Genomic DNA, 61,203 nt, shown 5'->3' with positions numbered 1-61,203 from the left:
TGTATCAAAAATATGAAAAAACCCTCTCTTAAATTATAAATTTACAAACACTGCTATGGCCTTGCCCGTCTGCTCTCGAGGATGTAGCGTGCGGACGATGAGGCGATGGCAACGGGACAAAGGCAGCAGCATCGACGATTGCATTGGTAATCATGAGAATGGGAGAGAGCAGGCGGGTAAGGCAATAGTAAGGGTTTATAAATTTACAATTTGGACAAGATATTTCTATTTTTTTGACGTCTTCGGTATTCCCCTCGACAATATTTGTCGGGCACTATAAAAGAGCTCTTGTGAAAATTGAGGTCCTATTTTATTAAAAGAAGTAACATTTAATATTAGGATAAAGATTAACCTTATTTAAGATGTACGAAAATATTTTGTAGACATCGTTTTGTTATTTTTGAAAAAAATTATTTTTTATATGTCAAAACATATTTTTAAACTATTTTTATAAGTTTAAAATATTTTAAAATAATTTTATAATATTAAAAATATATTTTCAATTTAAAAACACATTTCTACAAAGGAGTTAGAGACCAAAAAAATGTTATAGATGACATTTTTTTGTCTCTAACTCAAAAATTTTAATTTATTTTCAAAATTTTGTTTGAATGTATTATGAAATTTATATTTATTTTTAGATTGAATAATTATTTTTATATTAAAAATTATATTTACAAAAATATCTCTATTTTTTTTATTTATGTGTTTTCTCTTTATTTCTTTTTTCTATTTTTTTTTATTCATCTGAGGTGTTCAAGGTTCGTTCGACTAATCCTCAGGAGTGGGTGACCTTCCCCTTGATACACCCCTCAAGTAAATCCGAATATGGACACTGTGACGCCCCAACCCCATTACCGGGTACCACCGTAACCTATGGTTACAATCCCGGCCTATCTCGAATGACGGTTATGTCCTATCATCTTAAAGTATTAAAATAATAACGGCTCCCTAGGTGAGGTCCAAACTTTGCCGCCTTCGACTGTCGAGTAGTCGGGTTTAAAATACATAGGCAACGAAAATTTACCCAACTCTCATATTTAACTAGGCCCTTAAAATACCAATCAAAAGAACAAATCAAATTGAGTATCAGCATGCTCAATAAAGTACTTTAACAGTTAAGCATATCACATACTATAAATTACCCATAGCGAAAACATTTACTAGATCCAAAGCAAATTTTATTTAAATCATAATCGTATTCCATAGTCAAGTACAGAGCATATATAATTTACATAAACGACATGTACATAATCTACATTCTCATTGCCTGCAATCACTGTTAACCAACGACTCTTCCACCACTACCGCTTTCCATTTCTTAGACCCCAAGTCATCTATTGGGTTAGTAGGAGTAAAGGGGGTGAGTCCGAAAACTCAGTAAAGGCAATATGCAATGTAGTAAATTAATAAGCATGGCATCATAGACAAAAATGAAGTGCAACGTCCATGCAAGCCCGTCCATTGCACATATCTCAAGTTTTAGGTGGCCCTTAGTGGTATCTTCTATGACCCCGTCCTAGAACCTTCACGGTCAACAATCCACTGCCTCATGCCTAGACACTTTCTCGACATCTTATACAAGTTATGATAAAAGTAATTTACAAGCAAAACATATTAAACCTTTACCTTAATTTATTTGACACTTGGTGGCTAACTCTGTTTTATTGTAAACACCAGCAACGTCCCCGCAATAACCTTATCACGGTTATAAAGCTAAGTAATTAATTAAATAGTCACAATCTAAATTTACTAATTAATTTAGCTAACTAATTAAAATAAACTAATTAATCTAAATAAATCAAAACTCCCTAACATTCTTACCTCACTGTTGGGTCTCCTTTTCTGCTTTTCCTTTACGATTTCACTGCCGAGTCACAGCTCCATTGCTTTCTTATTTATAGCCTCAATTGCCTTGGCCGCCACTCTATCATATATATATATATATATATTATATTTAGAGTAATTCTCGGCCATGAAGCTTCTCATAAGCTTGGCCAACACGCACAAAATTATATATGTATATATATATGTGTGCATTATATAGTATATTATGTAATACTCATCACCCACTGATTTCACCCACAAACTTGGTCGTAAGTATATACGCATGCTATAAACCTTATCTACACACGTGCACACATATATGTATAACTTATTTAATTTATTATATAATAAAAATTTATATAAGTCCATTATATTCATACTCTCGCTTTAATCTTTGCATATTACAATTACATCCTCAAATATCAATTTTATTTAGATTAAAATATCAAAATTCTAAGATTAATAATTCGAGATTTACTCGATAAAGGCTGATTTCGTCCCTGCACTTGTACAGGATCTTTATTTCACTCGAAAATGCTTCAGGGTTGTCTCACTGTCAAAATCGAACCACCCCTAGAGTCCCCTCAACTTCCTAGAGGTCCCCTACGACCATTCGGTATCGACATCCATTCCGGCTTATACACAAATTATTCTAAAATTTATTTTCGGTCGGATTGCTTTTAGCATCATTAGCCTTACATTGAGACACTCACCAATCTCATGCCCTCTTCCCTGGACATCCAAGTCCCAAAGCATTTCTTGCCGTCGATTCAATAATTTATCAATTTCCTCAAAATTGCACATAACTCAATAAATCATCTTAAAATCCATAAATTAATTATTTTCAAAATCATGGATGTTATAGTCTCCCCTCCTTATAAAATTTCATCCTCGAAATTTTTGAGTAATCTTCTCTATCACATATACATTCCCAGAATCAGCATGTCCCTTGGACAAATGTCATACATAAACTTCTAACGATCATTTATATAAACTCTCAAAATCCCACACACATGCCCTAGGTATGTCCTCCAGAATTAACTATAATCCTCGAATAAATAAAAAAGTTCCTCTCGCATAGTCTTCCAAAGGATGGACACAAATCAATTTCCTTTATAAAACACAACATTCATCGGAATCTCACATAATCATTTAATCTTTCGAATATAAAATAGAGTAAATTGTTCAGCATTTATGGCTCTTCTAGAAGATAAGATATGTGCTGATGTCATAAGTCAATCCACAATTGCCCAAATAATATCAATTTTCTTTGAAGTTCAGGGTAAACCCACGATAAAATCTATCACCACATGTACTTATTCCCATTCAGGAATCTTTAACAGTCATAATATTCTTAATGATTATCATATTTTCTCACAAATTCAACTTTACTTTTCCATTAATAAATCATAAATAAATGAACACCAATACACAGCTCCTCGATACCCATATTTTCTTTCATTCCCAATCACTAATATAGGGTTCCAAGGTGTACCACACACGGGCTCCGATGCACTTTACTTAGAATTTCCTGGTGTAGCTCATCATAAGCACATACATCCTCCCGTAACGCACTCGGATAGTCTGTGTGCCTTCACGATGTTTAAATTCTAGTCGTTTCCATTGTCCATTCTTCTCCACCCATTGCCTTTGACTACCCTCTTGAGCCATACCTCGTTTAATCTCTTCCCACAAGTCATCTTGTAAGTGCATCAGTACCATAGTTGTAGTGTCATTGCATGGCTCTACCTTAAGAGCTAACTTTTGAAAATTTTCCAATTAAGGTCTACAAATGAGTGATCAAATGAACTCCCAGGTGCACTATATATTAAGTCATGTGAGCCTCATTAAGAATCATTTGTCTCAATTCTCAAAGCTTAGGCACGTGTATTCTATCTCGAAACTTGAGAATGTCATCTTGCATCTCAAAAATTAGAATCATTGGGCTGGCCACGTTCATCTATTTGTAGATGTATAAACTTTCCCACCACATATTCCTCTCATTCACCAGATCCAGCTAAACCGCCAGGCTAGCGATAAAATAGACGATCCCCTTGGCACTACACTCACCGTCAATAGGCTAAAAGCCTCCAATAGCTGCCGCTCAAATGACTATCCACCCAGTTACAATAGGCACACTCCTACTCAAAGCGTCATGCACCTCATTGCCACGTCCCAGGTGATACAAGACAGTGTAGTTGTAGTCTTCAAGGAACTCTATCCACCGTCATTACCTCATGTTCAGCTCTTTCTCCGAGAACACATACCTCTGGCTTCTTGCGGTTCGTGGGCATATCACATGTCTCATCGCATTGGTAGTGCTTCCATAACCTCAATAGCACATACCTCAGCTGTCAGCTCCAAGTCTACATTGGGTAGTTCACTCTATGCCTTGGCGTGATCCATACATAACCACCCATTCACATTGCATTAACACCCAACCAAATTCTTTGAGCTCTCAAAAGCTCTTCCTGCCTCTGGTAGGCCGTTCTCACCTGACTCTTCTTCATGAGTTCTATCATGGATACAACTATTCCAGAAAGTATTTTCACAAATTTCCAACATTAGTCTGCCAATCTCAAAAACTTTCAACCATTTCATAGACAGTTAAGAGATCCTATCACATTGCTCCGGTCCCTTGGGACTTGGATTCTAATCCAAACATAACAACCACGGTGCTGCCCAAATTTTGGCATTTGACAGTCTCCGCAGTTTACTGTGTAGCTCAGACTCATGGGTCTCACACCCCTACCGCGAGCTAGCTTACAAGCTATTTCGGTCATTAGTCACGAGCCTATCACTAGTCCTCTGTCTTGGTCCCTAGGCTCAAATCTGCTGTTACAAGCCAATACCCATGGTGCTACTGTTATGCTAGAGTCTCTTGTCCCGCCTCCGAGAGTTGTAGTTGTCCCAACTCTTGTTACTTATGATACTTCTCTTAGTACTAGCTTAAATCTCCAAATCTCACGGATCCTCGATTCTTTTCGAAGTTACATTTACTCATGTTACTAATCTTCGCTTGGATCAACCTTTTTTTCCTAAAACTTTTGATTCGTTTCTCGAAACCTATCAAAACATCCGACTTTTCAGAACTTCCTAAGCTTACGGTGCTTATGACGACCAACTTTGACCTCATGTTCACTGACATGGAGTCTCATGCTCTCATCATTTCTTTCACGATTTGCCTACGATCTAACAAGGCAATCTTGGTCACAACATCCATCGTGATGTTCCCTAAGAGATCCTAACATTATCCTCAATGTTCCTCATGTGTCTCCCTATCCGAGGGGTATACCAGTATATCATTGATAAACACAATCACCAATGCGACTTTTGATGCAACTAGTTAATAATCAATTCGAAGTAAAAGATACTAATTCTTAATTATCATTTTATTCACAACCTGATAATTCATACCCTTAGTCAAGCCACACATAGCTAAGCATCTAATAATCCCAAGCTATCAATGACACACTCAGACTCATCATTAAGAAACAATCCTAATAAATTTTTTTAGAATACATTCTGGTATTTTTCTCACTACCTTAACTTTCTCACGACTTTTTATTGACTGCATGTGCCTGCACCATATATCCATAGGCTCCTTATATTCACAACTTGGTGTCACGATCTCTAACGATTTCCTTATCTGTGCACCATTAAATTCCACAAATTGCACACCAATGACAGTTAGACTAATTGTTTTTTTTTTTTCCAAAGGACAATAAATCCCTGTCCGAAAATTTACATCAAATTCTTGATCTCCAATGGATTTGGGTTTATCGATAATTCTCTTGCTAGGACTTGGCATCCTAGGACATTACTTATTTCTCTTCCTAGTGAATATAACAAGTTCCCGTTACAAATATCCCTTAAACATGATCGAGTTGTTTCAACACAAAACTCTCGTTTCATTCCAATTTATCATGCATGCCACACTACTGGTTAAAACAGGTAAGTATATATGTCACTCATGGTACCCTAACCCAGTACCATCTAATCCTTCTTAGTCTCGCACAAACGGCTTCTTTATTAAGCAATGCTTTTCACATCCCCCATATACCCCTTTCATTATTGATCTTGTGGCCGGTAATTCAATACGTGCTTAACCACAACATTCAAACAAACTCCATTAAGCTTAGCAACGTAGGACCGATCGACAGACGTGCCTCAACAATTGACAGTCAGGGCCTAAAGCTTAAAGACGGTTAACAACCTTGTCACACCGGTCGACAGCTAGTGCCCACACATCCAGCGGTCGACAGACATGGCATAGACAGTCGACAGCTCAAGCTAAATTCCTTAAAATGATCGTCGATTTTGTACGTCAGGTGACCGATAGAACGTTTCCAAATTTTCACATAATAACTATCCACCGATCATGCTCAAATTGTTTCACACAAATTCTCATTTCTTTTCAATTCCTTATTCACATGACCGAAAAGACAACAATCCATAACCACACCACCAGGTAGTGCATGTAGGTCCTTACATCAACCATGGTACCCCAATCTGGTATCACTTTAACCTTACAAATGATGCTATTCACTTTCCCCTTTATCTGGGAAATGATCTCATCATTACAACAAATAAAGTCTCCGTTATTTCTCAACACTGGAAACAGATCTAGCTCATTTCCCATTCTCATGTTGCCTTCTTTCCATTTTAGAGGCCAACACTCATGTTTCCAAATGTACCAGGGTGTGCCTATTACTGCACCAATATCAATATCAACAAAGGCAAGATTCGGGACAATCAGAGCCAACTGCTCACAATCACTAGGGTGTATAATAATTTGCATACTAAATTGAAGGTCAAGTCAGTAACCAGAATCATTTCCCCCTCCAAGGCCAAATCTGGGAAACACATATCCCACTGCTTGCTATCTTGGGAAACACATTTCCTAAGCAAGCCCATATCACAACACATACCTATATTGGGGACCATTCCACTCATGGTTACGACCTACCCCAACCCATGTATGCAACCATAATTTCATCACCCCAAAAAATTTCTCGACCTCCCGAATTCTCAGGCCCGCTTAGCACCCTGTGTAGTAGTCAAAACCCCTAGCACCCAGGTCTCCCTTGTGACCTCATTCTCAACCAAACTATGGTATCCTCATCCCGGCTCAATGAAACGACCGAGATTTCCCACAAATTCATAAATTTTAATATCCTCAATCAAATTCCTTAAAACCCATAATTACCCACAAATTACTAATTATTATGCCACATCATCAATTTTCAATAAAATTCTCTAGCTCTAAAAATTGTCTTGCCAAATTATTATGACATTTCCCTCATTCGCAATCATAATTTAATTTTCATTTAATTTTCTCGAACAAATCATGTTAAAGACATAAATCGATCACCATATCATTTTCCAAATGATCATTACCCAGAATCCTCAAGATTCCAATTTTATCAAATGAAAGTATCTCCAAAACTCCAATTAGTCTCCCAAGATTCGAAATTTATCATTTGATACCACCAAGCTCTGATAATTATCAAGCTCTAATATTTACCAAGCTCTGACAATAACCAAGCTCTGATACCACCTTGTCATGCCCCGGCCCCACTACCGAGTACCACATTAACTCGTGATTACAACCCCGACCTATCTCGAAGGACGGCTATACCCTGTCATCATAAAGTATTAAAATAATATTGGTGCCCTGGGTAAGGTCCAGGCTTCGCCACTTTCGACTGTCAAGTAGTCGGGTCTAAAATACAGAGACAACGAAAATTTACTCGACTCTTATACCCGATTAGGCCCTTAAAATATCAATCAAATGAACAAATCAAATTGAGTATCAGCATGCTCAATAAAGTACTTTAACAGTTAAGCATATCACATACGCTAAATTACCCATAGCAGAAACCTTTACTTGATCCAAAGCAAATTTTATTTAAATCATAGTCGTCTTCCATAATCAAGTATAGAGCATATATAATTTACATAAACGACATGTACATGACCTACATTCTCATTGCCCGCAATCACTCTTAACCAACAACTCTTCCACCACTACCGCTTTCCATTTCTTAGACCCCGAGCCATCTGTTGGGTTAGTGGGAGTGAAGTTGGTGAGTCTGGGGAGTCAGTAAAAGCAATATGCAATGTAATAAATTAATAAGCATGACATTATAGACAAACATGAAGTACAGCGTCCATGCAAGCCCGTCTACCGCACCTATCTCAGGCTCTAGGTGGCCTCTAGTAGTATCCTCTATGACCCCGTCCTAGGACCTTCACGGTCAACAATCCACTGCCCCATGCCTAGGCACTCCCTCAACATTTTATGCAAGCCTTGACAAAAGTAATTTACAAGTAAAACATATTAAACCCTTACCTTAATCTATTTGACACTTAGTGACTAACTCTGTTTTGTTGTAAACACCAGAAACGTCCTCGCAATAACCTTATCACAGTTATAAAGCTAAGTAATTAATTAAATAGTCACGATCTAAATTTATTAATTAATTTAGTTAACTAATTAAAATAAACTAATTAATCTAAATAAATCAAAACTCCCTAACATTCTTACCTCACTGTTGGGTCTCCTTTTTTGCTTTTCCTTCGCGATTTCATTGCCGAGTCACAGCTCCATTGCTTTCTTATTTATAGCCTCAATTGCCTTGGCTGCCACTCTATCATATACATATTATATTTGGAGTAATTCTCGGCCATGAAGCTTCTCATAAGCTTGGCCAACACGCACAAAATTATATATGTATATATCTATGCATTATATAGTATATTATGTAATACTTCTCACCCACTAATTTCACCCATAGACTTGGCCATGAGTATATACGCATGCTATAAACCTTATCTGCACACGTGCACAAACATATATATATATATAATTTATTTAATTTATTATATAATAAAAATTCATATAAATCCATTATATTCATACTCTCGCTTTAACCTTTGCACATTACAATTACATCCTCAAATATTAATTTTATTTAGATTAAAATATCAAAATTCTAAGATTAATAATTCGAGATTTACTCGATAAAGGCTAATTTCGTCCCTGCACCTATACGAGATCTTTATTTCACCCGAAAATGCTTTAGGGTTGTCTCACTGACAAAATTGAACCACCCATAGGGTCTCCTCAACTTCCTAGAGGTCCCCTACGACCATTCGGTATCGACATCCATTCCAGCTTATACACAAATTATTCTGAAATTTATTTCTGGTCTGACTACTTCCAGCATCATTAGCCTTATCTTGAGATGCTCACCAATCTCATGCCATATTCCCTGGACATCCAAGTCCTGAGGCATTTCCTACCGTCGATTCAACAATTTATCAATTTCCTCAAAATTGCACATAACTTAATAAATTACCTTAAAATCCATAAATTAATTATTTTCAAAATCAGGGATGTTACAGACACAGTCTATACACACCCAAAATCAATGGCAGAACCGGGATTTACTGTCATTGAGGGAAAAAAAGAAGATGAAGAAGGAGGAAGCTGGGAGTGGAAGGCCTAATGGGGTGGGGCAATGGGCTTGGCTCCCCTTGGGTTGGGCCTTTCTAAGAATGAGGCTTAAAAGTTAGACTTACAACTTTTTCTTTTTTTTCTGACCTAGTGAAAGTCAAGATTAATTTTTTTAACAATATAAAATTTATAAAATATTCCCCCATGTGGCTCCGTCCCTGCCTAGAATTAAACATTCAATGCAGTCCATACATGACTTAAACTTTTCAATAAGTCTCCGTATTGATTTGAACCTTGATACTTCACATGAAACTCTAGGTGCTTTACCACTACACCATGCTCGTGGGGTATATTTTTCTACTTTTTTTTTAAATATCGTATCTCTCATTTCTATTTCATCTAGTTTTTGTTTTCATACAATATAGGTGTTATGTGTATTTTTCGCACCGTTTCTTATGGGCCGGCCCAAACGCCTAAAAGCCCAGGAGATCTAAGCGAACTCATCAAAGCAAGCTCGTACGCCACCAAAATCCAAAGCTCATAAAGCGAGCTCTTTGCTAGCTTCCAACAAAGCTCCTAACGAACTCTCAGCAATTGACCTAACGAGCTCTCAATAAAATCCCTAGTTCGCTAGAGCGATCAGCCCACTAGCCTAAAAACAACCAGTTCGCATAGATGACAAAACTGCTGAATAGCTAAAGGCAGGGCCTACTTACTTTACCCGAAACAGACCATACTCCTCGAAATGAGGATCCCACTCCCGATTTTATGCAGATGATAAGGACTGTTTATCCCCCATTATATGGTCTTTATGTTTCTATATTTTATCCAAATTGTAAAGGCCCTCATTATAAATAGGGGTCAGAGACATCAAAAGGGAATGGGGGAATAATCAGATACTGTCATTCTAAAAGAATAATTAGAGTGCGGCCGTGGAATAGGTATCATTTTAGCCAAATCACGTGAAAATTGCTTGTGTTCACTTACATCTGGGATATTTGTTTCATTCTTCTTGGCATTTTCGGATTCACTCACCATGCCCCAAAATGAATCATGGTTGGCTGAAATTGAACGTCAACATTTTGGCACTAGAGGAAGCGGCCGCTTTGATTGATAGTCATGGTAAGAGGAAGGAATACTCGAAATTCCAAGGCAGCGGTCGACCCACCAGAAAATCACCGCGATCTACAGCGAGATTGTCCACCAAATGAAGGGCCCATTGCTTCGACAGAGGATATCCCTTTACCACCAACTGGAGATGCCACCGGCATACCACCGCGGTTTCCTATCCAACACACCGCCCAAACTGCCGGGATAGGGGCAAACCGGGACTGGCAGCAACGCCAGAAGGCGTTAGAGAATACAGTGATGCAGCTCGCTAACTCGGTCAGAATTCTGGCCCAAACTCAAGTGCGGGCTGCCCACGATCCACTGGCTTCGCCTCGAAGGATCTGCCAACCACGAGAAGAGAGACCTCCGCCTGCAGAAGAGGATATCGGAGATAACTGTCCATTCCCAAATCACCATTCTCCGGATCGAGAAAGAAGTAGGTGATCGCAGGCCTAGCAATCAGCAGGCTCAGACTCAACTGTGGAGGAATTATATCAAAGAGTTCGGTAGTTGGAAGCACGACAAAGAGTCCGCAGTCAGAATAATGGTCGTGGGGACAGGACGCCGTTCACCAGAGAGGTTGAACTCGAACCCCTCCCCCGGAGATTTAAAGTGCCGAGCATGCCACAATACAATAGGGACAGTGACCCCTACATTACCTGGATGCGTACAATATACAAATGGATTTGCAGACAATCAATATAGGTTTAATTTAATAAATTATATTTAATTTAACATCAACCTACATAAAGTTTATATTATGTTTTTAGGACCCAAATTATTTATATATGTTAACATTATTATAAATATATAATTTTAATAAAATTTAAATAAATTATTCTAAGGAAAAAGAATTTATCTCTAACTTAAACAAAAATATTTTCTCAATATTACGAAATGACTCTAAAACGTTTTTAAAATTTTAAAAATAGATTGAAAATATTTTTTTAGTGTTTAAAAAATAAAAATATTTTGAAAACATCAAAATGACACCTCTAAAAGTGTTTTTGTACATCATAGATGATCAAATAAATCTAAATTATAAATTTTAAGAGTAAGTACACTTCAAAATATTAACACAACCTCTTAACGATATATGATTTTCTTATGTAGAACATTTAAAATTTATAAAAATTATAAAAAACCATGATGGGCTGATAAAAATACTATAAGTAGAGATGTAAACAAGTCCCGATTAACCCCATTTATGTACATTATTTTTGTGAAGAGATCAAATAAAAATTAGACATGATTGATAAATATAATGTTTGCAATTTTAAATATTGATCAGTGGTCATTTTAACTAAATATTTTATTTTATGTTTCCACTTTTGTTTCATAGCAAAAACTCGAAATAATTATAGATTTATAATCAATCTATTTTTACATGAAAACATGTAGAAGTTCATCATCTCTCTACACTAAATTCCATGGAAACAAAAATAAGAAACATATATGATATAAAACGAAAGTAAATAAATGACATTTTAAAAAAAAAATAAGAAAACCAAAAAAGTATGTAAATAAAAAAGTATAGAAAACTTTTTATAAATATAAAATTTAATATAAAAAATAATTATTCAATCTAAAAATAAACATAAATTTTATAATACATTCAAACAAATATAAATATAAATCCTATAACCATGCCTTACTAATTAAAAACATACAATAAATTAAAAAAAAATTATCTCTAACCTTTTAGTGTACAGAAATGCGTTTCTTAATCATTTTTAATACTTTCTTAGTATTAAGATACAATCTCAAAACATTTCTAAAATTGCAAAAAAGCAACCCAAAACCCTTTCTTTTTTGTATATATTTCTCTACGTGTCTATACAAGAAATGTTTTAAAAACGCCAAAACAACACCCCAAGGCATTTTCGTACATCATAGGCTCTACAGGCCTTGACATTTAGATAAGATTGCCCTTGGTAATTCAATAGTTAAAATTGCAACCCATAATTAAAGTCACTTCCTTCCTGGCACTGCAGATCCTAAACAGAATTTGATCTACAGCTTTGCATTTTGGTTGGTCTGTTGACAATACCAACCTTTGAATTAGAGGACACCCGTTGGAAGTTCTTCGAGGTTTGGTGTCGCAGCTGCTCCTATTAAGAGGGCACGATCGGGTTATCTTGTTAAGAGGTGACAGAACTGATCCTAGAAAGTTCAAATCCAGGACTTCCAAGCCTTCCTCATCTTACTTGCAAGATATCTAGCTCCATGAACAACACCAACCGTCAGCAGACCGGATACAGCTTGCCTGGCACTCGAAAACATAACATGTCGCCTCACTATCTTCCTCATGCATTTCACAACTTCCTTTCTTGATCCAATCGCAACTTTGCGAATAACTTTACCTGAAACGCAACAAAAAAAAAAAAAAAAATGTATGCACGACCATCTTTTTATGTGTTTCCCTGCCACCCCCCACCGCGTCAAATTAGATGATGAATCATCACAAGGCTTGAACTAGAGACAAACTCATTGCATCAAATTCCTTCTCCAACTTCTAAACAATGCTTGTGATGGTACTTAATTTCATGTATTAACTCACTTCTTATTAGTTAGAGGCAATTATGTGTAATATATATTTGTTGGATCAATCTATAGGGGCCAGACATCATACCTGACTCGCTTACTTTAAACTTTTCTCCTAACCTAAACCCCAGCTCACTTCTGACAGTCGGAGGGAGAAAAGAAACGAGGGAGGAAGCTGCAGATAAACCACAATCCTGGTGTTGAGAAGCCCACCAGATAGTTTAAAACCAAGCTTGATATTGAACATGACATAACAGATGCCATCTGAATTCTACAAGTACTTTCATTCGAGGGTTGGTTATGCTAGGAATTTGTTTTTAAAAAATATATATTATCAAAAATCGTCCAAAACATGAAAAGAACAAAACGATGAGACCATGTAGACATAGGACCTGATAACAGAAAAACCCTGTGAGATTCAGGAAAAGTTGTTCGCCAATATAATCCATTCCATACAGACATGTCAAAAGAAAAAAGCAAAAGACTTGAGAGGAGTTAAAGACCATGCCTTGGAACAAAACATTCTAAAAGAGCGAAGAACCAACATCGAATGCATACTTAAACAGCATGCAATGAACATGTTGCATGGGACATAAAAGTCCCCATCTAAGAAGTGTTAAGGTTTCATAAGCAAGATGAAAGATGCGAAGAAGGTTAGATATGTTGAATAGCAAACATCCATCCAACACAACCTCCTGCTAATGATTGAGATAATAATAGCTTCATAAACTAATTGTTAGCTAAATAGATCTAGATCTTCCACATAAATCATATACTACTAATGCTCATGTCAACATTACTTCATCAAATTATACATATAGAATTAACAGTTCATTTTCCTACAATTGCATTATAATTCATGCCCAAGCTATTAGATCAATTAATGAGCATATGAGAATAGCAGCCATGATTAGAGAAGTTAAGCATCCAAACTAACTTGAGAAAATTTTGCTTTTTTACCAGCTAATGAAGAGAATCTCAGCAAATTCTTGGTTGCATATTCTTCTAGAAATGGCTTATACATTGTCTGGAATAATTCAAATTACCCTTCTACAATCTTCTTAACCTGCAGAATGTAGAAAACCAAAAGAAAAAAAAATGAGGATGGTAGAAGAAACTATGGCCATAGGTTTTCCTAAAGAGAGGTGATCTCATATCAGAGGCTACATACAAATGCCATCCATGAAACAAGGGTATGAATGTAGAGACAACGAACAGATGTGAAAGCTTGACCCTTAAATTAATTCTTAAATTTATCCAAGTGAACATTCTTTTTTTTAAAGGGCGTCCCCAATGACACAAGTCATATTTGTATGCAGCCTTCCCCTTGCTTTTCAGAAAGAGGCTATTTCCACAACACAGATCCATGACCTTTCGATCATAAAGGAGCACCCTTAAAATGCTACCAAGGCTAAAAAATTGATATCTTTTTTATGGTTGACAACTTATTTAGTCCACTAATTTCTTTAATTCATTACATGTTTGTAGTTATTGGTGGAACAATACATTAACAACAACATTACAAGCAGTCCAAAAATGAATCTATGTATCCAGAAGCAAGAAACTAGACTACGTAAAGAAACAATTTATTTGAATCTATGTAAGGCTTGATAAAGGTATAAATGATTCCTCCTTTGAATATCACAAAAAAGCAACAACCTGACCTTATTTTTGTCCTCTGCAAAAAGCATACGCAAGTCCCCTGTGTATGAGAGACCACAAATCTTAACATACAAATCTTCTTGCATAAAATAATAAACTTCATCCAAAAAGTACAAAAGGAAGACTGTGCAGCTCTAATATATTTGAGGTCTAAAAAACCAAAAAAAGAGAGAGAGAGAGAGAGAGAGAGAGAGAGAGAGAGAGAGAAAGCAAGCCTCATAAAATTCAGATGGAGAAAGCAACAAAGCAGCAGAGGTAGCTGCCCTCAAATTGACACTGTTCACATTTTCAATATCTAAGTTATCAACAAATACTTGAACCTAGACAAAGTGGAGGAAGAAGAAGAAAATACATTTGAGATGGACTGTTGAAACCAACGAATGCAGCTATTATGACATTTCTAGATGCATGGCACAACTAACAACAGAATAGGATAGTAGAAATATGAATATTAATAACATGATTAAGCGAACATTTGGGGAGTGAGGGCATGAAAATTAAATTATAAGCAGACAACAATATAGCAAGCTTCTGTTGCATGAATTCAACCTCCAATTCTATCTATGGCCTTATCTTTTGTAAAGCCCTTAGAACTCATATCACGCCTATCCCTCTAAATTTTTATTGATCTTTCTTTGCCACTTTTGATAAAAACTGATTCTAATCCATCCCCACTATCCACACAGGAGCCTCTATTAGTCTTCTTCACACATGAACAAATAATCTTTATCTTTCTCATGCATCTAATGTTTAATAAGAGCCACTCCGACCATACAAATAACCTCATTTCTAATTTTAACTTTTAATGTATGGCCACACATCTTTCTTAATATCCTTATCTTCGTTACCCTAATATTTTGCACGCAGGAGTGCAAACAAGGTCCTTAAATGGTCCTGGAACTAAGTATATCAACAATGCTACCCACATCTTGGTAATCATTTGAACTCAAGGACATTTGACTTAAATTCGGTAACAATCAAGTGACTACCTCTTATAGTAAGTGGCAAGACACTTTCTTTAAATTTTTGTTTCATTAGAGCCCACAAAATAATGGATTCCTCCCTTATACGTTTTGGTTTAGTTGGACTCTTCCCCAATACTATTTTCAAATAACCAATGAGTATATTTTGGCAAAGATAAGTTGTTCAAGGTGCATGGCGTCTGCTAGTCAAATCAGTCTCCAATTAAATAAGATCCCTAAATGCATATCCAGGCCACACTAATTTAGATCTCTCTCTCCCTCTCCCTCTCCCTCTCACAAATGGGATAACAAGAGGTGCCCTATAAGTAAATGTTGAAAAATCCTTGCAATAATCTCCTTGACAATAAGGGTAGCACACAAAATATATCAAGTAATTGCCATCCCTGTCCAACATTGTTTGCTTAATTGGGCTAGGAAAGTGGGCACTTAACATTTAAAACTCCAACCTGGATCACACAACCCTACTTTACATAACCAAACACCAAATAAACTCCAACCTGGATAACACAGCCCTACTTTAGATAACCAAACACCAAATAAACTTCAACTCTCTTCTAGGACATTGAATATAAAAAGTTTTTAGTTTTTCATATAAGTATATCCCTAGAATAGAGTGTAAATAACTTGTTATTGTTTTCTTACATAAGAAATTATGATGAGAGTAGGTCATGGTCCTTGACGGATCATAAGGTTGCCAAGGTGGACCCCACTCATTGGGGAAGTGGGATCCAACATGTTGATGGAATCCTGTGATTGGATATGAGAGACTGTCAAATTCCACATCACTTGAAGCTTGAGAAAAATATGAGCATATAACATCTTGGGTGAGCCACACCTAGCAACAGTTGCTTTGAGGATGTGGGCCCAGGACATTAGGAAGCAACTTGTTTACTTACCGCATGATACTCAATCAGCTTAAGTGTGAGTTGTTGTCTTTAAACTGGAATTGTGATGACATTTTGTTTATTACATTGTCCATGATCCTTACGTCCATGAATTGCTCTGTATTTTTAAGCAAATAATAGCATGCAGTTACTTTATTCGTTTTACCATGCGTAACAGAATTTTGAATGCCAATGGGCACAATAAAGATGGCAATTGTACAAGGTAATTTAAAGACATCTCCAAGATGCTATACATGTTTCAAATGTACTCCAAACCAAGAATACATTTAGCTGGATCTGTACTATCCTCTGATTTATGTTGTATATCTAGATTCAAAGGTCTTGGGAATCGACTTAGAAATATTTGACTTCATTGTTTCCATAGAGAGAAACAGTGGCAGACAAGACATATCCAAACTATAAAAATGGTAAGAAATGTAAAGATGAGAAAAGGCAATTCAGGAGGAAGATTTACAGGCTTCTACAAACGGCCACTCAAATAGAATCTCTCCCAATTTAGTATGTCCCGAACCAAGTCATCTATTCGAAAAACTCCATACTTGAACACCTGCGAATAATAAATCCTTAAAGCAAACTACATCACAGAGAGGTTGAAAAAATTGTAAATATGTATAAATAATTATGCTCAATACCTTGTCCTTCCAAGAAACAAATGGGTTGAAGTGCACTCCAACACCAATTTCTTTTGTAATTTGAACGATCTAACATAACCACCAAATAAGCAACATGAACGCCAACTAATTTGAACACCTGTCGTATCTTTTACTAGAAAAGAGAGAAAGTGAAATATTAGAAGGAGAAAGAGGGAAGAGGAAGAGAAAGAATTCACCAGTTTTGGCCCACCAAGTTGCACCATCCATGAGGCATAGTGATCCTGGTTCATTTTCAGATTCTTGGGTGCAAACAAACAAAATTAGAACAATGGGAAGAAAGAAAAAGGGCAACAAAATATGGAAAGGTCTGCAATTCAATACTTGCCTTTGTATGCCACTTCAAGGGATCTACTACACCAAGAATGTAATCTACCATAGATGACTATACAAAAATAAAAGAAAATACCACGGGAGAAATTTGCAATTGGTTGAATAATAGAAATAAGCAAATCAATTTAGCCCCCCCCCCCCCAAGAAAAAAAAAAGAAAAAAAATTCCAACACATAACTTTATTAAGAAAAAGGAAAAGCAAAAAAGAGAAAATATCTGGTCAACTTTGCTTGTATTATTAGGATGGAAAGCTGAACCATAAACACAACAAAACTCTACAGGGGGAAAGACTTTAAGCAGACTTGCAAGCTCAGCTTTCTTCTCATCTTCCATTGCTACAGATATCCAAACAAGTTACATGACACTAAGCAAAATTATCTGGTGCAGGTGTTATGCCACCCCAATAAATCTGTGAAAATTAATATTAGGCACATATCTGGACAAAACACTACATACATGAGCAACTTTGGAACTTTAGTAGCATCTTACGAGTCATAAAGTAATAGCACCAATTTCATTAAGATAGATACCCAATTAATTCAAAACTGAAGATAGCAATGATGCGACACCTAAACATGTTTTCACACCAAACTAAGGCTATCAACTGAAATGCAGTTAAACAGACTCAAGAAAGCAATTTAATCAGAAGGTTCATGTGATTGGAACTTGTCAATGCTCTAATCCAAGTGGCCTTATTCTATAAGCTAAAAATTCTATAATTTCATCTTTATTAGGTACATATGCATGGACGAAAACAATATACAGATATACGAATAGTGAAAATATGAAGCAAGGATTTAGAATAATATAGAAACAATATACAGATATACCATTTTGTTGTGGTGTGCAGGGACAAGAACTTTGATGCAAAATACCATGCTCAATTAAGTAGTTGGTCAAGTCATGAGAAAAATATTCTCGACCATTGTCAGTTTGAAAGATACAAATAGAGGTTTGAAACATATTCAAAATAAACTTGTGAAATCTTTTGAATATGCTACTTGCTTCTGATTTGTCTTTCATAAGATACACCCAACATGCCCTAAAATGGTCATAAATAAAGGTTATAAACCATCTTGAATCGAAAAGATTAGGATGTTTAGAAGGGCCCCAAATGTCACTATGGATTAAATGAAATGGTTTAGAAGGTTTATAAGATCAAATGGGATGATGTGCTCTTAATTGTTTTGCAAGAATACATTGTTCACAAGAAAGAATATGGCCTTTATTGATAAAAAAATTGAGGATACAAGAATCTAAAATAGGGAAAGCTAGGGTGTCCTAACCGTTTAAGTCATAACATAATTTTGGCATTGGAGGTAATAGTTAGGACTGTTTTATTCAAATGAGATGAGGCTGAAATATTCTTCGTCAACCAATAAAGTCCATCTTTTGCTTCAGCACTGCCAATCATCATCCTCGATGCTTGGTCTTGAAACACACATGAGGGAAGAAATATCACTTTACAATTCATATCTTTGGTAATCCTACTCATTGATAAGAGATTATAACTTAACCCAAGCACATATAAAACTGATTCTAACTTTAAATTTGAAAGACAAACAGTCCCATGACCCACTACAGGATATATAGTACCATCAACCATTGAAATATCAATTGAATCTTTACAGGGAGTATATTCGGTCATATGCTTAGTAGAACTAGACATATGGTCGGATGCCCTTATGTCTATTATCCAAGCATCCTTAGGCAGTTTGTGTGTTGTTAAGGAGAGATAAGGATTACCTTGCAGAGCCATGGATGCAGTAGGCTGATGTGTAGAGAGGTTGGTAGGGCTAATACCTTGATTTAGCAATCGATAGAAGGCCTGAATTTGTTCTTCTAATAGATTTAAATCTGTCCTCCTTCTATCCACACTGGATGCCTCCATAACATAGGTTGATTGGGTATTGTCTCTCTTGTTTTTAGGCTTCCAGTTTGCAAGCTTACCATGGATCTTCCAACATGTATCCTTAGTATGATATGGCCTTTTACAGTTGTCACATCACTATTTTTCCCTTCCTTCTCCTCTCAAAAATTTTTCCTTTGGTTTAACAATTGCGAGAGCATAATTTTGTTGGTTTTATACTTAAATCGCTGAGTTGATGAAGCATTACCTTTCATCGACTTTCTTCTCTTCTCACCTCGACAAAAACTTCACTGAGAGATGGCAGGGTTTTGTTCCTAAAATCCCACCTCTTACTTCATCTAAATTAGTATTAAGTCCATAAAGGAAATCAAATATCCTATCTTTTTCAATCATATTGTAATTCCTCTTGCTGTCAACAGTACACTCTCAATTTATGGTATGAAATAAATTAATTTCATGCCATAACTCAACCAATATATTAAAGTAATCTGTAACACTCATGTTATCTTGTCTCGTTGTCCTAATGGATGACCTTATTTCAAAGTTTTGAGAGGAGTTCTTCTCCAGGTCGGAATACATCTCCTGGACCGAATCCCAAATCTCCTTAGTGATTTTGTGAAATGGGTAAGTCTTCCCTAGTTTTGGCTCCATCGAGTTGATCAACCATGCAATTATGGTTGAATTTTCTGCTTCCCAAGTGCCATAGGTGGCAGAATCGGTAGGAGGAGCAGGAATATCCCCCGTGAGTAGGGGTGTGTATTCGGTTATAACCGAATTGACCAAAAATGAGTTCCAAATATGATGGGGGATTAACCCAACATAAACCCCACCAATTAAACACTTCACACTATAAGCTCCAACTTATCTCATGAAAAGGGCAAAACAATATTATATAAATATCCACATCAAGAATACCCTTTCGAGCCAAATTTTCCTTAGTGTTTAATCCCTATTGAGTAATGCCAATCGCATAAAAATCTCCACTTTATATACATGGTGTTGTTGCAGCCCTGAAATAGCTACATTCTGAGAATCAATTTATATATATATATAAACTCAATCCTCAGGTTGCAATCCCCCCCCCCCCCCCAAGATCTTATTTTATGAAGCCTTTGGGCTAGGTTGTGATTTCCTTAGGATTTAATGTTTATTTAGGAAAAAAAAAAACACAATCTCAATTATGCTCAAGAGAAGCTAGCATCTGATGGAGGGGCACAAAGTATTTTTGTTACCTCAACATGCGAACTCGGTCTCCATTTTCATAATTCGTGTTAGTCTAACTTAATCATATTATTAAGAGGGAGTTGTCTTATAGATTGCACGAAAATGGAAATGAAAAATGAATACGACAAGAAATAGAAATGGGGAATGCCATTTTTCAAAAAAAATAAGAAACAAAAACACGGGGAAACACATAAATAACAAAATATGTATATAAGAGTTTTTTTTGTAATTATAATTTTTAATATAAAAATAATTATTCAATCAAGATTCAAATATAAACATAAATTTCATCACTCATTTAACCAAACATAAACACAAGTTTTTGTCCCTAACGTGGTTGCTAAAACATCAGAGAGGGAATTGCTTTCATCTCTAACGTGATTATGGAACAAAAACGTATTTTTAATATTGTAAAATGACTCCTAAAATATTTCTAAAATTACATAAACGGTGTGAAAATGTATTTTTAGTGTTTCAAGATAGAAATTTTTTTGAAAATGACTCCTTCAATGTTTTCGTGTATCAGAAGTTGTCATGGACTTTACTAATACTAAGATTTCAATGCTCAAGTGAATTAATTATTGACAAAATTATAGAGATGCGTGAACCATCCTCCTTTAATTTTCTACTAATGCTTGTTTTTATTATATTTGTAACTTTTATTTTGTATCTTTAAACCATGATTCATTCTTTTTTTTCTCAAGTTCATATCTTAAAAGAAAAATATAAAAGTTTTATTTATTTTTCAGTTAATAGGACGATTTGCTAATTTTTAATTTTGTATCTTTGGATCATAATTAAATTTATACCCTAATTTCTTTAATAAATAAAAACACGTATCAATTTAACTCTCGATCCAACCATTGACCCTTTACCCCCTTTCCTTTTGGTTTGAGGCTAGATTCGATTTTCTAAATATTAACTTATATATAACATTCTTATCACTTTTGCTTTCTTTTTCAAATCTTATTGACACTTTGGATTAATTTCTACCCCATTTGGAAACCTAACTTCATGCAAAACAAAGAAGCCATAAACAAATAACTGAATTTGCTTCTTCTTCTTCTCTAACATAAAGCTTTCATGGCTTCCTATAAGAACCCACCCTCCATCACCATTTTTCTTCAGGCCTGCATCAACAGAACTGCATCTTTCTTTGTCTCTAAAGCGGGTTTTATATATATATATATATATATATTCTCGGTTTCTCCCGCGATTACTTTGATCATCATGGAAATGAAGAAGATTGCCTACGACGTCCTTGTCTTTGCGGCCTCCATGAGCGCCGCCTTTGCCAAGGTTGCAACCCCTGCACTAGCGCCGACAGCCACCAGCGACGCCACCTCGACTTTGCCCATTGTTGGCTCTCTAATCGGAGCCTCACTCTTGTCATCTGCTGCCATGTGTTTCAAGTGAACGACCCAATTAATTAATGGAAGCAGAAAAGAAGGAAGATGGCAGAGTTGTGGAGTGTTTGTGAATCTGTGATGTTCAATCACAGATTCACAATAACAAATTCCAGGCTTCCAGGCACGCCAATTCCTAAGTTCCTAACTAAATGCAGTAGTCAAATAATCAAGTAGACATAAGGTTAGCAGAAAATCACTCACTTAAAACTTGCTGAAAAAAGGCAACGACTTCAACAACAAATCAAGCATAAACAAGTAAAAAAAAATATAACCGAAAAATAGAAAAACTATCTAGATTTAGCTGTCAATCGAGAGAATCAAAGAGCTAAAAGAACTAGAAGAGAAAATATACTAGTTATACGGATCCGAGCTCGAATGAAGCAGATCTCGAAGTTTGAGGGGTAAGACGAAAACCTGAATCAGAGGCTGCGAGTGAGAGGGTGAGTGAGAGCGAGGGCAAGGCCGACTGGCCAAGCGAGCGTGGGGGCGAGGGTGAGCGAGAGCGAGAGCAAGAGAGAGGCAGTCAGGCAAAGAGCGAGGGCAAGAGTAAGAGAAAGGCAGCGAGGGCCGGAGGGTGAGCGAGAGCAAGAGGGGCCGAGCCCGAGCGAGAGCAAGAGAGAGCCAGCGAGTGTGAGCGCGAGCGCGAGCAGACGAGCAAGGGAGATGAGGCAGAGAGCGAGAGGCAGCGAGGGTGAGCTGAGAGAGGAAGGAGAAGAGACTGGGCTGGGCTAGGATAAAAAATTATGGTGGGCTAGACTATTAATAAATAATCAAAAAATTAACCTTACAAATTTAATTTTTGTTGTGGGCGCTCAGGGCACAGAAATTCACTCGTTCCATTGGTGAAGGCATTCCAATAAAAGCAGCACACTTCTGTGCTCTCGCTCTCGCTCTCTCTCATGGGCCCGATTAACATTCATAGATGTCAAGGAAAATAAGCAAAATATATATTTTAATCGTAATAATGGTACGTTTTTTCTATTTAAACAGTTAAATTTTTTATTATTTCAAAAATACTTATAAAGTTATAATTTTGAATTAATTGTACTTTTAAATTTTGTTATTCTTTTAATTACACTCTTAAACTATGAAATTTTTAAGTCAATTGCACACATGGATAAATTTGTTGAGCACAATGAATTCAATAGTGTAATTAAAATAGCAAAATGTTCAGGAGTGTAATTGACTCAAAATAAAATAGTTCAAGGTGTATTTGAAATAACAAAAAGTTCGAGTATCTAAATAAAAAAATATACAAGTATAGGGTTAAAATATGTATTTAGCCAAAGAAAATACCCATAAAATTGATGGTCAAATCCATATTTTTGTTTCTCTATTTGCACGTTTTTTCATGTGATCACTTTAATTTTTTGTAGTTTCAATTATACTGTTGAACTTGTATTTTTGAGTTAATTTAACATTTATACTTTGATATTTTTTTCGTGTAGCAACTCGTACTTTTTATTGTTTCGATTACACCACTGAACTTGTATTTTCGATTCAATTTAATTCATATACTTTTATGTGTAAAAAAAAAAAATAAAGTGAGATGAAAAAGTACACGTCACACATCACACTCTGTTCATGTCAAAGTATAAGAGTTAAATTGACTAAAAAATACAGATTTAAGAGTGTATTCGAAACAATGAAAAATTTGGGTTGCAATATGGAAAAAAAAGTGTCAAAGTATAGAAGTTAAATTGATTTGAAAATACAATTTCATAAGTGTAATTGAAACAACAAAAAATTTAAATAATCATATAAAAAAAGAAACTTTAAAGTACAAGGAAAAAAATATAAGTTTGGCCTAAAATTGATCTATAACTAAATTAGTTTTGCTTGCATGTTAATGGGAAATATTTTAGCTATAGAAAAATTACAAAAATATATATTTTTTTCAAGTTATTTAAAGGCAATATATGTCTCCATATATTTAGATCCGAGTATTTTTAGATCCAGGTATGAGTATAGGTCTAATCCAAATCAAATAAAAGATTCGACTCATTTAATTGGATCTATCTCAATTCAAAACCAAATCTTTACTCATTCCGACTAACTTATTAGTTTTGTGTAATGATTTGATAGACATGAAGTTTAACATCTACTAATTAGTTATCATCAATTGCAATATATATAATTATTTTTTTTTATCACGTATATGTGTGTAAATACTTCTAACATTTTAAAGTTTTATGATTAAATATTAATTTTAGTTATAAAAATCTAGAGATTTTTTTTGTAAACATAATTTTTAATATAAAAAATTATTAAAAAATAATTATTCAATTTAAAAATAAATATAAATTTCATAATGTGTTTAAACAAATTGTTTTTAAAAAAAATTATTTTTTTTTAGATAAATGATACTACATCTTGGAAATTCCTATAATTTCCCCTATTTTAATTAAGTGGATGGTAAATTAAGTATTTTGCTTTTTTTTAAAAAAAAATTAAAATATGTCAACAAGACTATACATTTTATATTAATGTCGAGCGATGAGAATATCTTTTATTAATTTAAGAGGTGATATTGCCGTACGATTTCACATTTAATTAACGTATAAAAAGGTGATTTGGATCGAGACAACGGGCTCAAAATGTTAAAGATGCCAGTTGGGGCCTCCACAGGCCCAAGGAGTTTTAAAGGTACATGTTGGGCCTATATATTGGGCCTAAAGTATTTAAAGGATGTAATGGACCTAAGTGAGCCCAAAGAGTGAATATTGAGCCTTACTCGGGCCTGTACAAAAGCATCAAAGCACTATAGCTAATTTCGTATTCAAGAAAATGTAAAAGAATAAATATCTTCATAATAAATTAATTATTATGCACAAAAATTATTATTGTTTTTTTATTTTTAATATAAAATTATATTCCTTTATTTATTTAATTAATTATTTTGAAACTAATAATCCAACAATTAATCCTTAGAGTGTGTTTGGTACTATTTAGAAAATTTTTCCATTTGGTACATTTTATCTAAATGTATAATTAATTTTAAAAACAAAATGACGACTAATGAACAAAGAAGGACAAGATTGCTCTGAAACCCTAAATCGTCAAGAAACCCATGGCTAGGGTTGAAACTCCTAGTAAGTCATGAGGGTCTTCGCTCAGCTATGATGACGATGGTTTAAAATATATATTTAATATATTAAAAAAAATTAATAGTCATAAATTTAAATATTTATTGAGGTTAATATTGACTATTCATAATTTAAAAAATCATTTTTTTTTCTTCACCACGACGTGACCAAATAGGCTATTACTTCTCTTACTCTTTTTTCTCATATTTGGCCCTAAATTTCAAAATATTATTTGTTTAGTAATAGAAAACATTGATACCAATTGTTGACTAAATATAGCAAGCATAGAACCACACTGGGCTACTTTCACAAAAGGTAGGACCCACCCCCAATTAGAGAACCAAAAAGTAGGTTTAGTTCTTTTTCTTTTTTTCTTTTTTTTTTTATGATATGTTTTACCTAAGATATCACTTGTTAGATGGTAATAAAGTTCGCTTAAGTAGTATTTGCTAATTAAGATATGGATCGAAAAAAGTAAAATATAAAAAATATTATAGATAAAAGTAATTTTTATTATTTTTATTAAATTTATTTGATGATCATTATAAAAAAAAGTGATGTAACTTTTTATATGAGTTTTTTTAGACAAATTTATCTATTATATCCTTTAGATAAATTTATATTGGTCCTTACAGATAAGAAAAAATAACATATGCATCCTTTAGTGCATTTTAAAAAATTTAATAAATAATTTAATAAAAATTTTAAAATATTTTTTTCACTCTTATCTTAATAATTTCATATCTTGATTCATAAAATATTCTAATCTTATTTTGATATAATTTTATCTGACTCATTTTAATAGACACTACTATGATTAATGGTTGTTGAAATTAGTTAACATTAAAAGTAAGTGTTAGATATTAAGATTTACTAAAACTCAATTAAAATTTATTAAACTCTAATTGAATTTAGATTTTAGAGTTTAGGTTGTCCAACCTTCCAATCTAGCTATAATAGAGATAGAATTTCCATTTCCAATTCAAAACTAAAAGCGCTTAGGATTTTTGACTTTTCATTTATTTATGGGTAAATTTACATAGTACCTTGAGATTTGGTTAAAATACATCAACCATCCATGTGTTTTGGAAAATAACATGCGCCCCACATATTATATCAAAAAACCATTTTTTTCTATAAATAAAAAATGCATTAAATGATGACCGCAAACTTCTACAAATTATCGGGGCATACCCTTAGTCTCACAAAAAAAAGCAAAGAAGTAGACTAGCAAACAACGGAAGTAAAATTAAACATTGGAGAAAGACAAAAAACTATTTTACCTTTATATTTAAGAAATTTTTCATATTTCTCTCTCTTTCCGTGCCTTATTTTTTCTCTTCATTTTATCGCATTGTTGAAAACTAGCAAATGATTACCCATTGTCAATTGTCGATGATGGAAATAAATCCCATATATAATTGTGCTCTACTATTGATAGGTGAAAAATGCGGACGAAACCCTATTACTTTGCAGTAGGGATGGGGTTTATTCTTTTTCACTGGCCAATGAGTTGAAAAATGAAGAAGAAACCCCATCGCTCATCTATTTCTCTTTTTTTATCTTTACACACACATAGACATAGATAGGTTTTCTTTATTAGTAACCGTCTTTCTCTTTTCTTCTTAACTTGTCTCTTACTATATATCATTTGAACTCAAATGCGTTTCGAGTTTGTTAGAACCCTAAATCTAAATCTTGTTTGGATTTTATTATGGAACCCAAATGTTGTGTCTTTTAATTACAAATGGTATATGTTATGGGGTAATTAAGTTAAAATAATATTATAATGAAAATATAAAATACTATTCGATAATAATTTTAATCTTAATCTATTCTATTATACAAGTAAATATACAATTTTTAATTTTACCAACTAGTGAACTTCTCTCAAGATTTTATTTTCTAAAATGCCATTCAAATTATTAATTAATCAACCTACCACTTCCTTCTTTGCCCACAAAATTTCTTACAATCAACATATGCAATAAGTATATTTTTCTTTCTGATAAAATACATTTATTACATCTAATTCTTAACTACAAAGCAATTCTATTAGTTAATTATAAATGTATCGTGATTTGTAATAATTTATTAATGGCTAAATTTATATTTTTACTCCTATAAATTTACTTTTTTTTTATGTGATTACTCAAACATTTCGTTATTTTGATTACACATATAAATCTGTATTTTTTAGTCAATCTAACTTTGTATTTTGATTTTTTTTTTCATTAACAACCTGAATATTTTATTGTTTTGATTATACTGTTGAATTTGTATTTTTGAGTCTAGTTAACCTTTGTATTTTAACAAAAATAGAGTCTGATATGTATTTCGTAATCTCATTTTATATTTTTTTATACATGAAAGCACATAAGTTAATTTGACTCTAAAAAATAGGTTTACGAATGTAAACAAAATAACAAAAAATTTAAATTATCATAAAAAAAATTAAAATACATGAATTAAATTAATTCAAAAATCAAATCAGGAGTGTAATTGGATATAACGAAAATTTCGAATGGCCGAATAAAAATAACGTAAAATTATAAGAGCAAAAATATTAATTTGATGAGAGTATTTTGTAATTAAAAATAACATATAATAATTATAATTTTTTAATAACAAAGTATATTTATTACATATTAACCATTACTCTTAAAAACAATCACTATCGTTATTTTTTTTTGTATAATTTAAAATACGATATATTTATAATTAACTAATAAAGTTATTTAAATATTAAACATAAAAATATAATAAATATAAAATAAAATATATTAAATTTTGTTCAACCATGTATTTATTACACGGGGCATGGTGGGCCCCACTTGCTGGAGGGATATTCATCCGCGGCCCCGAGAGAAACTCGCAGCCGTCTGGTCCACTTTGATTTGCTTGGCAGTGGGGCCCACCAGCTAAGAAGGTGCACGCAGCGGCCTGACGAAACGGTACTTTGGCACGTGCTGTCAGGTTGACGGAAACATGTCTGACTTTCTGACGGCTGCCGTGGATATTATATTAGCCCAGACAAACCTTACCCTCAACCTCAAGGCCAGACCTTAATCTCATCCCCCGTTGAGTCTTGACGGACTCCAGACGTCTCTTAATTAACTTTAATATATATATATATATATATATTATTTCAAAAATTAATGCATGACTTCTTATATTTTAATTTGATTAATAATAATCTTAATTTGATAATCTTAAATTGATGACTGTATATATACATATATTACTTCATATATAAATATATAGTTATGTTTATGAAAATTTTGAAGTAATGGGGATTTTGAGTAAAATACTTTTATTTATTTTTATATAAAATATTTTATACTTGTTAAATTCTTATCAAAATATTAGAAATGTTAAACGGCCAACTTGACAATAGTGACTTGGGTTTACCTCGCTTCATTATTTTTATGGGGTTAGCTTGAGCCCAATATTTTTGGGCTTGTGACCTCGCTGACTTGACTTGTACGAATATTCAATTCGATTTGGGCTTAGTATCTCATAAGATGACATGCCAACAATAAGTTTTTGTTCATTGTGTGCATCAAGAGCTATGAATCCTTCTACCCGAAAGTTCCATCAATGGCAATGATTCCCCATGCAAGGGCTACACTTATAACAATTGCTTCTATATCTGCTTATTCTGTAATAGTTCTATTTTAGTATTTGACTACAATAAAAAATGGCTTAATTTGAGGGTTCTTATAAAGACTCTACCACACAAAATAACCTCAAATACTATCCAGATAATAACCCAAAACATGATTGGTACAATTTTACAAGTTTTTGCAAGACAATTTATATCTCGTACTCTAAAAATCATAATCACTTTAAAATATTATAAATATATAAATAAATATGTATCTCATATATAATTATTGGAGTTTGAATACAAAATATTAAGTAATTTTTATAATTTTAAATATTTATAAAATTTAATACTACTTTGAAAAGTGAAATAGAAAACTATTGAAAGTTTTAATTTTCAAAATTTCAACTTTTACATTTTTAATTCTTTTTACATCTTAAATATTAATTAAATAAACATATTTTTTAAATTATTTTCAAATTGTTTTAAAAATACATTTGCTTGGTAGACTTTTGCTGAGGCTCGACTCGTTAAGGTTTGCAATCTTGACCCCATCTTAGTTTGGGAGCCCGACAAGTCGACCTAGCTCAACCCACTCAAGGTGAGTTGAGGTGGGTCTTATTTTTCATAAAAAATGAACCAAACCCAACTTAACTCATCTCTTTTAAGGTTGATGGGAAGCTCGACCCATTTAAAATTCCTATAAAATGGTAAAGGATTAATTTTAGTTTGACGGCCAAAAATGACTTGTCAAAATTTGTTATCAAAGTTATTTTTTATATTAAAAATAATTCCCCCACATTTTGCCATCCAAACATTGAAAAAATGGTATAAAATATTGATAAGTTTAAAATACATAGAGATCAAAGTCAATATAGTAGGTTGGGTTAGGAGGGTTATGAAAAAATATAAATTATTTTTTAAAAGTCAATAAGAAACTATGAAACTGATTCAGACTATTATGTATAGTGTCCCTCAAAATTGATTTTATCCATTTTAGTTAAAAGATCACTAAAAGTTATAGATGCTATTTACTATCATTAATATTTCATAAAAAGCAAAACATTACTGGTTTGAACCTTTTCATTATATTATAATGTAATTATTTTTGCTTATTTAAATAATAATTAATTAATCTCCACTTATAGTGAATACTTTGTCATCAGTATCAGTAGTCAATCAAAACCACACGAAGAAGAAGCCTCTTGACTTTTCATAGTGAATACTTTTCATTATATTATATTTTGTTTTTTGAGTTCAAATTATTATGCTTAAGAATGTGGGGCCAATCTCAAAATAGGTCAAGAAAAAAGAAGCTTAAAAAGTGAGGCCCTAGAGACCTTCTTGACATATTTGTCCGTGACAGACCATCTTGGAGGTGTCTCCTCAACTCCCATAAATATAGCATTTGGGGGACACTCTAGATTATATTCCATAAAAAATGTATTAACTCACATTTGAGATATCTGTCAAAACATTAGGAATAAATAACTTTGAAAGACGCGAATGCACATGCGCCTATTAATCTTATCTTTTATAGGTAGGGAATCATCATTCTAATTGAGGTATGTATGTAAAAACTCTTACTTAAACTATCTAAATACTTCTCTCTTTTTGGGTTAAGAATAACTTAAGAACAAGAGGATCTCCATTAATTGGAGAGACCCTGTGTCCCTAATTTTCTTTCATTTTATTGATCTCCTTAATATTAAAAACTCAAGAAACTCTCAAACATCTATAAATCTATTATTATATTTTGACAACAATACAAAAAATTAAAGTTAATTAAGCTTCACTAAATACTACGTACATTAATGCAACATAATTAAAGGCTCAAGATTATTAAGTGCCATTTTGTTTTTATTTATAAAATTTTAAAAACAAAAACAAAATTATAGTCAAATGAACTCTAAAAAAGTTTTTTTTTTTTTTTTTTTACCTTTTTAATGATGCTACCATTTGTAATGTTAGAAAGTTTACCTCACTTTTGACACCAACTTCTTAGTTTTTTACTTTGTTGTTTATGAAAATGAAAACATTCTTTGATCCAAAAAGAATGGAATTGATTGACAAAATCAACAAGTTTTGGATTTTTTAGTCAATTTTAAAAAATCAAAAGTAGTTGGGTTTTTGAAAGCGATGGAGAACCAATGATTTTTGGATTCCAAAATTGATTGAAGAACCCGATTTTTAGGTTCTTTGATCAATTATGAAGAACCTAGATTTAAGAGATAGAAAGAAGTAGGGAGAAGACATCGGTGCCACAACCATTACCATCGTTGAAGAAGGTTTAATTGCCATTATTTAACGAAAGGTCATTATTCTTAAACTAGAAGGTGGTCCTTATAATAATGCCAAAGATCATGGCTAGTTGGTGTTTATTTACTCACAATCAAGTAAAATGCTTGAAAAATAAAAATAAAAAAACAATTTTTTGCCTTTCTTTTAAGTATAGTGAATGAGATACAACATAAATTTTATATGAATACATATATATATAACACAACGAATATTCGATCAGAAGAAAGAATAAAATTAATGATGAGATTATTTGAAATAACATCATAATAACTTATATTAATGACAAGATACGTGAAATATGATTAACATGAATTGATTATCTAATAATAAGAGATCTTTTATGAGAAGACTAAATAAAATGGAGAAACCTTTAACACAATAGATACAAGAAGATCAATTAAATAACCAACTTAATAAAAAAAAACTTAACATATTTGATCAAAAACTTTTATACACGATATGAGTTACAAAGAAAAATTTTACAAAAAATATGAATATAAATAAAAATAATTAACTTATTATAATTGACATAATCAATCTTATTTAAAGAGATTAAAATTTAATATATTATTCCAATTAACATTAAAGTTTATTGCTTTGGTCAAGAAACCCCTTCTGGTCGATAGAATGAAAAGTCATAAATGAAAGATCCCCCTTTGAATGTAGGTAATATAATTAATAGGTTTAGGAAAAAAATGTTTGAAAGTGAAGTTTTGTATCATAAGTAGCATTTGTTAAAATGAGCAAGATAAGAGAGTATCAAGATAAGTCTGAAATGGTTTTCGGACCAAGATATGGAATGATCAAGATAAAGTTAGGAAATATTATTTCAAGATTTTTATTAAGTTGTTTGTTAAAATTTTTAAAATGCACTAGAGGACACAAATATAATTTTTTTCTTATCTATAAAAATCAAGATATACTTATCTTGAGGGGAGGAGAGATAAGCGTATATTAAAAGATTAAAATAAGAGGTCATTAATGATTTTTCTAAGAATAGTTAAATAAACTTAACAAACATGTTAGAAAGGATAAAAGTCCAGGTTGCATTCCATATCTTGACTTTTCTAACTCTTTTCTTGATTAACAAACGCCTCCTAAATGGATTAGAAAAGTTGGTTCCTCAAACTCGGATAAGATTTAGTAAATTTTATTTAGTAGTTAATTTTTAATATTTCTTATTTACTAGACTAACTAAAAGTGATGGGTAACGTCGACTTCGTTAAATTTAAAATTATTGAATTATAATAGATTCACGTATATTGACATTTTTGTTTTGATGGAGTCAATGCAATATAAATCTGCAGTTATAGTTTTAAGTCTGAGTCACTTTCTAGAAGTTAAGTTATGATATAATCAATCACAACTTCCAAATCAGCCTTTAACAAACCTCAATATGATTAGACTTTTGGGTTGAGGTTTTCAAATAATTAATTAAAAAATCTCTTATCTTGTGGCCTTTTCTAACCTGATTGTGAAGTTTTAACACATGGAAACATTGCTATTTTTATTTTACAAGGTTAGAACAAGATTAAAGAATTATCAAGCAAAGAGAACAAATCGAGAGAGTTAAAAATTGACTAATTAGGATCACTTTGTCACAAAATTATGTGAAATGGAGAGATCATGGTAGTTTGTATCAATCCATCTATTGGGCTTTATACATCCTAGAAATGTCATAATTTATATCATTGGACTAGGGATGACAATTCATAGAGATTGGATGAATTGAGTGTTTGTTTTCATGTACCTATACTTGTATTCTTTTTTTAGTTTCGTTTCTATAATATCAGATACAGAATTTTATAGATTTAGAGACAATATTTGAGTGTGTCTAAATATTTATATTCATAATTGTATGATAACGATAGGGCAATTGATCTGTTATCAACTTATATTAAAAAATTTATTAATTTATTTCTTATATCAAAGTCTTAATTGAATGCATGTGTGGTTATTTTGATTTTAGGGTTCTAATTAATTGTTGTTGAATATTGATTTTTTATTTGATCAAATTAGATTTATTGTGGACCATTATCTAGATCTATATTATTATAAGTAATTAAAGAGGACATGTGAATTATCAAGATACCTTTCATATTATTTGTTTAAAGAAAAAATTAAACATGATCATCAAAATTTGATCTCATGATGACATTATAGTATAAAATATTTAATTTTACCACTTTACTAACTTTAACATTTATCTAAATTTTACTTAAAAAAAATATAAAAACTAGATCACAACCATCAATTGTCATCCAATAAATCTTTATTTAAAATATTTTATTTTTTTACTTGCATATGCATAGCACATGTTGCTAAATACCATGCCTTAGTGTTAATTATATACCCTTTATAAAACTCGGTTAAAAAAATTAACTATGTTAATAAAATTTAAATTTATGATATTTAAATAATAATTAATTTTATAAATTAATAATTTTATTATTATATCAAGATTCATTTATTTAAAATAAATTAAAAAGTAAATTGTAACTGTCATCAAGTGTCATCCAATGAACTTTATTAATTAATTTTTTTACACGTATATTGCACAAACAATTCCTCTAATATATGCTGATTAAAACATGTTAGGTAGGGAATTATGTGGGCATTTTTTTAGTCTACAATAAAAATTTGAATTTATATCCCTTTAGATGAATGAATTTATAATAGCTACTTATTGAATTGAGTAATGTCATCCTTACTCAATTGAATTTTTTTTGTAAGGTTTATAGCCATAAAGTGACCTACAAGTCTCACCGTAAGTTTAGAATTTCTTAAATCATAATGCGTTCTCTTTTAATTAAACTTTCATAAATATATAGGGAGTTATTAAACGGGAATATATTCATTATAACTTAAATATAGGATAACAAATGCAATAGAAAGTTTCGTTGTGGCGCCACACTCAATTCACCAATTCATTCACATAAAATTCATAATTTACATTACATAGCTAGATTCATACATATATCTTAGTTATCAAAATTCATTGAGTTCTCTCTTGTTTGAGTTGTCATTTGAATCAATTTTATTTTATTATTTTAATTAATTAGTTTAATCAAATTCCCAATATTTAATAGGTTTAACTTAAGATAAGTGATTCTATAATTTTAATAGTTAAATAGGTTAATTCATGAGAAATTGATACTTAGATTCTTGACCAACTAGTATACTTGTTAGATTTTGAATGATCAAGTTTTTACACCGTTATCGGGATAAATTTTTTTAAAACAATGTTATTATTATATATTAAGACTAATCTTTCCTACCTCTCATCCTTTTCGTCGACAAACTAAGATGTTATTTTTTATTACTTAATTACTTAATGCATAGAAATAATTTAAAATATTGCAGTTGTTATTTTTAGTTTTTTTGGCTTTTTGCTTATACTAATGCTAGATTTATTTGTTATCAAGTTTTTTTTTTTTTAAATAAGAGAGACATGTATAAATAGAAATAAAATGTCTATATAGAACACAAACTAGGACATACCTTAGTGTACAAGATCACATAAGTGAAGCACACATTCAAGATTCACATAAGACTGGATTTAAAAACATAGCATAAACAACACCGGAGCCACATAAAATGGAAAGAAAAAACCAGCTCATGATGAAATCATCTCCAGGGCCAAAGGCGCTCGAATGCACGTCTTCCAGATGAACGTGAAGACCAGGAAAAAGCGACGAAACTGAAGGCAGGTGTGGAAGAGCCACCCAACTGGCAATGTGAACAGAGTGACATACTAGGACTGGAGGGATGAATAAGTGTCACCAAGTGACCCCAGGAAACATACTGGAACAAGCACTTAGGGCCCCAACCATCAAATCATAGCCCAACTCAGGAGTTACCGTTTTACTATAGAGAGACACAGGGGTTCTGTTCGCTCCAAGTTACTAAGTATGTCGTCATACTATTTGACTATGGAGGCACACAGGGGGTCTGCTGGCTCCAAGTTATCAAGTAGATGACCACTTGAGCAGGCAAAAAAAATGGCCGCAAAGCCACTCTATATGATATCATGTACAAAGTAAAATCTATAGGATTGGAGGAAACACCATGATTTTTTTTTCCTTGTAAATAAGCACAAAACACATGATATATACCAACAATTAAAATGAAAGGAGACAATCCTCACAGCATATATACAAAAAGAGAATTTGCGAGAGGAAGCGGCCAAGAGCCGTAATGCAAATAAAAGGCCACCACTTTTGTATTTTTAGACTTTTGACACGAATACTAATATTTTACTATGAAAATACCTAATTATTCTTCTAAAAAATATAAAGAGCACAAAGATCACACATATAACACCTCCTTAGACATTAAGAATGACCAAGTTTGCCACATTGCATTTCTAGACTTAACAAGACCCATTTAAGTTTAAAAAATGTTAAATAAGTTATTTTACTTTAGACTCAAAGCCCCTTATAACATTATCAAATACCATTTAAATTAATGATGTCAACTCTATTTTCAATCAAAATAAATCTCACTTAGTCTTAAAAGGCTCAACCAAACCCTAATTTGAAGAATCACACATTTGTGTATGGTTTATATCTTCGAAAAAGATAATAAATTATTTAGTTCATTTTAAAATATAACGAGTAATTTGATTGTAAAATTAAAATACAATAACTTATTTTTTAACGCTACTTTGTAAGTATCAAATGAGAATTTCATCTCGTTCGACTCAAGATATTTGTATTTATATAAAAAAGAAAAAGAAAATACATGATAACGTACGCCGTTTGAGGGAAGAAGAACGTGAAAATTCAATTTTGAATTTCCCTAAAAGCTTCCTTTTTCTTCTTCTTTTTGTCCTCTTGCGAAACAGAAAGGCACTTTGGGGGGTGCACGTGTGAGTGCGAAGTTCGATGCGTGGAGTTGTCGATGGTAATATCGCCGAACGGCCAAGGGTTTTTTCGCCATTTCGCGCACAAAAGAAAGAATAAGCCTTGTCGGCCGTAGGTTGTTTTCCTCCCGTTCCAAGCCACAGCCTCTCTCCATTTCTGGTTTCACCGAGAGATAGAGAGGAGGGGAGAGAGATAAAGGGAGGGAACTGGAAGTCTGAAACCACTTTCTCTGAAGATTTAGCAGAGATCAGAAAGAGAAAGATGGAAGATTGAGAGACGTATATAGATATATTTATATATGTGAATGTATAGACGGTGAAGAAGAAGATGGAGGAGACGGCAGCTGTTTCAGTACCGGTTATGGGTTCTGTAAGGCAAGTTGTTAATGTTGAAGCGGTGGAAGAAGAAAGGAAGCCTCTTCTTGGGTTCCTGGCTTCCAGCAAAGGAGATGATCCGCTGCAGCAATATCACCATCAACATCAACACCAACTACTGCTGCAACAACATATGCAGCAAAGCCAGCTTGGACTGGTTCAAAATCACGGTGTTTCTTCATCTTCATCATCCGCCATTGCGGCTGCCAACTTCATGTAATGATTTGCGCTCGTGAGTTGATTAATCAATTACACCTAAATTTTAGGTACTTTTGGTGCGGTTTTAATTTGCTTTTTGTGGGTCTGAACAGGAGCAAAGATACCGCAGCCTATGATTTGAGTGACTTGGATCAAGCCCTCTTTCTTTATTTCAGCGGACAGGACGTCTCGTCTGTGCAAGACCAAAAGCGTAATTCTCTCTCTCTCTCTCTCTCTCTCTCTCCCTGTATCTATCTATCCATGATCCATCTATATGTGTGTGTGTTCAAGTTATAATTCACTTTGATGAACAGGTATTTTCAACAGATTATATCTGCAAGGTAACTTATTTGACCAATTCCCTTGCAGAAGGAAGACTTCAAAGTTTCCAAATTTCCCCCTTCCTTCGACTGTTTAATGTTAAAATTTGTTTTGGAGTTTATCCACAAACTCCTGATCATGAATTTCTGACTCTGAAAAGGGTGCGAACTGGGGGATTCGTTTTCTCAGCTTTTTCGATGTTGGGATTCTCTCTCTCTCTCTCTCTCTCTCTCTTAATGCTTTGTGAGAATTCATTCATTTTTTCAGCGAGTTATGCGATGAGCCCTCCAACTTTGAACATTTTCCCTTCTCAGCCGATGCACACTGAGCCATCGCCAACCAAGGTACACACACACACATATCATATCTAGCTAGCTAGCCAACAGTTTCTTCTTCCTCTCTGGCTTGAAAATTAGTGTGTTATTACGACATAATTTCACAAGTAATTTGTTTCTTGTTCTTTACAGGCAACTGTTGGATTAGTTTCCCCATCAACCAACACTGGTTCAAAGAGGTGTTCTGATCAGCCGCCGGCCGACCTTTCCGATCCCAAAAATAACGTCGCCCCGTCGCCTGATCCACCAGCTAAAACTATGAAGGTTGCAATTTTATACACATGCACACATACACACACACACACACAGTATGCATAAGAAGAGGGATTAATTAATTTCTGTGCCTTACCATTATAAATGTTTGGTTGGATTCTTGTTGCTTCCATTGTTTGTGGCAGCCTGAAGGTACCCCCAAAGGCCCAACATCAAGCTCAGAGCAGGAAAGACCCAAAACACCAGATCCCAAGGTACCTAAATAGCTCGAACTGCGCACAATCACACACAGAAATCAAGAGAAATAAGAGATATCGGATAGATGTGCTTACGTCCACAATCCTACAGCAGTGGACAATTATACGTTTTTCTTGATTGCTCCGTGCCATTATACGCTATCGATTCTAAAAACAGCCATAGAGTTGATCTTCTAACATCTGTTCGACGTGATTATTTTTGAGCAGACATTGAGGAGGCTTGCTCAGAATAGAGAGGCGGCTAGGAAAAGCAGGCTCAGGAAGAAGGCAAGTTCATCCATAGGGAACAAATTAACAAGAGTGAAGGATTAGTCTATCCATTAATTGTTGATCATCTTGTAATTAATTAATTAATTTCTTAATTATCTCCATTAAATGCTGCAGGCTTATGTTCAGCAACTGGAGTCAAGTAGGCTCAAGCTCGCTCAACTTGAACAAGAACTGCAAAGGGCCAGATCACTTCACGTATACATATATATATATATATATACACGTCATATATATAAATACATAGTCATGGAAATACTGATCTCTAATATTAAGATTTGGGTTTTGCTTTAGGGGTGCTATGTTGGTGTTGGTGACCATGGCATACCCCTCGTTAATAATATATCCCCAGGTACTAATGTATACAATATTATCCGGGCTCTCGGATGGTCATGATGAAATAATCGTCTTGTACATTGTCTTACGCTTGCTTTGCAATGTGTTAAAACATGTAGTTGCTGGAGTTTTCGACATGGAGTACGGGAAGTGGATGGAGCAGCACCACAGGCTGATGTGGGAGCTGCGGGCGGCCATGGAAGAGCAGATACCGGAGAATGAGCTTCGGGTTCTAGTGGACAACTGCTTGGCACACTTCGATGAGATGATGAACCTGAAGAGCTTGCTGGCCAAGGCCGACGTCTTCCACCTCGTCTCCGGCAGCTGGAAGTCTCCCGCCGAGCGCTGCTTCATGTGGCTCGGCGGCTTCCGCCCCTCCAACCTCCTCAAGGTACCCACCAAAACCCTAGCTTTGCTCCACATTTATACTATTTATGTGTAAAAACTTGGGTAGGCACATGGGTTTCATTTATCTTGTAAGTGCTAGATAATTTGGATATCACTTGTTAAAATTGAATCTCGCTTATTATGCCTTAGTAATACGAGAGATTATGTAATTAATTAAGTCATAGTGTCCCTTTGAGTACGTGTACTTTGTTATCCCAATTCAAATTAAGATAAATATATAATTAATTTTTATACTTAATTCAAAACCGAGTAAGATTATCTATCCAAGAGGTGCCATTGTGAGTTTAGGTGTATTGAGATTTCAGAGTTGATAATTCATGCATTGTATCAAGTTAAGCAACTTTTAACATGAAGAATAATAATGGTGTTGGTGGGGTGTTGTTAATTAGATTGTTGTGAACCAAATGGGGGAGTTGACGCAGCAACAGCTGCTTGGAGTGTATGGCCTGCAACAGTCAGCACAAGAGGGAGAAGAAGCACTGTCTCAAGGCATGGAAGCTCTGTATCAAGCTCTCTCAGACACCATCTCTTCTGATGCACTCAACAACCCTACCAACGTGGCTGACTACATGAACCAGATGGCCCTGGCCATTGACAAGCTCTCCACCATTGAAGCTTTCGTCCAACAGGTACATACACTAATTGATCTCTCTGTTCGATTATCGTTCCTTTTGGTGTGGTTTTGGTCGAAAGCTTTTGAAAACTTTACAAAACTATTCTTATTCTTGTAAATATAACGGGAGATAGATGACTAGAGAGTTAAAATTCATATACATAATTAACTTCAAACAGACATTAAACGAGGCTAAAGTTCGTTCAGAGACAAATGCATGGAGACCTAATTCAAACTTTATGTTGTTTTAGTCGAAAACATACGTGTATAAGAACATCCATCCCTCTAGAATGTTGCTTATCATATGGCTAAATTTATTTATCTTTAATTTCACAAAATCTTCACTCATAATATGATATAATTAAAACATATTTAAATGTCTTGGTGACCCAAATATTTGTTTTAGTTAAGTTATTTGGTGACCAAAATTGTTAATGGCTTTCAATCACTTTCCATGACATATATATGTGCATATATTACATAATCTGGTTTGCTTATTGGTAACACTTTAATAAAGAGCCAGGAAAACAATGTTCATATAATTTAATTTAATTGGATTTTTTGAAATGAATTTTGAAATTTCACTCTTATAGTACATTTAATTTAATGCTTCATTTCATAACCTAAAGCCAAAAAAAAACCCCTAGGTTTATACATACATATATATGTGTATAAATGTATGGATATGGTTTAATTAATTATAAGGTATATAACAGCATGGCTGGGTACGTACTTGCAGGCTGATAATCTGAGGCAACAAATAGTTCATCGGCTGCACCAAATCCTGACGACCCGACAAGCGGCGATATGTCTTCTGGCAATGGCCGAGTACTTCCATCGCCTCCGAGCTCTCAGCTCACTCTGGTTGGCTCGCCCGCGACAACCTTAATTTCATCATATCATATCATATATAGACTCTCTCTCTCTCTCTCTCTCTCTCTCTCTCTCTCTCTCTCTCTCTCTCTCTCTCTCTCTCGTACTTCTTCTTCCTTATGGCTCGTTTGATTTTGCGCATATATATACATATATGGATTGTGCATAGGGATAGACTAGACGAAAGTAAATGATGATTGAAGTTTCTCTCTCTCTCTCTCTCTCTCTCTCTCTCTTTCGTAGTTGAATTAAGAATTTAGTCAGTAATATGATAACTTAGAGTGATAACGTAGTTGAAGGGAAGGTCTCTGTGCGAGTTTTATAACCCTCAATGTTATCTTTTGGTAGAACCCGACATGATCTCTTGTCGTTATTTATTGAATTTAAGTGGTGAAAGGGTGAATGGTGTCGTCGTCGATCGATGGCCAACGAGAGTATGACTCGATTTCTCAAACGTATCACGATTGTGTGTCATGTGAATTCTAAAAACGATTGCCAGTCGTAATGTTTAACCTAAAGAGATGCATGGTGCGAGAGCTAGAACAGAATATCATACTCAAACGAGAATCTTTTAATCTCGTATTGTACGTGTTGCACCTTTTTATGCATAGTCTAGCAAAAATGGAAGAAACACTCTTATATGAACTGCTCTAAAAGAAAAAAAATAATTAAATGTTTTATTAATTAGATCATTTGAGAAACACTTTTAAGTATTGTTATATATATATATATGTTTGTTTGGTTAATAATTATAAAGTAATTTACCGTAGATTAGTATGTATTGAATTCACCGTAGCTTGCAGAGTATATATATTAGAATGAATAAATATTCACGATAATATTATTATACCTAAATGATATTAAGTTTTCCCATGCTCTATAAGCCCACAATTCTATTAGAGATAGTGTTCATCGTGACTTAAATTGTGGCAATTACCGATAGGGGAAAGTAGAAATTCAGTTTAATCGAATTTACTGAACTGGATCAACTAAACTTATTAGTTCAGTTCATTTATTTTTTTACAATGGTTCAGTTCAATTATAGTTTTTAGAAAGTTTGGTTTTTAATTTTTAATTAGATTTTTTTGTTGAAATAATTGAACTAACCGAACCAACCGAAATATAAAATGACGTTTTTTTAAATCTTTTCTTGAGTTGGTGCTTGAAATTGATAATTAGTTTTCAAATTTTTTTTTTGTCAATATGTTAGTTCGGTTTCTTCGGTCTATTGATTTTTTTTGGATTTTCTATGTTAGTTCGATTAGTTCAGTTAGCAGTTCGTTTGATTATTTGGTTCAATTAATCGATTTGGTTCGATTGTATTTCCCAATTTTGTTAATTTGGTTAGTTGGTTTTAATCGATCCGGTAACTTAACTGACGATTTAAACACCCCTAATTAATTAATGACATTCAATCATGAATATTATTTCTTGCAGTTGATAATATTTCAACTCAAAGTAATCGCTAGAAAAGCCCTATCTTACTTTCAATTGTAATCTACCAATCAAACAAATTGTCAAACAAATCCTATAAACTACATATCTCTAGACATCCAAATGTAATATTTTTGATAATAATATAAATGTACAATATATTAATGCATGAATATTGACGTTCTCATGAATATAATTTTTATTACTAAAAAAGCACTAAACTAATCCAAAAGAATGAAAAAATGAATAAAACAAATCACTTACATCACAAGTGAATTTATTCATTAATTACATATTCGAATGACAGTTGCTATATATATATATATAATATTAGAGGAATTGATAGTTCACTGGGTATCATTATATCTTATCAGGTAGCTAGCAATTGATCTTTCCCAAGATGATTAAAAAGCCATGTTGACAAACTCAACTATATATTAATTAATTAATTAAACTAAGAGTTTTATTAAGTCTGCCCATGCATGTATCTAGCTAGCCAGGCTCCTATCATTCTAGAAATAGCAGCTGAATGTTTGAATAGGAAAATGGTTAGGTAAACACTTTTACTTAGAATAGGCTGAGTCGTTGGCCCCAGTGCATGTATCTAATTAGGACAGTTCAAACTTAATCATCATCAACTCATATATATATATATATATATATATAGTTCTTAATTAATCAATCTTCTAATTAATTTGTAGTGGCTGCTAATCGGCTAATCCTCACAAGTGTTTTATAGGATGGCTTATGAAATTTCTCCTTCAAAATACATATTTTAATTTTTGTACTTATATATATTTTTTTATTTAAAAACTCGAAGTATTTGTTATTTCAATTATACTATTAAATTATGTTTATTATACTATTAAGCATAATTTAGGAATATAATTAAAATAACAAAAAAAATTAAGAATGTAATTGACTCAAAATTATATAGTTTATGAACATAATTAAAATAATAAAAAAATTAAATATTTAACTAAAAAAATATACAAATACAGTGACTAAAACATGTATTTTGTCATTTCTTTTTTCTCTTGTCTTTTAACTCTTTTACAAGATAAATAATGGATATATATATATATATATCCATTATTTCTAATGTTGGTCATGGGATAGAAATGTATTTCTAAATCGAAAATTCGTTTTTAATATTATAAATTAGACTGAAAATGTCTCTAAAATTATAAAAACAGTCTAAAAATATTTTTCTTTTGTGTTTCTTGACATTTCAAAATAGGAAACGTCTCAAAATTACCAAAGTAACACCGTTTTGGTGTTTCATGCCTCAGGCTAGAATTAAAAGTGACATTAATGATAGTCAAACACACTTTTAATTTGTTTTTATTTTTCTTTTTTCTTTTTGGGCCAGAAACTTAGTTTGATTGATTTTATTGTGGCTTTTAGTTATGAAACACATTTATATTTAAAAATAAATCAATAATATTTCAACCATTTTTTGTTTTTTAAAATATAAATACAGTTTTAAGTTTAGGTTGTACATAAATAAAAACAAGAAATGGATACGAGACGAAATTGAAATAAAAAAAATGTTATTTTTTAATTATGTAAGAAATGAAAATGAGAGAAAATATGTAAATTAAAAAAATATGAATTTTTTTATAAATATAATTTTTAATATAAAAAAATATAAAAAATAATTATTCAATTTAAAAATAAACATAAATTCTATAATATATTTAAACACATTCTGGAAACAAATTCCTAAAAAAAATTAAAAATTTTATGTTAGAGACAAAAAAAATTTCATCTCTATTTGTAAATCGATATTTTTCTAATATTATGAAACAATCACAAAATATTTATGAAATTGTAAAAATAGTCTAAAAATAATTTTTAATATTTCAAAAATAGAAACGTTTTGGAACACTGAAATGACACTCCCGAAAAGTTTTCGTGTATCATAGTATATATATGTGTATATATATATATTTAATTTTTATATTTATTTATGTATTTAATTTAATTTCATACACACTTATTCAAATCATTCATATAATTCTAAATTTTTTCAAATTAAATTTAAATTTATTTTTTTAACTTTTAAATATTTTAAAAATATTTGAGGTGTTAGATAAGGCTGATTCCTCGTAAAAAAATGTCAGTTTAACCCCTTATTGTAAAGAGTCAATTTTTGGAATTAATTATTAAATTGACTATTTATTTATTATTTATAATTGTTTCCAAGATTTAATTCTCCAATGCTATGTCTTATTTGATTTTGTTGTCAATTTTCAGTGTTTATTTTTATTTAACTTAAAATAATTTTTATTTTAAACATAAAAAATAAATGCTGCATTTAACAGAATTTTAAAAATAAAAATTAAAAATGATGTTTCTTATAAAAAAAAATAATACTTCAGTCAATAGAATCAATCATAAAAAAATAGATCATGAGTTTTATTACATAATTAAAAATATGAAAAAAAAACTTTATTATTTTACAAAAATATTAGTCTCTTAAAAATATTATGATTCGTCACTAAAAGTTTTTTTTTTTTAAGAGATTACTGGCTAAAAGTTGAGTTGACGAAGTTGACATGTTTGATTAATGGTAGATTAAAATAGTGAGAGATTAAATTTTTTTATCAAATTAAAAATGAGACTTTTGAATAAATTTAAAATCTTATCCTAATAGGTGAAGTGATTTTCACATTTGATACCGAGATTAACTTGATCGTTGGATAATATGTAAAGAGATCGAGTCTTGTTCTTATAGGTCAAGCAAGTTTTAAATAAATTTAAAAATAATTATTAAATATGATTAGTTTTAGACAAATTTATTGATGTTTGACTCTGACTATTATTATGTTATAAACTTATAAATAATTGTACATTCAATTCAATAAAATATATAATGGGCCATTTTGTTGCAATTTAAAAGCTGCAATTTTTAACTTTTAATTTTAAAAAAATGGGTATGTAGTGCTTGTTTTAATTTGTAGAATTCTATTTTATAATTTCTACTATCTTTTAGAAGGGGTAGGAGTTAACTTTTTCAAAGTTGGGGTACCCTATCTTCTACAACTTCTGATTAAATAGTTATATTTTTGTAATAATTTTGCCCCTATTTTTAACAAAGAATTACTCTTCTGTCTACGCAATCAAGGGTTTTTCTTTTCCACCGTCATCTCCATTTTCAGATCTCTTATTTTCTCTCGCCATCTCCTTTTCTCTCTATACACTAATTAATTTTTTTTATAATACTTGAAACTTATACATATACACTAATTAATTTTTAAATTATTATTCTATAACTATTAAGGGTATTATGGATAATTATACAAAAATAAGTTATTTTACAACTTATGATATTAAACACCATAACTATTTAAGTACAATTTTTGAAAAGTTATAACAAATAAGTTCACAACTTATTCTAAGTTTTAGAACTTATAATTTAAGAAATTAGAAACTATAATTTCTTTAATTAAGCTGCAACAAACTGGCCAATATAGTGAAATCAAATATATAATAAAATATATAAAATCTATATATAAATAGCATATTCAAAATATTTTTCAATTTTTTTGACAATTTCATCTTTTAAAAAAAACACAAAATAAATAAATGATAAAGTGAACTTTTTTTTTTAATAAAATAAATGATAAAATTCTCAAAACTCATAATTTTCCCGGTTTTAGGTAGCGGCTTGCTGCCTTCAGCTTCCGGGAAAGGAACGCTTTACCACAGCAACAGAAAGATGATCGGAAGACGGAGAAACCAGTCCCACGCTCGAAGATCCATCCGGCCCATCAGACTTTCAGGCGAGGCTTTCTTCAGATATATTTTACAGCTTTCAATTGGTATTAGTTTGGAAACACATTGCTCAGAATCCAGGTAGGTGGGTTGGACTGGGCCGGGCAAAATTAGGGGTGGGTTGGGCAAAATTAATAGTGGGCTACTACTAATAAAAAATTAAAACATTTACACTAAAATTTTTAATTTTTTTGTGAGTTGCCCTGGCTTCAGCCCAAGGCAACTCACTAGTAGATCCGCCACTGACATTGCTAATGTTCTTTGATTTACCGATGTGCGTGGAATTCTTTGGCTTCCCATCGGTGTCAGATCATTTCAATGAAAGTCGAATGATCTTGTGCTGCTTCTGCAAATTTCTGCAGTAAAACTGTTAAGACACATCATTTTCCACAATATTGTGTGAAGGGGTGGTCTTAGGAAAAATTTATAGTTTAACCCCTTATTCAATACCTTATTATAGTTTATCAGAATTTATAATTTTAATTTATTAATTATTTTTTTTTTAACTAAAGTAGTTAGATTTAGGTAAAAATTTAGCCTAACATGAATGAGGTCTGTTAAAAATTTTAGGCCAACATAAGCGTCAATGAGTGGCGGGCAAAGGCCCAGGCCCCACTGCGCCTACACTGGCTCTGCCCCATTTGTGTGACTCAAGTAATGTGAAACTGTTTCTTTTGGTGTGATTAAATAAGGTAGCTTATGTTGGTGATGTGAGGATATCGTGGTTGATTATGTTGGCTTTAGGCACTGAAGGAGGAGTATCTATGCCTCTTTTGGTGCTCCAGTTTCATGCTTGCCAAATTCTTGCCGCGTAAACTTTCCCACCTGGGCTGATTTGCTATTGGATGGTGTCCAACCATTCTAGTTCTGAATCTCTATTCCATTTCTCTTCTTTCAGTCTGTAGGCTGTTTTTCTGTTTTGATAATTGCTTGATATTCAATTCTCTTGCCTTAATCTTCAGTCTGTCCTCCATTACTTGTTGATATAAAGCTCCATGAATATTGTTCTATAAGTGAACTTGGCAGTGCTGTAATTTCCTTGCCAATAAGAGGGGAAGAATGAATGAGGAAGTGGTTGTCCTTTAACTATACATCTCCTGATATTGTTCCTCTTTTCATTTTCTTTAAGAAAAGGATGCGGGTAAGAGATGTACGTAATAAAGTTGGGTGGCTCCTATTGAGAATAAGATGTGTGAAACACAATTAAAATGATTTGGGCATGCAAAAAGAAAATCAATAGATGTTTAGTGAGAAAGTGGATGGAATAGAACAAATTTGTAGCAAGAGTAGATGAAGACCAAGATAAATTTGGTAGGAAATTCTTAGGCATGATAAGGATTATAATGATGTTACAAAAGATATGGTTATAGATAGTGATGATTGGCAAGCTAGTATCCATATAATAGACCCCGCCTAATGAGATTAAAGGCTTGGTGGTGGTGTTACTGAAATAAGTAATCCTGGAAAATAGGCAACATCAGATCTCAAGACTCCAGTAGTAAAAGTTCAGTTTACCGTTTCATGTCCTTGCAGAAAGATTCTCTGTTCATTATGCTACAGTCGTGTTATAAGAAGCTATTAGGCACATTGCTGCCATAACATCCCAGGAAAACCATTAAGGCACTCTGGTAGTAAAGAAAAGGCCAAAAAGCAGTGTGAATACTACACAAAAAAATGCTTAAAAGTGTAACCAAAATCAGGACAACTAATCCAAACAACTATAAACTCGTCCCATTATTCCCATTAGGCCAATTGGCACCCAGACCCTCATTCCCTTCCTCACAATAACCAACCCCCCTCTTCCAAAACTGGGAAAAAAAAAAAAAAGACAAACATTGAAGAAAACTTTAAAAAGCTAATACCTGGAAGGGCTTGTCAGTTCACGGGAACAAAGATATCAAAGATGGAGAATAGAACTAAAATTCTGAAACATCAGGAATCTGTGTGTTCTGTTCCTCGTTCAGAGCATGCTATCAGCTCTTGCAGGCAATCTCCTGAAGAAATTGCTGGGGACTGAAGGCATTTTGCTTCGAAATCTTGGATGGCGTAGTAAATATAAGCCAGCAACCAAAGCAACTATTTTGAAGGGTGTCACATAAAGTGTCACTGCTGCACAAAGACAGAAAACTATGAAGAGACTGGTTGCTCTTGGATCTCTCCAGCTGAGCAGAGCCTGGAACCTCTCTCCCTGCGTTGCCATATCTCCCACCACAGTTTGAATTCTACCTGCAACACTTCTTAGTCGATCATACCTCATCCGGGCTATATCTTGAGGTTTGGATGTTGGGAATGTGTCGAACTCTTCATCCAGTTCATCTGGATGCACTGCTTCTGCCCAAGAAAGTTTAGTATCCATGTGGGGGGGATGCCTTGGCCGGAACCGGAAATTCCATATCCCAATTAGAAACATGTAAAGGAAGATAGTTGGAAGTATCAATTCTGGGTAGCAGATCAATATGAAATATAGGACATGAACTAGAACTGAAGTGATTGGGTTCTTCCAGTGACAAACTTCACCAAGCCATTTGCTCATAGAGATCATGCCTGAAAATAGTGAAACAATTCGAAAGAAGTTTGCTTTGCTCCTTCTCATGCTCCACATGTGGGAATCCACATCTAGCATGTATTCAACAACTTCCTTCCTCAGTGGGGGCTCAGCTCGACCCAGCCTCACTGCCACAATGTTCATGGCCTGATATCTCAAACTATCTAATTGGTTTACAGTAAAGGGATGTAGATAGTGCATTTTTGGCAGTAAGGGTTGCCCATAGAGGTATATTATACTTGCTAAAGACAAGCAAGTGAACCTGAAGGCTAGTTGAAGTTCTCCCATCTTTTTAAGTCCCGATGGTTGTAGGACAAGGAGTGGATAAGAGTGGGTGTAGATACGATCAGTTTCCAAGGTTGATAGCCGGATTCTAACCTTTCCTATTCTGGAGTCCTTTACAGCTCCACCTGCAGCAGCTGGTTTCTCATTTCCTAAGTGGCAATTATCAAAAACTCCCAATGTGATCACTGTACAAGGGTCATAAACCTCCCAAGTATATTGCTCATTCCATTTTGGATTGAAGTTTTCAAGAATTGTTCTGGTTCTTATCCATTTTTGTCCATACTTAGCCACACAATAAGCATCTGTGGTTCCTCGGCCATCCTTTGTCTTCATTGGTAGAATCCCTTGTGCGCTTAAGATACCCACTTCAAGAATTCCGATAGGGTGTTTCCATAGCTGTCGAGCAGTGGGCCGTGTGTCACTTACGTACATAGTTGATTCATCTAGAACATGGTAAGCACCTTCAAGACAGACTCTGAGATGTACCCTGGTTGAAAACTTAAGCTCATTCCTCCTATCTCCTTCAAGCACACCAAAGCCAAACTTTTGAAGGTTGAACCAGCGAGTATGAATTGGCCGGTGATCCAATCGCCTTTCAAATTCAGTCAACACCAAGCTAACCGTTCCCACAACTTCATCTTTGGAAGGGCTTACTTTATTTTCAACTGTAAGCACAAGCTTCTCTTCAAAAGGCTCAGCTGCAACAAAGATAAGGTCTTCATTCCAGAATGGATTAGTTGTTCGTGTTGGGCATAACTTTGTCTTCAGTATCTGGTTTCCAACTTGAGCCTTTACAAAAACCTGTGGGAGCTGGCTTTTGTCTTGTGACTCCACATCTTGGGCTTCAATCACATTGACTCTGAGGTACCACAGTTTAGGAGAAACATAAACCTTTGATCTGACACTGTAAACACCTTCTCCCTGAACTGATGCAGCATCTGAATGCCATGCCTCTGGAAAAGCTTCATCAGCTTGTGTACCCATCCATACCGCAAGCATAATTTCTCCTTTGACCTTGTTCTCACCACGTCGGTTCTCAAGTCTATACCATTGAGGTGCTAAAGGGCTATCTGGTGGAACTCTGGTTGGCACTTCATTCAAGTCCAATACAACCTGTCCGACATGATCGTCCCTCCCCACAATCTCTCTATCTCTGATGAAAACTTCTAGAATCGAGGACTGGATCTTCTCTTTTGAGAATGAGAACACCTGGTTCCACTCAGGGTTTGTTCTCTTCTCAAAGTGTTGAGTTTTCCCTTTATAATTCCCGACTTTCACCTCTACATACGGGTCACAGCTTCCAGTTACTTGGTTTGTGGGGAGATCCTTGGCTTTCACAACTCTAACGTATAGATAATACATCTGTTCAACAAGATCATAAGTGCTTGTAGCCCTTTCACTGCTAATCCATCCTCCTCCACCACGTACCCCTCCATGTGGCCAGCGTTCTCCCAGCTTGGGGTGTGTGTCCTTCAATTTGTAGTCATCTTGGTGGTTTGATGTTCCTTGTGGATTCATGGTTGGATGTTAAATGAAGTTCCTCTGGCTTCGGGCTTTTTATTTGCTGAACTCTAGCACTACTGTTTTCTCTATGTTTTTGCTAGTGGAGCAACAATACAGCTTTGGCTGTGGGTGGTGTGGTAATGAAAGTACCAGTTTTCTGTGGGTTCAGTTGCTCTTTCAAAAGTAGCTGTTATAAGAAAAATAAGCTAGCTTACTGTGCCAAACAAATACATTTCATCCGAAATGATACAGATATAGACTCTGCATGAAAGGGAAGTACAAATAAAGGCTCTATACTACATTATGCCATTGACATATGGCAGTAACGGAAAGAGAAGAATCAAAACAGGCTTTTGTTTCTCGACTTTCATATAATCTTATCTCCTTTAGTTGACTAAGGTTGGTTCACGAATCATTACCTTCTGAAGAAAACTGCACTAGAGAAATCATCTTTTTTCATTGTAGTCTCTCTTTCTGGTGCCGCTACTCTCGAGGCTCTTGCAGTTTCGAGGTTGAAGATGAGCTTCTGGTCTTGTGGGGTGTTAAAGAGTTCAAGTTGGCTGGGAAATCTTTAAAGATTAGGGCATCAACTGATTCCGCCACCAGCTTCATGCACCTTTTTATATTCTGTTTCAGCCGTAAGGTTGTGGTGGGTTGCTAGAAGTTGGAGTCTATTCCTGTGAAACATCTTTTAATTATCAAACCATGAAGATGAAAAGGGACACCATTTTGATTGAGAAGCTGCAATTGTTCCAAGCATTGTGAAGCATCCAGAAAGCAACGCAATGGGAAAGACCATTTGCTTTGGTTATACGCGTTAACTACAGGTTGGGCCATTAGATTAGGTTTGAAACTATGGAAAAAACACTAGTGGCTTCGTTCCCAAATTCCTCTTTTATGTGAAAGACGATGATTCCCACTCAAGAGGACAAAGGTAGTCTTTTGAACTATTAAAATATTTGTCCTCCATGGCGGTGTTGTTTGGGCAAACTCTTTAACTTACCTGATTGCCCTTTTCTTCACAAGGTTGGATGGTTTTATAGTATTTAATGTGAGGTTATATTCTTGTCCTTCTGTTTAAACTGCATAATTTTGTTTTCGCCTTGTGTGGGCATTTATTTTTATCTTAATCTGCAGAGCTAATGGGAAGGGAAAGCAACCGAGATGGAGAAAAAGAATTTCCAAGGAGTAAAGCACTGCATTGGTGCTTAAAGAAAGCAAAAGTTCTGCACAAAACTTAAGGTGAATGACCATAGCTGTAAAGATGCTTTCCTCCTTTATTCTCCATCTTTATTCTCCTTTTAATTTATTTCAAACTTCATTACCTCCTCCACCATCCAGAATTAAACTTTTATTGGTGTTATTTCAGGGCTCGATTCCTTCAAGTATTTGGAATACAGATTGGCCGCGGATTAATCCAGGTAAATATCAAAGGTCCTTAAGTACTATACTGGTATTTGTTGCCACACTCGAAAAAATGTGTTGGTATGGTTGATTAAGTTTTAGCTAAAGTCTTATTGTTCATTAGTAATAATTACAAACAATCTTAAAAATAATTAAGATGATTATGCAGTGTTTTCAAGCAAGATGCAGATATCAGAGGTCGCCTGTAATTTGAGTCTTAGAAAATATAGCTTATTTTCTCATGCAAATGACATGTGGCATTATATATAATGACATGTGGCATTATATATATCTTGGTGCAAGTCTCTCCCATTTGTGGTACATATATGAGTTGATTCATACTGAGCTGAGTGGTATATATAGTGTTATGTTTTGTTCATATCTGCTAGTAAGTAGCTTATATTTGATAGTACATTGAGTATAGTAAGCCTTAATTCTATTTATTTATCAGCCCGAGAATCCTTCACGGCAGTTTGCCTTTTGTTGCTGGGGCAGGACTTTTCGCCCATCTCCTCCTCTCCCTCCCTTGCACGGTTGCACCATGTTTGGATCTAAGCCAGAAGCCTTTCTCTGCTCAATTTCTCCACCAACACACCTCACATCTACACATACAGATGATTGTCCCCAAATTTTTGTTTTAGACCTTCGTTTGTTTCTATGTAAATGTAAAATATTTTATATGAATATATATGTGCATCTATGTAAATGTACACAAACATATTCTTTATCTTATTTTTCAGTGTTTGATTAGCATATAAAAATATTTTTCAAAAATTAATTTTATGTATATATATGGGCGTGTGTATGTATGTATATACATTGTTTGTATATATACATACATGTATGTGTATGTACATATTCATGTACATGTATAAACATACATTCTAATGTGTGTTTTGGTGGAAGAAAAATAATTTATTAGTTTTAGCTTGAATATAAAAATAACTTATGAATTTTGATAATAGGAGCTGGCATGGTTGGATTTAGTCTAGTTTGAAATCATTTTGAAACCAAACCATTATATTATAGTTTGAAGAATTCAAACCATTTCAGCGGTGAAACTAAACAAAACTTAGGATGCATGAAAAACGGAAATGAGAAATGAATATGATACGAAATAAAAATGGGAAAATGATATTTTTTTTAAAAAAATAAGAAACAAAAATGTAGGGAAATAAAAAATATGAAGGATTTTTTTAAATATAGTTTTTAATATAAAAAGTTATATAAAATATAATTATTTAATCAAACATAAATATAAATTTCATAATGCATTCAAACAAATATAAACACAATAATTTTTTTTTTAATAATAGCAAATGCACAACACACAAAAATCAATCAAACCTATGGCGCCAAAACTTAAAAAAAATTATTTAGATCTCAAGAGTACATCAATAGAGCCATCAAGTTACCCAGACATACATATATTCATAAATATACTGACACACAGCTATATATAAATATATAAGCTAAAGTCATACTTAGCCCCTCTAACTTTCCTAATTTAATCATTTTACCCCTTGAATTGAGAAAGGCCTATTAGCTCCTTCAACTTTCCATTTAAGGTCTATTAAATATTTCAAAATTCAAAATCACCTCTGGACTGTACGTATGTGACACGTGCATTTATTTAATATTAAATTTTAGGCTAAAGTCATACTTAGCCCCTCTAGTTTTCCCAATTTAACTATTTTACCCCCTAGACTTGAGAAAGGGCCTATCAGCTCCCTCAACTTTCCATTTAAGGCCTATTAAACATTTCAAAATTCAAAATCTACACACGTATGTAACATGCACATTTATTTAATATTAAATTTTATATTAATATGATATATATTAATAAATTATAAATTATTATTTTATTATTAATACAATGTAAATATATTGATGTCTAATAAAATTTTATCTGTTAATAAATTGTATATTTTTATTTATTAAAATTTTACATTAATACAATATAAATATATATTTTGATGTCTAAATGATAAATTTTTATTATTAAATATTGATAAATTTATACACAATTATTTATTAAAATATTATATTAATACAAACATACACAGTGAACAATATGGTTGCATTGTATCATATTAATATAAAATTTAATATCAAATAAATACGCGTATCACATACATACAGTCCATATGTGATTTTGAATTTTGAAATGTTTAATAGGCTTTAAATGGAAAATTGAGGGGGCTAATAGGCCTCTTCTCAAGTTCAGGGGCCAAAATGGTTAAACTGAAAAAATTGGAGGGGGTAAGTATGACTTTAGCCTTAAATTTTATATTAATATGATATATATTAATAAATTATAAATTATTATTTTATTATTAATACAATGCAAATATATTGATTAATAAATTATATATTTTTATTTATTAAAATTTTATATTAATACAATATAAATATATATGTTGATGTCTAAATGATAAATTTTTATTATTAAATATTAATAAATTATACATAATTATTTATTAAAAATTTATATTAATACAAACATACACAATAAACAGTGTAGTCGCATTGTATCATATTAATATAAAATTTAATATTAAATAAATACATGTGTCACATAAGTATAGTCTAGACGTGATTTTGAATTTTGAAATATTTAATAAGCTTTAAATGAAAAGTTGAGGGGGCTGATAGGCCCTTCTCAAGTTCATAGGGCAAAATGGTTAAACTGGAAAAGTTGGAGGAGCTAAGTATGACTTTAGCCTCTATATATATATATATATATATATACTCATACATTTACGTTCATAGCTATATACATACATTCACAAAATATATATACATACATAATATATTCACAATCTACCCAAAAAAGAGTTAGGAACAGAAATATATACATATAGAGAAAATCGACGATTGTTGATCGAAGAGCCGAGAGTTGCAATCGCCAGTCGAAGCTGGATGGAACCTCTGTTGCATGGTGGAAGGTAGATGCTAGGGGATGGAATGACAGAATGTTGGACAAGAACGAGAAGATAGAAGGACAACGACAGTGGACAAAATGACGGACGATAATGAGAAGATGGAAGGACAATGGTAGTGGACGAAACGACGGACGACGAATGAGACCAGGAAGACAGCTACAATGGCAACGGATCTTTCAATTTTTTGCAAAATGAAGAAAGAAGAAGAGATTTAAGGTAAAAGTTTTTAGTTAGAAATATAAGAATTTCCAATACTGCGAAACGACCCCCCCGAAATATTTTTTGAAATGATGAAAACACACAAGAAACATTCTTTTTGTGTTTCTTGGCATTTTGGTTTAGGAAATGTTTTGGAACACTGAAGCGACACTGTTTTGGCATTTCCGTGCATTAGACAACAAAAATATAGAAGAGTTATACATAAATATTTTTAAAATAAATTATGCCGTTAGTCTTTGAATTTTATATTTTATAACAAATTGGCCATCGTACTTTTATTTTTCTTATTGTAACTATTAAATAAATAAATACATCTCAAATTTTTACAACTATAAATTCTTTTATAAATATATATATTTTTAAGTACGATTAGTGATTACTAATGGGATCATATTATTTTACATACAATTTATGTTTATATTTCATCATGCATTCTTAAAGAGTTCAAAAATAAGATTCTTTATTGTTTATCGAGAGCGTTTTTATTATTTTTGTTTCTTATTATTTTCTTTCTCTTCTCCTATAATATTTTATACAATTCAAAAATAAGAATACATGTTTATAAATTCTTTATTATTTTATACAAATTTGAATTGTTTGATAGGTGACCGAATCTTTAATTAAGTTTTGAGAATATTTTGGGTAATTTGGAGGCAGAAAGACACATACAACGAATTGTTTGATAGATTCCTATTAGCAGGTTGATAATTACAAAGTTCTTGATTTGACTTGGAGCTACTAATTAAGCCCTCTTTTGCAATGACAAGGGAGGGCATGATTAGCTGTTCCATGCTATGAAAAATAGGAATTTCCTGTTTTTTAAAATTAATTTACCATGGTATTATTTAGGTTTATGACTTCATGTTGGAGCTTGCTTCCTGCAACTGAGGAATGATAGATTAAATGTCTTGTAACTGTCATGAAGAGATGTTCTTATTTTGGGAAGGTTTCATTCTTGAGTCGAGAACTAAGCCTCTGGACAGGTCCTCTAGTGCTTGTGGTTAGTCCTTACAGGTCTCAATTATATGAATGCACTTGGGAGGCTCTCAGCAGTGCTCAGGAAGGAAGACTCTGTGATTTGGTTGCTTTAGGCATTGTGTTGTCCTTTCATAACGCTTGGCTTTTTCATGCTTTTGGAACAACACTACTACGACTTTATTTCCCACTTTTTCTTCCTTTATCTCGTTTATTGTTTTTATGAGCTGCTCTTCTATTATTTTCAGTTGTCTTTCTGATCTGTTTTTAAAGAAAAAACATTGGAGACTCTCAGCAGGCGTGAGGATTTTTGTTATTACTCAATTAATGATGCCAGTATCCTATTATGTCTTGGTTGTGTTGATCACAATGGTGGGAGGTTCTATTTAATTTCCTTGTTGCCTGTAATGAAGTAAGGCTCTCTATGTCCTTGTGGGGAGTGTAAGACTCAGAAGCATCCTCGCTTGGGAAGATCAAATAGTTTTTGGGAGGATGTGTCTCCTGAAGAGGGTATCCTACTCATGCTTTCAGCTCTCGGGGTGATGGTTCGTAATAACAATTTTTCTGTTCTTCCTCTAAGTAGACTATCATGATATAAGCTTAGCTGCTGGTCTGGAGGTGATTTGGTTGTGGGTTTCTGCTTGTAAAATGGGACAGTCACTCTGCTGGTTGCTGGTTGTAGAATGTGGTGTGTTCAGCCAGCACATAATTCTTCTCTACTTCTGCTCTTGCTGTAGTTGAGCAACTTCAGCACATAATTCTCGTCTATTTCTTTCTGTTTGATTTAGGACTGGTGTCCTTTAAGACTTAGTATTTTGGTTGTTTTCTGTTTCTTCAGTTGTCTAATGTCTCTTTCAATTGCCTTGTTCTTCACAAGGACTTTGCTTTATCATTAATAGGATTTGTTTCACGATGCCATTTGCACATAACATACTGATACGAGATCACTTCTCTTTAGGAAGCCTTTTGACCGAAGTTAGTAATGCCGTTCTCATTGTTTTTGCTTGTCTTCTACACACTTTCTGCAGGTGAAGAAGATTAAGATTGTACATGGGCCAGTTGAACTACTCCAGACAATGTATAAGCCATTTCTAGGACAACATGTAGCCAAAAATTTGCTGAGATTCTGAGGTTAGTTCGGATGCTAACTTCTCTACCCATGGCTGCCGTTCTCATTTGCTCATTAATTGATCTAATGGCTTGGGGATGAATTATACTGCAAATGTAGAAAGATGCACCTTCTGTATACATAATCTGACCATGTACGATTGAAGTAATGCTAACACGGGCAGCAGCAGGTTGCTTAGTTGCATAGGTATTTGGTATTCGACATTTTTAGATGATCTTCACTAATAGAACAAACATGTTTCGAGTGAGAGGGATGCTTAATTTCTGGGGGCAATTCCGGACAGTATTTAGTCAATTCAGGTAACTTTGGCACCGTAGTCTTTGTTTCCTTAATTGAAAACCAGTGGAGGATCATGCTCGATGTACTCTATTTCTCTCTCTAGCCCCTTCAGTTTCAGAAAATGCAGTTTGTTTATCCTCAAGCTTATTCCCGAAGATATCACCATCTTCTCCCAGTGTTTTGGCCTGCTTGGCCATACCCTGTGTGGGGATAGGAGAAAAATGTCTTTTCCCTTTTTAACAATTCTCTATAGTTTGGCTATTCTTAAACAAAAAGCATATTTCTTCTCTGGGTCCCTCCCTTCCCTCTCAAACTGCCATTTTCCAAGGAGCTGTTTAAATGATAAGCCAACTAGTGGGTAAATTTTGAGATATAATTTATTAATGGAAATGCTACTTGGACACATGGCAATACTTGGGGTGACATTCCTACATTAGTGTATTATACGCTTGCATTGATATATATAGGAGACATAATATAGAATATATTAATGCATAAATATTATCTTAAGTGTGTTTGTTACTCTTTAACTGACTGTTTGACGCAAGAAATAACTATAACCATCGATGATCACCCTCAAATTCGGATTGTAAATATGAAAAAACAAAAATCATCAATTTTTCTTTCACAAGCAATCAAAAACCCTACAATGACAAAAAAAAAGTCTTAATTACGATGCCCTAATGAGTTACAGACTCTAATTAAACTGGACTATATAAAATAGGCCCAAAAATAAAACATAACCTAAATAAAAATAAAGAAATTATAAAAAAAATCATAAAATGTAACTTCAAATGGCTAAAACAAGACATCAGTAGCAGCGAAGCAGACTTGTTCAATTTAGCTAGTCGAGCTACTTCAAAAGTATATATTATGAGCTGAAAATGGATACTATATACGAATGTTACACCCATATTACCGGGCACCGATTATTATGACTATAGCTTCAATTTCTTTTCATTATGTGTGTCCTGATACACTAATGCTGCTCAATCAACATCATTGTTGAAGTACCATTTTTAATTTATTGATTGGAAAAGGCAGTTTATAATCTTTTAAATAGTAATAATTGGGATTGCAGCTGACTATGCTAGTTGGCTCTAGTTGTTGCCAAGCAATAATTGAATACAACTGCATATATCGACATCTTTGAGGCTCAAAACCTGCACTTACTGCCATAACTAGAGCAGTTCAAAGTTTGATGGTGTTCTACATTTCGTCGTCTATTTAAAAAACTTTTTAATCTTATTAATTATAAGTATAATATTTATTTTTATTCAAAGTACTTGCACTCCCACTTATTTTGGTCTAAGGATATGATATAAAGAATAATTAATTATTAATAATTGAATATAATTTTAAAATTTAAGAGTTATTTTTGTAAAAGGGGTAAATGACAACCGAACAAAGATTAAATTTCTATAGTGTCACGACTTAAAATCTGATAAGTCATGATCGGCACTAATCCCTAGGGCCAGCGGCCCCACAAGGACTAGTAAGTCTCTTTCTCTAACTCGATTTGAATAAAATAATAATACTACTGACAAGATATAGAACATGGAGTAAAATACCATTTCACCTCCTAACATAATATTTTAATATTCCATATACAGCAGTTGTACAAAATAAGAATATCCATCACACTGCTGTTATAAATATATATCCAATCCGGTATCTCGGGCCCTTAGGACAAATATGTGCCACAAAAATAAAAGACAAAAGATCAGACTTTACAGTACGTGTATGTCTCCACAGAGCATCCTATATTACATCAAGAATCAAAAGAGGGTCTGATATCATACCAAAAGATCTGTTGGACTAATAATCAAAAAGGAGAATTCCCTGAAAATATTTTTAAATAAAAAGAGGTGAGTCTTGTGGATTCGCGAGTATAAGGTATGTCATGCCCACTTGGAGAGTATATAATAAAATGCTAGGATGATCATCATGGGTATAATAACATAATAGCAGTATAAACAGTGGGAATATGTATCATAAGTTTAAATAATTTGGGGTTTCAAAGGAAAACATAGTGTAGGAAAAATAGGTGCTTAAAGACAACCTCCATAAGTTGTTCTCTAACCACCTAAGTCCCCTATACTTTTATATGAGATGCATGTACTGATTCTGAGGACACACTAGTAGAAATTGGCCTAACACCTATACACACATGCACTCATGTATATATACTGGCACATATGTCATTATCACTATAATATTATAATGACTCACATGATAGCAGTGCTGAAACATACTATCCGTGTCTCACATGGCCTTGGCATGCCAAGCCTCACAATACCATAATCTTTTCCTGTTGTGAGTCACCAAGGAATCTACTAGATAATCCTCTAATAATAATGCAAGTGATACCCTATTTAAAGCACAAGTCATAATCATTTATCATTTCATGTGGTGCCTAAAATACATCATATCATTTCATGTGGTGCCTAAAGTATTTTTCTATGATCCACATATAAAAAATCATGTACAAATTATGCATATAAAAATCAGTACAAGTTTATAATCTTTATGCATGAAACAGTATATACGTGCATAATATAAGGTAAACATAACATATCTTGTCTACTCGCCTGGGAAACGATGACTCAAGTCCGAGTCTGGGGAGAAGATCAAACAAAATCCTGAGAATCCAAGCCTACAATAAATAGAATGGGGTGGTCACATTTAGGTAATAAGAGTAACGACGTAATGAAATTATCGAAAATCCTAACCATTGTCTAACACCCTGAATCAATTATTTGGTACCTTGACCAACGCAATATTCGAATTTGGCGTCATGGAATTCGTCGAGCTTAGCCATCGACTACGTTATCATGCCTCACCTTGCATGCTACACGTAAGTATATAGTGGAACTACACACCCACTTATAGGCTGCAATGACATAATAATATATATATATTTATTTCTATATTCACCCATAAACTAGTTTTCTTTTAATATAGATAATATATTTTTATTTAAATTTCTCCTTTTTCAAAAATACATATATATTTATATTTATAACTCAATTGATAAATTTTTAAAAACTTAATAATTAATTAATTAAAAATTTAATAAATCATTTAAAAGGAATAAATTGCATTATTCTTGCCTTAAAATAAAAGGAATCCATAAAAAATCAGGATTCGGAATAAACCCACGTCATCATCATAGGCTAGCCTAGAACGCACTCGAGGTCAGTTTTGCTCGGCCTCGATTCATCTATTTGGGCTTCATCCTTAGGACTTCGATCAATAAAATGACTCGCCAATCATATCGCCAATTCTAGGAGACTTAAAGAGAACCCAAATTAGACTGACGTCGATATCCTGAGTAGGACCAACCTAACCAACTCATCATAGGTTCACGGACAAGCGATAAGAGAGAACAAGTTAAGTGGGCCAGCTCAAGGGTTGCCACAACTGGGCTAGTCATGCCCAACACATTGGGCCCCGCCATCCTAGACCAAAACCTAACCCGACATGCCCAACCCCCAAAGCCCTCATTTCATTTTTCTTTATATTTTATTTATTTTTATTTTATTTTCTTTTATTCTTTTTCTTTTCTTTTTTTTTTCTTTTCCTTTTCTTTTCTTTCTTTCTTTTCTTTTTCTTTCTTCCCAGCAAACTACCGCAGCCGGCGACCACGGCCAGACGACGAAAAACGACCGACTATCATACCGATACGAAGCCCTCGTCATGAATAACAACATATCTCAAAATGAGACCTATTGGACGGTTAAATTTTAATAGATCTAAGAATTAATTTTTGGCCAAAATAGGGGCGAAATTTGGCCATTACCCTTTGCCGGCCGCCGGCCATTTTTTTAAATGATCGGAGGGTATCACAAGGTGCACAGCACCTAGGCGACCAACATACCCGAAAATGACAAGGATCGGACTGCTAGATTTTCATAGATCTAGGGTCAAACTTTCGGCCAAAAGGGACAAACGCACTGCCAACGTCGCCGGCCACTGTGACCGGTGATTTCTGGCGATCCAAGACCGCCACCCAACTCCCTCAAGCAAACCGACCAACATATCCCAAAACCATCAAAATTCAATGGTTGGATCTTCGTAGATCTGACCTTAAACAACGGGCCAAAAACCCACATTGCGCCTCAACATACATCTCACGAAAACAACAAGAAAAATCGACAAGATCAAGCCAAAATTCTTACATTTTTGCAGATCAGGGGCGCTTTAATGGTGAAAATGAAGTCGGATCGAAGATCGAACGGCCGGATCGCGAGGAATCGGCAAGAATCTGAGAAAAAACAAGAGAGAAAATGAGACAGAGAGAGAGAGATTTCGCCGGGGGGGGCCTACCCGAGCGCCTCCCCCTTTTCTTTAAATATTTTCCCCATTTTCTTTAAATATTTTCCCCTTTTTTTTAATTATTATATATATATTTAATTTAATTTAATTAATTTAATTTAATTATTATTATTTTTTCTTTTTCTTTTCGGATCTTTACACATAGTGTGTGGCCTTTATTAATAATTTGTTTATGGAAATGAAATGTAAGCACCCCCGCCCGGATATCCCAACCGCCCGGTCAATCCGAACGAGAGCGCTTACCTAAGGGGAGAGAAACAAACACAAAACAAAAATACCCTGGCATGCATACATACGATAAATACAACAGCGGAAACAAAACAATATATATGCA

General features: G+C 33.4%; 3 protein-coding genes and 1 long non-coding RNA gene across 8 annotated transcripts; 2 read left to right on the top strand and 2 right to left on the bottom strand.

Annotated features, from left to right (window-relative positions):
• Window positions 1-12,320: 12,320 nt before the first annotated feature.
• On the bottom strand, window positions 12,321-22,692 carry LOC127787996 (uncharacterized). 4 transcript variants are annotated; one of them, XR_008020289.1, is made up of 7 exons: window positions 22,394-22,692; window positions 17,323-17,385; window positions 17,126-17,194; window positions 16,948-17,040; window positions 14,608-14,645; window positions 13,904-14,009; window positions 12,321-13,137 (listed from the first exon to the last, which is right to left on the bottom strand). XR_008020289.1 is itself a non-coding variant. In XM_052316115.1 (3 exons), exons 1-3 carry the CDS (start codon window positions 13,965-13,967, stop codon window positions 12,572-12,574), a joined length of 342 nt encoding a protein of 113 aa, XP_052172075.1. In that variant the 5' UTR covers window positions 13,968-14,566; the 3' UTR covers window positions 12,322-12,571. The 4 variants fall into 4 exon arrangements, 1 of the variants encoding a protein (XP_052172075.1); XR_008020290.1 differs by having other exon boundaries at window positions 12,321-13,118; XR_008020291.1 differs by having other exon boundaries at window positions 12,321-12,762.
• A 13,257-nt stretch (window positions 22,693-35,949) lies between these two features.
• Window positions 35,950-40,238, top strand: LOC127787973 (bZIP transcription factor TGA10-like). Of its 2 annotated transcripts, XM_052316084.1 has the most exons (13): window positions 35,950-36,428; window positions 36,524-36,621; window positions 36,725-36,751; window positions 36,999-37,075; window positions 37,199-37,330; window positions 37,465-37,533; window positions 37,744-37,803; window positions 37,921-38,001; window positions 38,098-38,155; window positions 38,259-38,530; window positions 38,937-39,176; window positions 39,900-40,102; window positions 40,137-40,238. In XM_052316084.1, exons 1-12 carry the CDS (start codon window positions 36,166-36,168, stop codon window positions 40,047-40,049), a joined length of 1,527 nt encoding a protein of 508 aa, XP_052172044.1. In that variant the 5' UTR covers window positions 35,950-36,165; the 3' UTR covers window positions 40,050-40,102; window positions 40,137-40,238. The 2 variants fall into 2 exon arrangements, with proteins under 2 accessions (XP_052172044.1, XP_052172045.1); XM_052316085.1 differs by lacking the exon at window positions 36,725-36,751.
• Window positions 40,239-45,929: 5,691 nt separating this feature from the next.
• Window positions 45,930-56,893, top strand: LOC127789137 (uncharacterized). The gene is made up of 4 exons (XR_008020506.1): window positions 45,930-46,058; window positions 50,718-50,822; window positions 50,950-51,001; window positions 56,152-56,893. It is a non-coding gene; the product is annotated as an uncharacterized LOC127789137 (long non-coding RNA).
• LOC127789136 (FT-interacting protein 1) lies at window positions 47,208-49,595 on the bottom strand. The gene has a single exon (XM_052317932.1). It carries the CDS (start codon window positions 49,593-49,595, stop codon window positions 47,208-47,210), a length of 2,388 nt encoding a protein of 795 aa, XP_052173892.1.
• Window positions 56,894-61,203: the final 4,310 nt, after the last annotated feature.

This window comes from Diospyros lotus, chromosome 13 (assembly GCF_014633365.1).
Source record: "Diospyros lotus cultivar Yz01 chromosome 13, ASM1463336v1, whole genome shotgun sequence".
NCBI classification, from domain to species: Eukaryota; Viridiplantae; Streptophyta; class Magnoliopsida; order Ericales; family Ebenaceae; genus Diospyros; species Diospyros lotus.
Note: the sequence above shows the minus strand (reverse complement) of the source record. Positions and strands in the feature narration are given on the sequence as shown.

Excerpts from the sequence above, each read along its gene's own strand:
- LOC127787996 (XM_052316115.1), bottom strand. The coding sequence starts at position 13,967 with ATGTATAAGCCATTTCTAGAAGAATATGCAACCAAGAATTTGCTGAGA. Across the intron at positions 13,119-13,903 it reads GAGATTCTCTTCATTAGCTG|CTTCCTCCCTCGTTTCTTTT; the intron begins GTAAAAAAGCAA and ends GTTTATCTGCAG. Across the intron at positions 12,763-13,031 it reads GTTTAAAGTAAGCGAGTCAG|GTAAAGTTATTCGCAAAGTT; the intron begins GTATGATGTCTG and ends GTTGCGTTTCAG.
- LOC127787973 (XM_052316084.1), top strand. The coding sequence starts at position 36,166 with ATGGAGGAGACGGCAGCTGTTTCAGTACCGGTTATGGGTTCTGTAAGG. Across the intron at positions 36,752-36,998 it reads CAACAGATTATATCTGCAAG|CGAGTTATGCGATGAGCCCT; the intron begins GTAACTTATTTG and ends TCATTTTTTCAG. Across the intron at positions 37,534-37,743 it reads CCAAAACACCAGATCCCAAG|ACATTGAGGAGGCTTGCTCA; the intron begins GTACCTAAATAG and ends ATTTTTGAGCAG.
- LOC127789136 (XM_052317932.1), bottom strand. The coding sequence starts at position 49,595 with ATGAATCCACAAGGAACATCAAACCACCAAGATGACTACAAATTGAAG.